This window comes from Leiobunum rupestre, chromosome 4 (assembly GCF_980474605.1).
Source record: "Leiobunum rupestre chromosome 4, qqLeiRupe1.1.hap1, whole genome shotgun sequence".
In the NCBI taxonomy this organism is placed as follows: Eukaryota; Metazoa; Arthropoda; class Arachnida; order Opiliones; family Sclerosomatidae; genus Leiobunum; species Leiobunum rupestre.
The window spans coordinates 58759927-58832015 of NC_143387.1; the positions used below are offsets into that span (position 1 = coordinate 58759927).

Consider the following 72089-nt stretch of genomic DNA (forward strand, 5'->3'; position numbering starts at 1 on the left):
GAAAAACCTGTTAACACCTCTGTAGCACTGTAAAAGCTGGGGTAATATTTGGACCCGCGGCTAGAGGCGCCACTAGTAACACAGCTCAAGCTAGGGGAAATTTTGGGCCAGCGTCGAGATGGAGCCACAATCGGTATGCAAGTTGAGCCATAGAACACGCCTGTCTAGTAAGCGAAGCGTTATATAGTCTTTGGCCGGGAGCACTCCGGGAGGGATTACCTTGGCCAATGGAAGGCGATCCTCCCTCTCGGAGTTGCCCCTTTTTTTTCAATGGAATACGGTTTTGATTTTGGAGCACTCCGGGAGTGCTCGGAGGTTCCCAATGGAAAACGCTAAGTCTCCGCAAGGCCGTTGCTATGGCAACTCTCCAAACTTTTGTTTTGCGACCTTGATCCTGAAATTTTTACAAACAATTGAAACAAACAGCTCCCAGACCAAAGAGATGTCTAGTAAAAGAGTTGTATTATCTATGCCAATTTTTTTGAGAAATGTTTTGGCTGAAAATTGATTTGCTGTATTTAAGGTGTCTGATTTTAATATTTTCTTATTTTACAATTAAATTAAATTAGAAAAACTGATCAAATTCACTTTAAACATAGGAAAGAATAAAATATTTAGTTTCCGGACCTTAGCAAAGATGGGTAGCGATTCTCGAAAAGAGTTCGTGTTTGGTACTATAAAAGACTTCTTTTCTTTCCCAAACGATTCCTTCATATCGGATTACTACGATTCGAAACAAATCAACACATTTTTAGATGACCAAAGGTGTTTTATACTTAGCGTACAAATTAATAATGGATTCAACATTACCCTGTCTAACAATGTAAGAAATTATAATGTAATTTGTATTATGAAAGTTGAAAACAAAGTAATATTGTTTTCTTTACAGGTGGAACCCAATGATGATTGCAAAATACTAGTTTTCTTTAAATTTTTGCCAGATGTCATAACGGGAGACAATTTTAAAACCAATATATATGTGACTTCCATTATGAAGTCACCTATAGAAACACTTTTTCACTCTATGAAACGAATATTTACCCCAGTTCTACTTCAAAATAAAGGAGCTAGTAACAGAATTAATCCTCAGCTTCAAAACCTCTTAGGAGAACTTGAAGTGGGTCTTGGAAAAATTATTTCTGGTAGTAATGGAATTGATGACCAAGTAGGGAAAAGTGATTCTGCCAGGGAAGAGATTTTAGGCATTATATCGCCGTTGGATGAGTTCCAATATTGGCAAAATCTTGCTAGTAACGGTTCAATGGGAGCGAGTCGTTACGCTGAACTGTGTAACCCCTTGGAACATGGTTATAGCTCTGTGGCTTCTCTATCATTTTTGGAATTCAAAGATTTATTAGACCTAACCTACAATGTCTTAGACGACCTTTGGAAAGAAGACGAACATTTGCCCTATTTTCCACAGAAAAGAATGTCTAATCTTTTAAATATTATAGGTAAATAAAATACCTATGATTTAGCTATCTTCAAGTATTCTAATAAAGGTGGAGGAATAAAGAAGATCTCTAGATTATAAGTTTAAAGATATTGACTAAAGCAAAGTTTTCTACATTCTATTTTATTTTTTAAGGCAGTACAACTATCGAATTTGTGCAAGAAAAGTTTAACACTGTTAATGTATGGCAAGGTACATTTTTGGAAGTTGAAGAACTTCTAATACAAAGCAGAGATTTAGCTGAGACATGGATGGACGTTTGCTATAAGTTAACTACTTTATTTTGGCCTAATTTTGCTTTACACCCTTGGGAAGGCACCCCATTCGTTCCTGCTTATCTAGTAAATTTTCATTCGCGGCTAGCTGAGGTATGTTGTTGTTAAATTTAAACAAATTTTGTTGGATACTAACTTTGTTTACTTGTAGATATCCCAGTTGAGGAAAGTGGTGAGACAGTTACTTAAATTGTTGTCCTTTGATGAGCAAAAAAGTCTAGGAATGGATAAGATTTTTGAACCATTTTGGCCAATTAACACCATTCAGTACAACCCTTACACCCAGGCTTTATGGGAATGTGCAAAAGACAGACACGAGCACCTTCTGGCTGGCCCAGAAAGAAAAGTGGCCTCAAAACTAAGAGATCGTATACAACTGAACCAAAAGAATATACTTCAGGTTATTATTAATTTAATATAGATCATTCATTTCCTATACTAATTGCTGGCTATCATTAAAGCTAGTGGAAGAATTTAAAAAGTACAGAGAGCTAATTCACAGACCCAGCATTCGTAAAGAATTAACACCAGAGAGGTAAGTATAATGTTTAATAATGATTTGGAAAAACATTTTAATTCTAATCTGCATTAGATTTTTGTATAGAATATTTGGGGTTGATATGCCTTGGCTTATATGATACAAAAATTAAAACAGTTGTGGATCCGGCTTATCTTACGATTCTGTATAGTATACTATTATTTGTATGTTGTCGATGCTGAAGCCCCAATTTTATGTGTACCTTCAACAGGAAGACATGTTTACGCGTTTCGGCAATGGAGCCCCCAATAACCGTGTGTGGTCAATGATGGAAGGATTTATTTTTTATGTACTGTTGATGTTGTAGCACCAATTTTCTGTGTGTCTTTGACGGGAAAACATGTTTACTTGATTCTGTGCTTCAGCCTCCATTAACGGTGTGCCATCCCCGAGCAAAAGTGTTTGCGCAATTTGGCAAAAGATAACCCATTAGCAGCATACTGTAGACGAGAAATCTTGTTAATGCGATTTGATGATAGAGCTTCCATTGGTGATGGAGTATTCTACGTTTGTATGTGGTCGACACTGAACCGCACATTTTACCTGTACCATAGACAGTAAATCATGCTTATGCGATTCATTGAAGGAGCCTCCATTAGGGGTTTACTGCTAACGGGTAATGTTTACACAATTTGGCAATTGAGTTCCCATTTGCCGCGTGCCATAGACAGGAAATCGTGTTAGCGTGATTTGGTGATGGAGCCCCAATTAGCGGCCCATCTACCAGTGGTTATGTAGGCTTAGGACTAATACGGCGGTTACAAGCTGAGTGCCATCGATTTCGGTGGCGGAGCTGCGATTAGCAGCGTGCTGTCAAAGGGAAAACGTGGTTATTATAATGCTTAGGTTATTTCTTTTTAGAGAGATGTTAATGTCCCAAATTATGGAATACATCAAATCTTTGAAACAAGAATTCAGCAAATACACAACCAGTGGAACTGATAAGCCACCTTTAGACATAAATAATGTCACAACTGTTATAAGTGTTATAATTTGGATGAGGCAGCTCGAAGCTCGTGTATGAAATGTCATTTTTTAAATTTTTTATCATAACTGTAAAACTAAAAAGTTAAAAAAATTAAGGTAAAAGATATCAGTAGCGTATGTGACTCCATTTTGAATGACTTGGCGCAGTATGGAAAAGTATCCGAAGAATTGAAGGAAGTTCTGGATGAGTTTAAAGAATTCCACAAAGATCAGTTTGATAACTGGTGCCAAGAAATTCAGGCTGGAATTAAAGACCATTCATTAAGCTTGGCTACTCATAAACCGGTGGTTTCATTAAATGAAAGAGGACAACCTCAAGTCAATTATCATCCAAGACTTGTGGCCTTAATTAGGGAAGTTCGTCACCTACGTGTTCTCGGATATTCTATACCATCCAAGGTTTTGGAATTGGAAGATAAAGCTCAGAAATACTATAAGGAGGCCAAAGATTTGCAACAAGTACTATATTTCTTATTTCCTAATCTTTACTGGACAAAATATTGTCTAAATTTGGTTCTAGATAGTGAATTTCTATAAAACCATTGGCGATCACATGATACTGAGTCAACAGCCTATGATGTTGGAAGCAGCCAGGCTCTTTACACAGCTGATAACTGAAAAGAGTTCTGTCTCGTGGGATGACCCTACTGCTGTTGATGATTACATAAAAAAACTGCAAGAAGTGGTTCACCGATTATCTCAAGAAAATAGGATGCTTAGGAAACAACATTTTACAGTTTTAGAAAAGGTTTTTCTCAACAGATTATTATTGTTGTAGATTTTATCAGAAGTTTATGATAAAATATCCATCTATCTTTACTGCTCATATTATTCACTTGAAACATGTACCTTCACAGGCTTTTGATTATTTTTTAGCCATGTGCGAGTCTTGATTTTAAAATTTCGAGTAGTTTTATTTTATTTTTGAGTATTCGAGTATTTAAGTTTACCTAAAAATTAGATTTTAGAGTACTCGAATAGTTAGGATTAGCCTTTGAGTACTCGAATAGTTAGACTTAGCTTTCGAGTACTCAAGTAGGTAAACTTGATAATTATTAAATTTAAATAATTGATACAAAACATTTCTTCATGGAAAGAATCCCTTTTGTTACGTTTCTCAGAAGCCATTTTGCAATATCACGAACGATAGTTAAAAAAACGTTACTAAGCTTAAGTAAACTAGTTAGAAACTTAAGAAAATACTGAGCACAGCTCAACAATGCTTCTGCCTAAATCCACCAAAAATTCACGCTGCCCGTTGTGATTCATATTTAATTTTAGTTTTGGTTTCAATTTTGTATCGCCCATGCCTTAAAACACCATATCCAATCAGGAAGAACTAACCCTTTCTACCAGCCAATAAGAAGTCTTTGGGCTTACCCAGGGAAATGAAAAAATATTCGTTTTTTTTTTAAAGTTTTTGTTCAAAATTCGCGAGTAGTGCCTTGGATAAAATAGATGTTCCGAGTACTCGAAAAACTAGGCCTAGTCCTTAAATAACGACTCTAGTTTTTCAAATAAGGCTGATACTTGAACAAAATCGAGTACTCGCACATGTTTATTATTTTTATGTTTGGAAATAAAAATAATTCAGGGTGAAATAGATCATAGCACCACTTGCTAGCATAAAAATATTTTTTAACACTAGTGGCGGAAAGTTTCAAATTCCGCAGTGGAAATAATCTGTTTGAAACTAACAATGAAGAAAATGAGAAAATAAAAAAATGTGGTTACTAGCAAGCATTAAAAAATTCCTTAAGGTTTGGTGAGAAATTCGTGGCAATTGGAATCTGCCCGGTTAAAGTACATGTTTCATTTTAAGAGCCTAGATAGATACTTCTCTCATAAGAGATACATTATAAACTTGATTTTATGTAATGAATTTTAGATATTAGCTCTGATGAGTACAGATCTAGTTAGATATCAACAAAAATGGAAAAATACCTTGAATGATGTCAGAACATTAATGGCTAAGCTTGAAGGACAAGGTTTTTCAGCAGAATACATGAGACCCTGGCGGGCTCATTGGGATAGGCAGTTGTACAAAGCTTTAGAGTGCCAATATCGCTTGGGTCTAGTCACCCTGAATGAAAATTTACCTGAAATTAGAGTGGATTTGACATATAGGTAAATGTCAAATCTTAATTTAGTATAATGAAAGCTGCTAATTCATTTACCTTTCTAGGAATAGTCAACTACAATTTCGACCCCCAGCTGAAGAAATTAGAGCAAAATATTTTTCTCACATCAAGAAATTTATGAATATCCCTTTAATCTTTCGTGGTGTAAGCGACGTAACTGAAAATCTCATATTTCCCATTATTGTAGATCGCAATGCAAATTTATTCGTGAGTGTGTATCAAAATGCAGAAAACCTGTTTTCTTCCTTGGAAAGGCTAAAAGATCGTTTTAGAGTAAGTTTTAAGTCAAACTTTCATTTATTTCCAACTAATTATTCTTTTACTTTGTATATTAATTGATCTTAGGACTGGGTGGCATTAGGTTCTGTCAATTTGGATGAATATGTTGAACAAAATTGTCACAATGTTGATGATTGGAAGAATAATTTTAGGATGGTTAAAATCAAAAGTCAAGAGTTTGGCAAAATTACAGTGTATAATGATTTTACCTATTTATTTAGTTTAAGTTTACAACTCTTTCTATATAAAGACAATAATAATACAATAGGGAGGAAGATCGTATAGATTGTATTGTTGTCAGTTATTCACCAGTCAAAGCATACGTGGATTACCTTTTGTCTGAACTTGATGCAACAATGATAAGATGTCTTCATCGTTCTATACAGAAAGACAATGCCCTTTTGCAATCTTTCTTGAATGACGCCATAACCATTTTGTCTCAGAGACCACAATCCGTAGATGAGGTTAAAGAATCAAACACAAAGTGCATCGAATTTAAATTGAAACAACCAGAAGTAATACATTTTTCATTAATTTTCATATTTGGGTTACAATTAAAGCTAATTCATTTGTGCTTTAGATGTACAATATTTTTAAAGAAGCTGAAAGCAAGAATGAGTTTCTCGGCAAATGGGCCAGACGCTCTGTAACTGAAGTACAACAGCTAATTGGTCAATGGGATTTATTTGAAAAATTAATGGAAAATCATGAAGAACTAATAGGACAACAAGTATAGTTATTACACTTTTGATAAATTTAACCTCTTTATTGGGGTAATTTCGCAGTAGATATTCTGTGGCGTAGGAGGCACTAAAAGTAAAAAATTTACGAGTGTGACTTATCTGACGACTTTTTTGTCAGGGGTGGTTTATTTTTAAAAGTTTAGTCCCTGCTTGCACATGCGTACACGAACCTCCTCCTGTCATAGTTTTATTTATGGGTTATTCCATGTGAAATCAGCTACCGATAACACCCGGGGTCAGCTAATTTTGATGAAACTTGGTATACTAATTATAAAGCTCAAAATAACTGGTTTTGTAAAATATCAGCTTAGTACCCAGGGAAAAGATAAACCTAGGCACTTCTCTCCGGGAGATCCTAAGATAGGCCTCTCCCGTGATTTTCTCTTCCTAATATGTTGTAAATAAACAGAGTATATAGTTATTCAAGTCCAATCATTAAATACTTTGAAACACAACAACAGTGCTTTCAAAAAAGGCTGAATTTTTATTTTCGCTGTTTCGCTCTTCGATAGCTTTTACAAATATTCATGTTGTTCTCAAGGCCAGCTGGCTCATGAAACATCTGGGAGAAACAGGTACCTACTCGAATACACCACTGAAGAAAACTTACTTAAGTGGTCTGGCGATGTAAGATCCCAGTTTGCGTGCACCATTGATGTGAAACTTATACACATGGGATACCTAAATTTTAGTAATGCATCTTTTACCGCTTATAATCTTGTTATTTTTATATTTTAGGTAGAGATTTTGAAGTCAAGTATTATTAGTCAAGTTGAAAACTATCAAACTGACTTGGAAAGATTTCAAGCACGGTGGAATCAATTAAAACCGAAGGACAATTTAGTGGAAGGAAGTTCGAATGATGTTCAAAAAGCGATACTAGTCATTAAAGAGAAACGGGAAGAGTTTAATGAAATGGTTGTTATGAAGAATAAACTAGTGTAAGGATTTTTTTTTAGTATTTTGTCAAATCAGTGTGAAATTTCTGCTTTAAATAGCAGATATTTGGTATCTAATTGTGGCTATCTTAATACCTAAAAAGAGGAAAGTGAAATAAAATCACGATAAACGTATACCAATTTTCATAAAGTTCAATGGAAAAAGAATGGATAAAAATCTTTTCCACTTAATTTATTAAATTTGAATAGTGTCCTAATTTTGTGGTCATATGTAATTTATAAATTAGTAACTTTTAAGTCATATGAAGTTTCGAGCCAACAAATAATAATATTAAACATTTTAGGTCAGATTGTCAACAATTTGATCTACCAGAACCTGATTTCAATATTGTAAAAGAGCTTGAACATGATTTGTGCAATCAAGAACACATTTGGTTTCTTTTTGAGGAATTCAATATTGGTCTTGACGAAATGGCTAAAGAGGAATGGATATTTTTCCGGTTAGTATTGACAATTCAGTTTTTATGTTTAAAGTAACTTGTTTTTAATACTTTTAGGGGTAAAATACATAAATTCGAATCATTCCTCGGAGATTGGACTGAAAAACTTGATTCCACTGAAATGGATAAACAAACAACAGTGGTTACTGTTTGTCTGTTACAAGAAATAGCTAAATACAAAGTATAACTTATTTTTAAATAAATTTGACATAACTAAACATTAATTTGTTCAAACTTTCCAGGACATTTTGCCGGTACTCAAATATTGTCGGGGAGAAGTATTTTCAGCCCAACATTGGTCAGAACTCTTCGTCCTTCTCGGCATGCCGAGTGTGCCAACAGAAAATCTAATTTTCAGTGATTTTTTGAGCGTTAAAGAAGCTATTTCAATCAATGCCGAAGCACTTAAAGATCTTAATAATAGAGCTCATGGGGAAGTTATTGTAAGAGAAGCCTTGAATGAATTAGACACATGGGGTGCAAAAACCAAATTCTCCCTGTCAGAACATGAAGATTCCAGTATGAATAGAATCATGCTGATAAAGGAATGGAGGGATGTCTTGAACAAAGTAACGACTCGTTATTATAAATTAATGCTTTATTTTCTAATCTATGAATTTTTCTGTAGATAGGTGATAATCAGTGCCTGCTACAATCTCTGAAAGATTCGCCATATTATAGCTATTTTGCCGATAGACTGACTATTTGGGAGAGCAGATTATCCACATTAGATCAGTGTTTGCAACAGTTAAATCAAATCCAAAGGAAATGGGTTTATTTAGAGCCCATTTTTGGCCGGGGTGCCTTACCTTCTGAGCAGTCTCGTTTCCGGGCAGTTAGTGATGATTTCCGAAATATTATGCTTGGAGTGGCTAGAGATGATCGTGTAGTAACCATGTCCAACAATGCCAACTTGCTTTCAACCTTGAATATGATGCTTGATCAGCTGCAGAGATGTCAAAAAGCTCTAAATCAATTTCTAGAGGTTGGTTGGTTTGGTGTTTTTCTAAAAAATTGCATTTGAATTACATGGGAATTCAACCTAAATACATCTGGAGATGTCAACTAATAAAACCCAACAAAATATAAAATATTTAAATAGAATCTGATATTTTTAGATGCCAGTTATCATACATAGAAAATGTAGTTAGTATGTTATTCGCATGGTGGCGCTGTAGACAGGGAACAGGAGAGAAAGGTAGGAGATGGCAAGACACTACTACTTCTCAGGGGCTACTAGTATGATCACCTGTAATAATAATAGTAATAATAATAATAAAATGTTTTATTGGGTGACACCATTCAGGTCTAGCCTGATTTACAAGGAGACCCAGCACGGTTTACATAGACAAATTTAGTTAACATTATATTTATTACAGTAAATCTGTATGTATTAGTCTTTAGGTTAATTCAATTTAGGATCGATAAATTCCCAACACTTTTAAGATGTAACTAACGTGTTTAATAACAAAAATTAGTCAAAAAATATTAACAACCAGACTAAACCTTAAACACAAAAAGATCTTTTAGAAATCTTAAGTCTGAAGCAGACGACGCTAATAAGGGATAATAAAGTATTAAGAAGTAGAACTCATAAGGTTTATTCTCCAAGGAATAGAAACTTCAATATTTAGTTATTTGCACTGATTACATATTACTTAATATTTCCAACATACTCCCCTTCCTTGGATTACCATATTTATCTTTAATATAAAATATTAAATTTAATTTTAAACATAACATTTTAAAACGAGTAACTTTGCCAGCTTCATTCTGTTTTACATCATACACCCATTTACTACCAATTACTTGTTTTTCCTCTGGTTTAGGTACTAGTTTAAAGACACCTCTATATTCCATTTATGTAAGTTCTGTGTTTATTGTTTCTTGCCATAGGTGTAAATTGGGGCTATCAACAGCATCTTGGAATGTTAGTGGGATTTCGATGTAACTAAATTCGATGTTTGGTTCCTTTTCCTTCTGTGGTGCAAACATTTTGAAGGTGGAAACTCCAACACCTTTTCTTCAAAATATCTCTTTAGTTCAGCTTCTGACCTTAGCCTCTTTCCCTCCGGTCATAAAAATAAATATATCTCAGTCCTTTAGATTTCCCTTTTTGACGGACCTTCTCCTCTTTCCTCCAACCATCTGGAAAGCTGTTGTTATTGATCTTTAGTACGACAGTGGAACCCAATTGTTCTTTTTCTTTAACATTGTTTTGTTCTTGGTCTTGTAAAGGAATATGTTCATTATCAGTTACATCATCTTTCATTCCATCCAAATCCGATTTTTCTTCATAAACTTTGTCACCTCCATTTTCTGTAGAAGTGGATTCCGGTCTAATGTTATATACGTAGTGTTGTGTTTGTAACTTGAATGAATGAAGCGGTACTTATTCGATTACTTACAACTAATATTTAATTACTTTGAATATATAATATGATATTATTGGAACGATACAAAAGTGTTACTGCCTCTTATGAGGCTCCAAGGGAAGAATGCCCCTTTTCTCCCCTGCCAACCCTCTACACCCCTCTTTCCTCCATGTGCCACCCTGGTGGTGGGAATGTGTACTATATTTGAATGTTTGTAACATAACACGTAGACTGAAACTTCATGAGTAAATCCATATAAGGATGTCATTCCATCCTTACTTTCGTCGAAACGAACATGCTTTGTCTCAATAACTTTGTGGTTTTCACAACGAATCCAGATTCTGTAACCAACAGTATTTTCTTCGCTCGGTTCAAACATCGATGTTGCATCGTCTAAGGTTGTGTGACGTGGCATGGTGTTGTTGGTGCTGGCTGTGATATTAAAAAGTCTAACCTCTGAAGAATAGTACTTGGAACTGAGGTCGGCGTTGCTCTGTTGGAAGTGTTATGGACTGAGCTGAGTTGTACTGGTGGTGATCTACTTTGTGCTGCTGTTGATACCCTTGCGTTCTGAATATCATTGGTCTGTGAGTTGATTGTGCTCGTAAATTAAGAGTGGTGGTCCAGATATATGTGGAAACAATGTTTTATTCACTAGATTCACGATATTAGGCTGATTTGTTGAAATTGTCTTATTATATGTGAGTTGTAATTTCTTTTTGTGGCTATGTTGTTTTCCTGCAGTAGTTTGTATATCAAACATTACGTTTCCAAGTGGTCAAATGATCGAACCGGGAATCCATTTGTCTCCTCGACTATAATTCTGTTTGTAGACTTTTGATGATTTGTGTGCTGTACAGTCATTATTCTTAATGATTTTAGGTTGAGTTTGATTTGGATGAAAAAGATCTAGTCGAGTTAGCATGGGTCTGTTTAGCATAATTTTAGCTGGTGACTTATAATATTTATTAGCGTTCTTCGGTAGTTAAGTAATCTTCTAAAAATTCGCTGTTGTAATGTTCCAACTTTAAATTTCTTCAATCGAACATCAATTATATCAATTACTGATCCTTCAGCTTGCCCATTTGATGCAGGGTTGTAAGGAGCTGTGGTAATATGGCGAATACCATTTTTATTAGTAAAATTGTTAAATTCTTAGCTAGTGAAACATGTAGCATTGACTGTTACTAATGTTGGAATTATGCCAAATCTAGCCTTATGGTGGCGTAGACTATTTCAACTTAGATCCATTTTGAGAATGAATCCACCGTTATCCACAAGTATTGAATTTCTATCTGTCCCGCAAAGTCTAGGTGTGCTTCCATGGTGCAATATCTTTTTGCCAATTCAAAAAGTGTGTAAGTTGCATTGAAACTTGAGACTTGCATACATTTATTTTATTTATTTATTTGAATAAAAAGATACAGATTGTTAAGCTAGATGTAGCTTGTGTACAACCTCGCAGTATCCGACTTGATAAGGTTTTAACTTATCCGGTAATAGTCTTGAATTTAGAGGGCATCCGTTTAATGTGAATTTCATGACTTGATCTTCTCGTGTAGCTTTAGCCACCTTGATAACGTTGATTGGATTAGCAGATTGTTCACTGAGAAGTAATATTAATTCAGTAGGTAACAGTGTCTCTACATCTGGAGTGTTCAATGGAAATCTACTTAAAAGTGTCTGCATTTCCATTATTCCAACAGCTTATGGTCAGTAAATAGTCTTTAAAATGGGTCACTCCAAAGTTAATGGATAGAGCTTCTTTCTCTATTTGAGGAGTCAAAGTTCTTGCTTCAAAGGAAATTGGCCTTCCTTGACCATCAGCTAGGTGCAAAATTACTTCACCAGTGATGCATCACAAGCTAAAATAACGTCTTTATCTGGATAAAAATTAACTAATACATTTGATGATTGAATGGCATTCTTAGCTTTATCAAAATGCTCTTGATGTGATTTAGTCCATACGAATTGGACGTTCTTGCAGAAATTGGTTGAAGGGAGATAACAACGTTGATGCTTTCGGTATAAATCTTGAGTAGTAATTTATTAACCTGATAAATGATTGTACCCGATCAACATTCTGTGAGAAGAATTGGTCAAGCAGAGGATAAAATTGTTATCAAAGGAGGGAAAGCAATTGTATGTAGCATAGATGGTAGTCTTATTATGACAGTCAGTTTACAGGATTATTATTATTATTATTATTATTGAGTGGGGGTGGCAAGCCAAACACTTCGACCTGAGGTCCATTGTGCATCCCCAAACTGGGTGACTTAAATAAGTCCTATCGCCGACATAAAGCTTAAAATCTGCCCGGCCGTGATATTAGAGACGTCATACGTCTCCAACCGATGCATACCCAAATGCTCAAACCTCTGGGCTGCATAGTAATCGCAGCTACAGAGTACATGTGAGGCAGTTTCCTCCTCAGCTAGACAAGCTCTGCAAATTGGGTCATCACTGACCCCAATGAGAGTTAAATGTCTGTTCAGATGGCAGTGGCCTGTAAGTAGGCCAATAACAATCCTAATACTAGCCCTAGAGAGCGAGAGTAATTCTCTGGCTCTCTCCCTAGAAGGGCCAAGAGTAAACTCTTTGGCCTGCCTTTGACCCTCAATCTCAGACCATTGTCTGAGTTGACGATCTGACATAAACTTGGAGATCAAGACCCCGGGAGATGGGGAGAGCAGGTTCTGGTCCAATGAACCCAGCCCTCGCACCCTCCTTGGCCAAGGCGTCGGCCCTTTCGTTCCCAAGATGCCCCTTATGACCAGGTACCCAACAAAGTTGAACTTTATTGTGCAACCCAAGAGTGCAGAGGAAATCTAAGCAGCTAAAAACCAGTTCAGAAAGAATACTATACTGGCTGAGAGCTCTAAGAGCAGCCTGGCTATCTGAATAAATCTGGATAACCTTCCCATGATACCCCTGATGTAAACAGTAAACAACACAGGAGCAAATGGCAAAAATTTCAGCCTGGAATACACTAGTGTGTATCCCTAGGCTTTCATAAAAGCCAAAATTATTAGTAAGGCAATATATCCCCGCACCAGTGCCATAGTGGGTCTTAGACCCATCAGTGAACCAGACGATCTCTCCTCTGGTACCGAGGGTCAAGTGACTCCACTCCGCACGGCTAGGGAAGTTGACCTCAAAAGGTTTACTAAAGTGGAGTTTAGTAACCATCAGATCAGAACCCATTGTTAAAATCGGCATCTGATTGGAAATATCTCGGAAGAGCTTGGTGTGGCTATGCTCCCAATTATCAGCCTTCCACCAGCCAGGATAATAATTACCTATACATTGTTGATGGCTATGTGGATACAGAGGCAAAGGCAAATCCCCGTGATGAATCCCTGGCGTTCTCTGGTACATTATCAGAATAAACTCTCTGGCATCAGAGGTTGGGACACCCAAGGATAAAGAGGATAGTATATTTATCTAGATACCATATGGTCTTAGGTATTCCAGAGTTCAAAGGGCTTTTGGGTACTTGTTCACCTTGCCGTCTGTCAAAATCCACAATGGAACCATGTTGGGGAATTGATTCAATCTGAACTAGTAAACCATTAGAGCTTATCCATAGTGATGTTTGGGGTCCTTTCCCAATGCGTTCAATAGGTGGTACGAGATATTATATATTCTTTATTGATGACTACAGTAGGAAGGCCGTTGTTTTTACAATGGTCTCTAAGGATGAAGCTTTCTCTAAATTTATACGGTATCAAGCCTGGGCTGAGAGACAACTAGAGGTAAAGATAAAACGGTTGAGGACTGATAATGGACTAGAGTATTGCTCAGGTTATTTCGGATTAAGAAGGAATGGCGTTAAAATAGAGCGTACAAATACATACACACCACAAATGGCATTGCTGAATGATTCAACAGAATGTTACTAGATAGTACCCGGACTTTATTAAAAGAAAATGTGGGCAGAGGCTGCTTATGCCAGTACCTATTTATCAAATTGTCTGCCGCATTTTAAAACCGGAGACAAGGTACCAGAGGAGTTGTGGAATCGCAGAAAGCCATCTGTAAAACATCTGAAGAAGTATTGCTGTTTGACATTCGTGCATATACCCATGTGCGGCTTGGAAAATAAGTATTGAAAGGTTAACTAAAGTGTATTTTAGTAGCCATAATATCAGGACCTATTGAGAGAACAGGTAACTGACTCAAAAATTATTGGTAAAGCTTGGTGTGGCTAATAAGCCATCCACCATCCATTCTGGTTGAGCCTGCTGGCACCCATAATAGCAGCTTCGTCTATAAAGAGATGAAGAGGAATAATATTCAGGAGAGTTTCTAGACAAGCACTTGTGGCTGTTTTCATTACTCCTGTAATGCTGATAAAAGCCAGCCTTTGTCTTGATTTTGACATAAGACACTAGTTTTAATTTTCACAGCGATAATTTCCACCAATTGACAGTTTGTTGAAAACCAGTATCAGCCCAATGGTATATCGTAGTTCTGAAACCAAATGTTTTCAGATAAACAAGGAATAAACTCATCCATTTATTAATTTTTTTTTTAGGAAAAACGATCATTGTTTCCTCGTTTCTATTTTCTTGGTGATGAAGATCTCTTGGAAATTTTGGGACAAGCAACACAACCAACTATTATTCAAGCCCATTTGAAAAAATTGTTTGGGGGAATTCATCAAGTTGATTTTGATGAAAGTGCTACCCAGATTATAGCTATTAAATCACTGCAAGGGGAAAAGGTTCAATTGAAAAACCCCATCCGTGTCATACCTCAAATTGAGGAATGGCTGGCCTCTTTGGCTACTGAAGTTCGATTTACTCTGAAACAGTTATTGGTGGAAAGTTTAAAATCCATTCGCACCAATGGCAAAGCTGGTTTTGACCCCAATTTATACCCTTCGCAGGTTTGTTGTAGTAAATTACATGAGGTTCAATTTCTTTATTCTAATATTTGTGTACCCACCTTAGATATTATGTTTGGTTGAACAGTTACTTTTCACAGAGGAATGTGAAGCGGCTATTAGAGGTGGGAGCTTGGGCGAGTATTTGAAAATAATGCAATCTCAGTTGGATGTCTACACTAATCTTGATCTCAGTGACAGCCCTGATTCCTACGTTCTCGAATTAAAAGTCAAAGCGTTAATTCTTGGTATATTCACTTATTTTTAAGTTAAATTAGTTTGTAATCATTAACTATTTCCAGATACAATATATTTTATATCAGTTATTGAGCAGCTGGTGGAAAATAATGTAAAATCCTTAGCCGAATGGCATTGGCAAAAACAATTAAGGTATTCTTAATATTTACAAAAAAAAATCAGCAGTTCTAATATTGTTTTTATTGCTGAAAAGATTCTATTTGAGACAAGATGGTATTGCTATTGCTAGGATGGTAGATGCAGAGTTTGAATACACTTACGAATATCAAGGCAATGCTCCAAAGCTAGTCCATACACCTTTAACAGAGAAGTGCTACTTAACACTTTGTGAAGGTAGAATCATTTTAAATGTTATTTTGCTATAAGTGTAATTTCATGTGGAATTTTCTGTTAAGGAATGCATCTTGGAATGGGTGGAAATCCTTACGGCCCTGCTGGAACTGGTAAAACTGAATCAGTAAAAGCGTTGGGGGGTTTATTGGGAAGACAAGTTTTAGTTTTCAACTGTGACGAGGTAAATTATTGTTTATTTTCAAGAATTTCTAAGTAAAAGTTCTATATTCTCTTTTTAGGGTATTGATGTAAAGTCAATGAACCGAATATTTGTGGGCTTAGTGAAATGTGGGGCTTTTGGTTGTTTTGATGAATTTAATAGACTGGAAGAGTCTGTATTATCAGCATTGTCTGTACAAATTCAAACCATTCAAAGTGGTCTTCGAAATCGACTGAGTGAAATTGAACTATCTAATAGAAAAGTAATTAATTCCACTTGCTTCTAGCTTTTTTCTTTTAGCTTTTGCTAACCTTTCCTATTCTACTAATACTTCAGGTTCAAATAGATCCCAATTCTGCAATTTTTATAACTCTGAATCCTGCTGGGAAAGGATATGGGGGGAGGCAGAAACTTCCTGATAATCTGAAGCAGCTCTTTAGACCTATTGCGATGAGCAAACCTGACAATGAGCTTATTGCTGAAGTATTGCTCTTGTCTGAAGGTTTTAAAGATTCTAGAACCTTAGGTCGTAAACTAGTCGCAATTTTTACTCTCTCAAAGTAGTATATTATTTGAAATACTATTCTTTTTGATGATATTTTTGCATATCTTATATTTTTTTGCTTAGGGAACTCCTAACGCCGCAACAACACTACGATTGGGGGTTAAGAGCATTGAAAACTGTGTTGCAAAGCTGCGGTGTTTTATTGCAAAATGAAAAACAGAATTTAGTAAATAATGAATCAGGTAGTGTATATATTTTTTACATCTACATTATAATTTCATTGCTTTATTGATAACACTTTCTGAAATTTTAAAAACTATTAAAATTAAGCATGTGCGAGTACCCGATTTTAATCGAGTACTCGATCGAGTATCGAGTCGGGTACTCGACTCGATACCCGAAAATCGTTATTAAAAAAACCCGAAAAAGTTTCGGGTCTAAACTCAAAGCATAGACTTAGATTTTCGGGTACCCGATAGGCCAATTTTTGCAAAGGCCCTACCCGCGAGTTTTCGGCGGGATATTCGAAAAAAAAAACCCGTTACGTTTTATGGATTTTTCCCCAAAAAAAAACATCTTTTTGGCTTGGCCTTAAACCCTCTAATTGGTCGAAGAGTTAGAATAAATTCTTAGGTTCTTCCTGATTGGATATTGTTTTAAAAGCAAGTAAAGGTACAAAATGAAACTGAAATTAAAAGCCTAACCATAACTTAAAGTTCCCTCACCTCCCATTACTTTTTGGTAGCTTGTTAATCACTAGTCACGAACCTTTTGTAGGTGGTTTAATTTTAGTTTGGAAAGTTAGGCTCAGTAGTGTAGTATATTTAAAAGCTTTAAATATGACTCAGTGTTAATTCACCAGTTTTTAAAGTTAACTTTGTTTTTTCCTAATAAAATTTAGAACTGAATACTCGAACCATAATTTTTAGCTAAGCATAATTATTCGAGTACTGGAAGTTACTCAAGTACCCGAGGTTACTCGAGTACTCGAAACCCATTTTTTAATCTAAGCCTAAATACTCGAAAACCCGATAAAGTTTAGATACTCGACTCGATACTCGAAAAGCAAAATTTTTAATACCCGATACTCGACCCGAAAACCCAAAATAAATATTCGCACATGCTTAATTAAAATACTTTTTATCAGTCTTGTAGGGATGCACCGATGTATCGGCCTATTTTTCTAATATCGGTATGGGCCAATATCGTCTTAAACAAAGCCGATATGGCCAATACTGGTGTAAAAAAATATTTTCAGGAAAACTTAGAAATAAGAAAATTTTCGGCAAAATTGCACTACAGCGGCCTCATGTAATTTCGTGGTTTTTTTTGGTGGAGAATGTAGCACTTGACGCGTAGATTACGAAACTAATTTTTTTTTGGGCCGCAAATGATAATTAAATTAATTAACTTAATGTTAAAAATGTACTAATTTTAGGGAATTACCGTGTTTTTGTATTTGTGGGTGGCGGAGAATGTAGCACTTGACGCGTAGATTACGAAACTAATTTTTTTTGGGCCGCAAATGATAATTAAATTAATTAACTTAATGTTAAAAATGTACTAATTTTAGGGAATTACCGTGGTTTTGTATTTTTGGGTGGCGGAGAATGTAGCACTTGACGCGTGACGCGCAGATTACGAAACAATTTTTTTGGGCCGCAAATGATAATTAAATTAATTAACTTAATGTTAAAAATGTACTAATTGTAGGAAATTACCGTGTTTTTGTATTTTTGGGTGGCGGAGAATGTAGCACTTGACGCGTTGATTACGAAACTTTGGTTTTTGGGTCGAAAATGATAATTAAATTAATTAACTTAATGTTAAAAAGTTAGTAGAGTGGAAACCTAAACAAACAGTAACAAGCCGTGGTGTAGGCGACAACCCGACGAAGATAATTACTTCCAAAACACGTAAAAGACGTTACTAAACTCCCCGTATTGGCGCCTGACGGCGCCGCGCACTCGCTTCGCTCAAGCGCTGGGGGCGCGCAGCGCCTCCCCAACCCCATACTAAAAAAAGCGATGGGCCATCTATAACGCGACCTAGAGGACAGTACCAAGCCTTACGCATCAAGTATATACTTTCAATCTCAACCAGAAACAAAGTGGCCCAATAATAGAAAACACCGAGAAAATGAACAAAAACTGTAACTGATTTTATATAATAAGGGAATATCACGTGGAATTCATTAGGACACCGAAACTGTGTTGCCGGCGAACACACGACGGAAATAAGTACAACAAAACACGTGCAAATGCCCAAAAATTAGAAATTTAAAATTACATTAAAAAATTAAATAATCATTTGCGGCCAAAATAAAAATTACCCTCGGCATCTACGTGACAAGGTCTATCAGGCGCAACCAAAATTAATATAAAATTCAATGAAAATGAGAAATTTTTTAAATTAAAAAAATTAAGTTAAACAATTAAATAATCATTTGCGGCCAAAATAAAAATTACCCTCGACATCTCCGTGACAATGTCTATCAGGCGCAACCAAAATTAATATAAAATTCAATGAAAATGAGAAATTTTTAAAATTAAAAAAATTAAGTTAAACAATTAAATAATCATTTGCGGCCAAAATAAAAAATACCCTCGACATCTACGTGACAAGGTCTATCAGGCGCAACTAAAATTAATATCAAATTCGATGAGGCCGCTGTACTACACTTCACCCAAATTGGCAATTAACTAACTTTTTGATTTGTGATAAAAAATGCTCTTACAAACTTTTTTAATGAAAAATTATAATAAAATGGTATGGCAGTGCACTGAACAGTCATTTAAAGTAATTTTATCATATGCAATACTGTTATGATAGATAACCTTGTTAATATTGGTCGATATTATAGGCCAGGAGTAGCCTTTACATAGACTGTACCCATATCAGTGCATCTTTAATTGTATGTGTATATACTTGTAATTTCTAGGTCTGTTTTGCCTTAGAAGGCACCTGGAGAAATGGGAAAAGCTTACAGGATTCCACCACCCATGATAGGGGCAGGCCCGTAGCCGGGGGGGGGGGGGGGATTTTTTCGCCCGACCTGGCGTTCCTCGAAGTAAATCTATTCGAGTCAATCTTACACTCAAATTGGCGCCACTTTTAACATTGAATGACGCAAACTAAAATCTAGGCCAAATTGTCAGGGCTACCAGAGTCTTCTTTGTAATTCCAAGTGTACACATATAATTTATTAGTGTTAGTGTTTTTGTCTACATTAATTGTGCCTTAACATTTTGGCAATTTTCTTATATAGTTAAACATGACAAAGATTGGGAAAGCAAATTAGTAGTGAAATCTCTTCGTATCAACACCCTTTCGAAATTAACTTTCTCCGATGCCCAGAGATTTGACGCCCTAGTATTGGATGTATTTCCTGGTGTCGAACTTACGGGAATTACATCAAGTAGTTTGGAAGATGCGGTTAGAACTACATGCGAGGAATTGAAACTGATTACCAAAGATAATCAAGTTAAAAAAATTATGGAACTACATGCCCAACTTGAACAAAGAATGGGTGTTGTTTTGGTTGGTCCGAGTGGTTCTGGAAAGTCAACATTGTGGAAGGTTCTTTATCATGCCTTGTATAAAGATAATCAAAAAGTGAAATACCACGTCATGAATCCAAAAGCAATCCCACGAACTAAAGTAATTTATCATAATGGTACAGAATGTTTTTCTGACAATGAAAGTAATATTGTTAATATAGTTACTTGGTTACATTGACATGGACACTCGAGAATGGCATGATGGAGTCCTAACCTCCAGTGCCCGCCAAGTTGTGAAGGAACCAACAGGTTGGTTTTATAATCATGCTTATCAAGGAAGTAGTGATAGAGTTGGTTAAATTACGAGATAATGGATGTTGATATGTTAGCTAGAGATGGCGTCAGGGGAGCGCAGGAGGGAGTGGGTGAGCGGACTTTAGGGCTAGGCATTCGATAAAGACATGGCTTCAAAGAAGTCCAGGTTGACCAGACTTCCTATATTTCCTATATTTTTAATGCTTTCCTATAAATACCTTTATTTTCACCTAATTTCCTATAATTTCACGGTCATTTGAAAAACTTTTTGTACGTGTCATATAGAACATTTAGTGAAAACACTGCCACTTTCGAACAAAATATTCAAATGTGCGGGCTTTGTAAATCCAAGAAAGCAGTGTACAAAAAATTGTTAATATTCTAGGTGATTTTAGTCAAAGTACACCGATGTACAATAATAGGCCTTTCTATAAAGTAACATTGGCCTTCTTGTTTTGATGTTACTGCTGCGTCACAGGTGACGTGTCAAAGACTTTTACTACAAAAAGCTTAAATTCAACGAGGTACCTGGTGTTTAAGCAAAACAGAACTGAACTTATACGTATTTAAAGAAAGGCCTATTACCTTATTATTTCTCCTATATTTTCCTATAATTCGCCTATTTAGTTTCCTATAATTCACATATTTTAATTCCTATATTTCTCCTCTAAAAATTCTATTTTTCCTATAAAAGTTTCAAAGCCTTTCCCTGGTCACCCTGAAAGTCACGCTTTTAATGATGTTATTAAACTTATGCTTTTAATTGTATATCAGAGTTTTATTACCGCTACAAACAATTAATATTTATTTCCAAAGATCAATAATTTAAATTCATAATTAGTAAAAAGAACTATATTAACCTGATTGCAAGAGTATTCAATAATTATTAAATGTCATCAGGGGAAATGTGAGAAATGGACTTTTGAGTATAGTTGATGTCTATTTACAGTACTCCCTAGAGATTTCAGGGTAGATGCATTCTGTAGATAGCCCTAGTAGACCCACATACATTGCTTGGACAAGTGATTTTTAGGAAAACTACTTAAGGTAGAAATTGAAATTTTTATGGTCATGTAAATACACCAGGGGGATATTGATTGCTGAAATTTCATTGTTTTCTGAAAACAAATTACCACTAGGTGCCAGATCAATTTTGTCAATTGAGAATTTGTAGAGCATCATCTGAAACCTACAAATATTTTTGTTTCTATGGAAAAAGACCTTTTTTTCACTGAAAAACGCGACTTTAAAAATTGACAAGTTGGGCAAGCCAACATAAACTTGTTTGATCCTGGAAAGCGATAGACCCACACTTTACCACGAAAGCATAGCTTACTCATCTAACATTTTTTAGCCTTTTAAAAACTTGGAAAAGGATTTTGAAACATCTAATTAGACATAAATGGTTTAAAGTTCATGTACATTTTTGGTATTTAAACGGAGTAACTTTTTGTTTAACATCATCGAGTGCATCAATCTTTCGAATTATGGTTCGTTATTCAAGAGCGGAGTGTACCAACATTAATTGTCTTGTACTTTGGAGAAGGTGAGATTTTTCAAGTGTGACATCAAAACCGAAGCCTGTCCTTAAATACAGTAAAGCGAACGGTCAGTGACTTTCAACAGTTTGGTTTCGCGAATGGTTTCTGCCTAATTTAATTGGCGCACATCCTCGAAGAAGTTGTGTGACCGCGAGTGCCAATTTAGGTTGCATTAAAAACTGTGTTTGCCAAATTTTACGCAAATATAGGTACCATCCATACAGAGCTACACTTCACCAAGGACTGATTGATGGGAATTTTCAAAGATGTTGATCCCCAATTTACACGCCATGTTCTCTACACTGACGAATGTTCTCATTCTAGAGAATGACCTTTCAACCATCAAAATAATCACCTATGGCAGGACGAAAACCGTCACTGGAGATTCAAGCATCATCACCAAGTTCAGTTCCAGCTCTTAAATGTTTGGGTTGGACTTTTAGGAAATCGTTTGGTTGGTCTAGTGTTCTTGCCTCAAAATCTCAAAGGCCAAAACTATTTGTATTTTTTACACAACAAGCTTGCAGATGCAATCGACGACCTTCCTTTGACTGAAAGACCCCACCACATTATCACAGAGAGGAGACTGAATTCCTGAACAAAGGGTTTCCTCACAGATGATCGAAAGAAATGATCCAGTACTCTGGCCTGCAAGGTCTCCCGATCTGACACCATTAGACTTTTTTCTGTGGGGATTTATCAAAGAAAGGGTTTACGCAACTCCTATTGAAATGAGAGCCGAACATCGCCGGAGAATTGTAATTACATGTCAAGAAATAACACCAGAAATGATAGAAACGTGCATTTGATAAGCTACTATATGGACCCTACTGTAAGTCAGTCGTCTGCTGGTGACAATCTTCTTTGCCTTGACAATGGCTGTAAATTTGGTCGAAAAAATGAACAGAAAAGTAAACAAACTATGGTGACTTGTGACATTTGCCTGATTTACTATCATCTTTCATGTGTTAATATAAATATGAAACAAGCTACCAGATTTTATTGTTGCCAACTCTGTAGAAAAAGGCTTACCACTCCCTATGCATGTAAAGAAAAACAGGATGACTCAGAAGACAACAAAATCACTGATTTTAGCTATGAATTATTAAAAATTCTAACTACTCTAGACAGTCTCAAGAAAACCCTATCGGATGATAATGTACAATTAAAAAAGGACATGAAAAATCAGAAAGAGACTATTCACAAAACTTTTTTGTGACTGTATCTCTCTACTTGAGGAAAGGATAGAAAAAGTGGAAACTATTATTTCTCCAAGCATGACTGAAAAAGACACTGGAGCCATTGAAACATTACCCAAGAGTACATTTGCGCAAAAAGTTGCAACGAATAAGAAAAATTCTTCAGAACCTCATGAAACCCGGGGAATTCTTTCTGCAAAAAACACAGTAAATAGACCAGAGATTTCTAAAAATTTTGTGCCATGCCAGTTGAAAAAGCTGCATTATGTAAGCTACAACCCTCAAGTAATTCCAGTGATTATTTCTTGGGTAACTTCTCAGCAGATACCAATGAGACAATATTAAAGAACTATTTAGTAATGAAAAACATTAACGTATCTGGCATTCACCTACTCAAAGATCCCTTGCCTCAAGCGCTACCTATAGATGTTACATCTTACATACTGATTCCACTGACGATGAAGTACTCAATCAAGAGATCTGGCCATTTATGACCACATGCCATAGATTATCAAACCAAACGCATCAAGAGAAGGTTGTCGGTACAGACAAAGCAATCGACTCTATAAAATTATCGAATACTCCATTTTTTCAATATTACCTTTCAAACTGTTCCTCGGATACAACAAAGGATGACGAGGAAGAACACCTAGAAACCTTAGGATTAAATGATATGAAAGTCACGTCCAATAAAGCGATACACCATTGGAAAACTTCATTTATTATCGACTCTCCAACAAATCAAGATGGCATTATCCTCAACTTAGAAAATTGGCCAAATCCCCTACGTATCATGAAATACAGAAAACCACGACCTCAAGTTACCCTGGAAAAGGATGAAGTCTGACCAGAACTCTCTGCATCAGAAAAACTAATCGTCAACACTAATGAAGAAACAACTGAAATTAAGACACTCCCCCGTGGACTTAAAGTTGGTCATATAAATATACACAGCCTGCTACCACATCTGGATGACGTTATCCTTCTTTTAAACGACTATGATTTTGCTATTATGTGCATCACGGAATCATGGCTAGACGACTCCCTGACTGACAACTTATTACATATCAATGGCTACAATCTTCTTCGAAAGGACCGACCTAGAATTTGTTGGGGCGGTCTATGTATTTATGAAAAGGAAAAGCTCAACCTACAGCCCTGGTCCTCGCCAAATATTGTCAACTTTCCAAATGACTCGCACATTGAAATGTTTTGGTGTCAATTGACATTTCTTAAAACCCTACCTATCCTCATTGGGGTTTGTTATTGTCCGCCAAACATTCCAGTTCAACATTTTAACGATTTTCGACCACATATTGAATCGATTTTAACTAATGCTCCTGGTGAAATTGTCCTGTTGGGAGACTTCAATTGCGACCTTAGACCGCGATCGAAGTCCAACAACACTAAAGTTCTCCAAGTAGCCACTGCAACTTTAAAACAAGTAATTAAAGAAGTTACACGACCAATATCCGGAACATTAATCGACCATATTTATATAAGTCACCCGTCTCGAATCATTGATAGTGGCGTGCTTCCTTTCTGCGCCTCTGATCCTTTACGTGTATACTGCGTTCGAAAAATTACCCTATCTAAACAGCCAACTAAATTTGTCAAGACCCGGCACTTATCGCTGATAAATCCTGAAAACTTTGTTGTCACCTTACAAAGTCAACTAAAAAACAAAGATAAATCTAAATCTCTCTGTTGGAATCTTCAATCCGCAGTAACTGACACCTTAGATATTTGCGCTCCACAAAGATCTATTCGGGTGCACATTGGTCTCCCACCGTGGATCAACGACGAAATAAAGCAACTAATGCACCTAAGAAATCACCATGGCCACCGAAGAAATCCTAATGATAATAATCAACATAATGATCTTTATAAAATCTTTCGAAACCAAGTGACTAACCAACTACGTTCTGCTAAAAAATCATATTTTAAAAATGAAATTAATAAAAGCAAAGGAAATAATGCTAAAACTTGGAAAGTCTTAAATCGACACACCAAGCTTAGATCAAAGAGTAACATAACTGAAATCAAGGACCAAAGTGGCAACTTATACACTTCACCCGTACAAATAGCGAATACTCTCAACTTACACTTTACTACGGTTGCGGAAAGATGTCTGTTAAACCAAGTCTCGACAATTACTACAAGTATCCCAACCACAATTCTAAGCAACAATGTAACATTTACCTTTAATGAAATTGACATGCAGACAGTGATTAAACTACTGAAGCGTATCGCCCCTAATAAAGCAACTGGACCCGATTTGATTCCCCCAAGATTATTGAAGGCAATGAGTCCGATATTAGCCCCTTTTCTTCTTTCTATAATAAACAATTCTTTTAAAACCTCAAGCTACCCTGAGGAATGGAAGCTTGGACGGGTGATTCCACTTCATAAGGGAGGAGATTCTACGGATCCAGATAATTATCGCCCAATCGTTATCCCCCCCCCCCCCTGTGCCTCAAAACTTTTGGAATGGGCTGCGTTAGAGCAAGTTCTCTCGTTTTTAACAAGGAATAAATTACTTTACAAGCATCAATCTGGCTTTCGCCCAGGCTACTCGACTATAACTTGTGCGACATTCTTATTAGAATACATCGTTACTAGATTGTCAGCGGGGCACATAGTGGGAGTCGTGTTTATCGACCTCCGCAAGGCTTTCGATACAGTTAATCACATAATACTTCTTTTGGAACTAAAAAACCTTGGTTTCTCTGAGGAATCGCTAAACTGGATTGAATCATACTTAAAAGGCAGAATGCAAAGAGTAGACCTAGGAGAACACTCATCCACCTTTCTTCCAATTAACCATGGGGTCCCTCAGGGGAGTATCCTGGGACCAATACTTTTCTCGATATATATTAATGGGGTACATTTGGCCATATCCCAGGATTGCACCTTACTACTCTACGCCGATGATCAGGCTCTTAGCGCCTCTCACCCGGACCCTCAACTTTTAATTAACAATCTCGATGATAATGTTCTTAAGCTACAGGAAAACCTGTTCCAGAGAAAACAAGTACTTAATTCTACCAAATCATTCTTTATGCTCTTTCATAAGAAAAATTCTTTTGACTTGGACGGTTTTCTGACTCTCCCTAATTCTACACTAAAAAGGGTGACAACACTTAAATACCTCGGCTTAGAATTTGATGCACATTTAACTTGGGGTCAACACATAATTAATACTTATGAAAAAGTAAATAAAAGGTCTTGGATTATTCGATCTTTACGACCAAGCCTTGATGTAGCAACATTAAAAATGCTATTTAATTCTATTATACAACCAATTTATGACTATGGTGATATGCTGTATGGTTCTGCCTCATCAAAAAAACTAGAAAAACTACAAATACAACAAAATAATATATGTAAAATTATTAACGGTCAGCCTCGACGATCTTCCGCTACTACGGCCCGAAACCAATTATCAATTCTTCCTCTTGATCAGCAAAGGTATCTACATCTTACGGTCTTTATGTACCTAATATTTAATGATCTGGTCCCAGACTATATTTCTGAACTTTTTCACAAACCAAATTCAATTCATCATCACAAAACCAGAGGTAGCCAGCGTAATTTTTATGTTGAAGAACTAGATACGAAACTTCGTAATATTTCCCTCAAGAGCAGAGGCATAAAACTATGGAATAAGCTTCCTTCATTTATACAAGAGATCAAGGGAACTAATTTGTTTAAAAAAACAATTAACGCAACTATCACAAATTGATTGTGTGTATACTTTGTAAAACATCTAATTTAATAATGTATAAATGTAAATGTAAAATAGTTCTGGACCCCCTTGGAAATCAGTTTGCTGAAGGGGATATCCAAAATAAAGACTTTATTATTATTATTATTATATGATTGTCCGAGTTCAAGTTTGCGTTGCAGACAATGGGGGTATAATTTAACCCACTTTGTAAGCAATTAATTAGCATGTTTGAAATAAATTATTGTATTTAATTAAACCTGAATACAGTTGTTGAACGTACAAACTATTCTGTGTGGCTTTAACATTTTATTAAAACTAGTACAGGTATTCATTAATTGAAGGCTTCCGTCGATTCCCATGATACGTGAACAAGTGCATATCTTTGCTATCTCTTCCCCGGATCAAACAAGTTCATTTTGGCTTACCCAACTTGTCAATTTTTCAAGTTGCGTTTTTTAGTGAAATATAGATCTTTTTCCATCGAACCAAAGGTATTTTTAGGTTTTAGATGATGCCCTACAATTGGCCAAATTGATCTAGCACCTAGTGATGGAAAGATAATTTTTCTTAAAGTGTGAAAATATTTTCAGAATATGATGAAATTTTAGCAATCAATGTCCCCCGGTGTATTTACTTAACCATAATTTTCTACCTTAAGTAGTTTTTGTAAAAAATCACTTGTAAAAAAACACTAAGTATTACATACTCTCAATTAGATGTACATTCTTGGATTGTTTGTGATGGCGATATTGACCCAGAATGGATTGAATCATTGAACTCAGTGCTTGATGACAATCGTCTCTTGACCATGCCATCGGGTGAAAGAATTCAGTTTGGACCAAACATTAATTTCCTATTTGAAACTCACGACCTCAGCTCAGCATCTCCAGCAACCATTTCGCGAATGGGAATCATATTTTTAAGGTATTTTTTTTGTTATTATATGCATGTGCGAGTACTTTATTTTGTTCGACTACTCTGCTCTAATTCGAAAAGCCTTAGTTGAAAAGCTCAAAAATGGTTTGAGCCACAAATCAAAGTCTAGGCTTAACTTTCGAGTACTCGAAACTATTTTTCTTACCAATTCACTACTCGCAAGCTTTTAAAAATGGCGGGAAAAGCTACTAAAAAATTCCCTTGGGTCCCGCCTTAAGATCTCTTAGTGGTTCTGATTGGTCACTGATTTTATATGTAGAAAACGAAACCAAAACCATAAGTTTCATAACGTAGGGTCCTTTAGCTGTTTATTGTCAGTTGTTTGGCGGTTCATCAGTCCACTATTTTCTTGCTGTAATCCCTTGTATGGCCAGTTAGACTTCACAAATATGGCTTGTCAATAAATTAGTTTTATTTTTAAAAATGTTTTACTTAATAAAACCAATTATTCAGAACCTTTTTAATCTAAATCTATCATTGAGTACTCTAAACCAGTGAGTTGTGATACGTGGATCTAGCTCTTCTCCCTGTTCCGTCACAAGCGGCGTGCCTCAGGGATCTGTGTTGGCTCCCCTGCTGTTTGCGATCTATATTAACGATCTGCCCAGTCTTTTCGCTGATGACACGAAACTAATCAAGACTTTCCTCTCCGACACCTCTTCTGCTGAACTCGAACACGACCTTAACGAAGTTGAAACCTGGGCTGCCAACTCTGGTCTCTCATTCAATACCCTAAAGTCAAACGTGCTGCATCTTGGTAGAACAAACTCACGCAACGTACTACCTCCAAGGACAGACCATTCCTGCTGGCAAATGTGTGCGTGATCTAGGCGTCCAGATGGATGACAAACAGTCCTTCTCCGAACATTGTCGGGTTGTATCGAAGAAAATTAGCATGTTCACCGGTCTTGTAAGAAGAAATTATCATTTTAAAACCCCTCAGGTCATCAGGACTATTTTCAACGCCTTCATCCTCCCGTTGATAGACTTTGCTTCCCCGATTTGGTGTCCCTATTTAAAAAGGGATTTGAGCCTAATCAACAAGTCAATAAACAAACTGACCAAACTAGTACCAGCCCTACGTGACCAATCCTCCGCCTACAGACGACACTTTTTATGCATACCCACTCTTGAGGATCGCCATGGTGAAACTGACTTAGGAGAGGTGTACTCCATATTATCTGGACGAAGTGTACTCTGAGAATCGGATTTTTTCACGCGACAAACCTCAACAATAACTATAGGGCACGATCGTAAACTCTTTGTGCCTCGTGTAAATACATCTTATCAAAAACATAATTTCACTAATAGAACAATACCCAACTGGAATCACCTTCCTCAAAAGACTGTGTCTTTAAAATCAAAAAAAAATATTCCTGAATCATTTACGTCACCCCTCTGAGCACTTATAAGCAGCCCCTGGCGGCTTTGGTGCAGTCATTAAGAAGAAGAAGAAGAAACCAACCCTTTATAGAGCTAAGCCTAGTTATTCGAAAACGCGAAAACCCCCTTATTAAGCTAAGCATAATTATTCGAGTACTGGAAAACGCTTTTTAAGTTAAGTCTAATAACTCGAAAGCTAGGTAAAATTTTAAAGCTTGGCTCGATACTTGAAAAGTGAAACGTTTCATACTCAAAGCTCGGCTCAAAACCATAAAATCAAGGCTCCCACATGCCTACTTGTTATTGATTTACAGTAGTTTTTTCTCATCTCAAAAGTAATTTTTCTATAGTGACGAAGATACTAATGTGGAAGCCTTAGTAAAATCATGGCTTTCACATCAAAATGAAGAAATTATTCGTCATCTAGAGGGCTTTATAGATGACTTTTTTTATAAAGCGGTGGAATTTGTGCTGAAACAGGTATATAAATATTTATATCCTCAACGTTTGTTCATGGTAGTAGTTTGCCCATGGTTTGTTATACCCTCATTTTGATTGTATCCATTTTCAGAACGATTTAGTTGTTGATACTAGTTTAGTTGGAATAGTTTTGAATGGGCTATCTCATCTTGTTGGCGTTAAAACCAAAACACATTTTGCATCTGCCCTAGTACATGGCCTTGGAAATAATTTGAAAAAAGAAGTGAAGGAACTGTTTGTCAAGGAGGTAAATGTTATCTAAGTCTTTATTCGTGCATGTAACATGTTTTATTGTATTATTTTATTTTCAGGTATTATCTTGGGTTGGAGAATCATTACCAGATTCAAGATCACCTATGAACTTCACTTATGACCATAAAAAGGATTTAATTCAACAGTGTCAAATACAAGTAATTAGATAAATTACCCAATAAGTTTTATCAATTCAAGTATTAACTTTCATGTATAAATAGAGGCTTGAAAAATTAACTCTGAATGATCTAATGGGAGAAACATTGCCCATTATACAAACAGTCGATGTTGTGAATGTTGTGGATTCTGTCATGCCTTGGTTGAAAAGTGAATCTTTACAGCCATTTATTTTGGTTGGACCAGAAGGTTGTGGCAAAAAGTAAAAGTATTATAGAATTTTTCATACATTTATTATGCCCTGAATTATTTTAAACCAGAACCTAAATTTTCAATTATTTAAATCACAACTTGCTTGTCTGATTCTTATTATTTACAGGTTGTTACTTCAGCATTGTTTTGAGAAGCTGCACTCCGTTCGCGTTGCCATGATTCATTGCAGCGCTCAAACGACTCCAGCTCATGTTCAACAGAAATTAGCTCAGACGTGCATGACTGTCAGTTCCCACTCTGGTCGTGTCTTGAGGCCCAAGGATTGTGAACGCCTTATAGTCTATTTGAAAGATATTAACCTTCCAAAACCTGATAAATGGGGTACTTGTCAAATTGTTTCATGGCTCCAGCAGGTGACGTATAGAGATCGTCTATTTTTTTTTTTTCAACTCAAAGTAACATACATGCAGGTTTTAACTTACCATGGGTATTATGACGAAAACCTTGAGTGGCTTGGTCTTGAATCAGTTCAAATAATAGCCAGTATGACAAGAGGAACTTCTCTTGGTCGACACAAGTTGTCCACTCGTTTTACTTCAGTTGTCCGCATTTGTACTATTGAGTAAATATAATATCAATGTTTTCTCTTTTTTGGTTAGTAACTATATTCTTCTGCTTAGCTATCCAATCAAGGAGCACCTACAAGTGGTTTATCAAGCATATCTTGAACCGGTTCTTTTCCATTTAGTCAAAAATCATCAAATATGGAGTAATGTTTCAAAGATACATCAACTTTCAAGCTCTATGATTGACTTGTTAGACCAGTTACAATCAGCGTTTAGCCAGGATGCATTTGGCCATTATAAGTTTACCCCTCAAAATTTAACAGAATGGGTTTTGAAGCTGGTTCGTTATGAACTGACCAATGCACAGAGGAAGGATTCTTCATCCTCAAGTATCTTAGAAATTTGGGCCTATCAAAGTTGTCGGCTGTTTCGCGATAGACTTGTAAACAATGAGTCAAGAGTAAAATTTGATTCAATCCTCACTCACATCATTCGAAATGATTGGGGTTCCGAAGTGCTACAGAACTTAGAAGGTGTTTATTATGTTACGTGGGGATGTTCTTCAGCAGGTGACAGCAACCCTGTACTTCCTCATTTTGGGAAGCCCCTTGCTAAACTGTCCAACAATGACTTTGAAAGTGTTGTACAGAAGGGAATTAGGCTCTATGGTATTTGGTTTTACTAATTTTACCAGAAAAAATACCTTTTTACCTTGCATTTTTTCCAGGTCATGAGGTCCAAGAAGTGAATTTGGTGGTTTTCAGAGAAGTTTTGGATAACTTGGCAAAAATGGATAACATTCTGTCTTGCCCCGGAGGCTCCTTATTATTGGCTGGTGTTAGTGGGGTAGGAAGGCGCTTAGGAGCCTCCATAATATCTCATATGCATCAGTACACATTGTTTACTCCTAAACTTCACCGTTTATATGGTGTTAAACACTTCAAAAATGATCTAAAAATGGTAATAAAATTAATTCATTTATAAGTTTTTCACCCGGTTGAAGTATTAAATGGTTCATATCCACTCGAAAGGTAATGCAAATGTCTGGAATTGAAGGTCAACAGGTGGTTCTTTTGTTAGAAGATCGTCATTTTTTTGAGTCCCAGTTTTTGGAATTGATTAATAGTCTACTAGCGGCAGGAGAAATTCCAGGGCTTTATAATCCAGAAGAGCTAGAAGCTATATTAAATCCTCTTCGAGATCAAGCGTCGCAGGAAGCTTGGAGGGAGTCAATGGCAAATTATTTTGCCATGAGTATGCATTTTAGTTTTTAATGTAATGTAATGTAATAAGTGTATATATACCACAATCATTCTGTGCAGAGGTGAAGAAAAATCTCCATCTTGTTCTGGTTCTTGATTTCACCAACTCTGATTTCAGCATAAACTGTGAGAGTAATCCTTCACTTTATAAGTATTGCAGTTTCCAATGGCTGGAAGGCTGGAGTCGAGAAAGCTTAATGATCGTAATTATATTCATCTCCAAGTCTTTGAAAAAATGGTGTTCAGTAGACTTTTTTTCTACTACAGGTACCAAGAATGGTTCTGAATTGTCTTAGTCAATCAGATAATCTAAAACCCAATGCGTTTGAGGGTGGAGATGAACTTCTATCTGCATTTCTCAAAATTCAAGATACAGTTGGCAAGAAGCTTTCAACCCCACGTCATTTTATGGTTCTGATTTACAACTACTGGGGAATATATAGCCACAAACAAGAATTATTTGAAAGGAAAAAGACTCATCTCAATGTACAAATATTTTATTATCTTCATTTAGTACTGTTTATTAATTCTCTAACAATATAGGCTGGCGTTTCAAAATTAAATGAAGCAAGGGTTTTAGTGGATGAGCTTAAATCTGAAGCTGCTGAACAAAGCAAATTGCTTGAAGAAAAGCAATCGGAAGCTGACGATGCCTTACAACAAATTACTAGTAGCATGACAGTATGTTTAAACATTTATTTTTGAAAAATTGGCTGTTACATCATATTGTATAAATCACTATATATAGAGCACTTCTGAACAAAAAACTGAAATGGAAATCTTAAAATCATCCATGGAGAAAGAAAATGTCAAACTTGAAAAGCGAAAAAAGGAAATAGACACGGACTTAGCGGAAATAGAACCCTTGATTCAGGAAGCTAAATCAGCGGTTGGAAATATCAAATCTGAATCATTGTCAGAGATCAGGTCTTTGAGAGCACCACCTGATATTATTCGGGATATTTTGGAAGGTGTTTTACGCCTCATGGGCATATTTGATACCTCATGGGTCAGTATGAAGAGGTAACTTAGACAAAATCCTAAATGTTGATTTAAATTTTACTATAATCATAATTTTTTTTAGTTTCTTAGCTAAAAGAGGCGTCAAAGATGAAATTATGACTTATGATTGTAGAAAAATCTCCTCTGAGATTAGAGATAGCGTTGAAGCCCTGTTGAAGAAAAATGCAGACTCGTTTGATCCTAAAGTATATTCTTAATTTATTTGTGCAGATATGTTTAACCATATTCTGATGGCTATCTTTTGAAATGCCTTTAAGAATGCCAAAAGAGCTTCAGCCGCTGCGGCGCCTTTAGCAGCTTGGGTTAAGGCTAATGTAAAGTATGCCAAGGTTTTGGAAAAAATTCAACCTTTAGAACAAGAGCAAGCTAAATTACAAAAGTAATTTTGGTAAACTTGACTTTCTTTTTCTATATTAGAACATTCTTATCATTTTTACAGGAATCTTTCAACTGCTGAAAGTAGGATCAGCAAACTAGGAAGTGCTTTGGTCAACGTTGAAAATGAAGTTGCGACTTTGAGGGATAAATTGAACAAGTTTACCAAAGAGGCTGCTGAGATAGAAATCAAATTAAGAGGGGCGAATGAAACTATTAAAGCGGCTGAATCTCTTGTCCAACAACTAGACAGCGAATATCAACGTTGGACACAACAATTGGGTTCCATAGACAAAGACCTTTCCCAATTGCCTTTGCAATGTTTGTTGGCCGCTGCTTTTATCACGTACTTATCTGTGGCGTCTGAAGATGCTCGACTATCCAATGCACAACGTTGGTGTTCAATTTTGGGTCTCCAGGACTTTGATTTGGCTCAGTTTCTCAGTAGTGAGCAGGAACAATTAACTTGGAAAGCTGAAGGTCTTCCAGCTGATCTTTTGTCCATTCAAAATGCTATAATTATTCTACAGGTACTTTAAATTTTCTCCATTTTTTTTTACATTTACAGGCCTGATACTGAGTCACTATTCTCACTTAAAATCCCTCTTTTAAAAAACTGTTACTAAAAGTCACTTTTCCCAAAATTAGTTACTATTTATCATTTTTTTCGAATTTTTAGATTTCCTTAGCATTGAACGTTAGACAACTGTCTTACAACCCTTTTTTTACAAATAATAAAACAAAATCAAACTCCGTTCGCTTTTAAATTTTATTTAATTAGCAAATAAGCTATTAGTTAAAAAAAATTGGCTGACGCCATTTAAAAGAAAATAGATAAAAAAAACTAGTCTAATTTCGTCTTTTCTAAAAAAAAAGTGATATATCTTTCTATGGTTATATAGTTACTATTTTGGTTGTGTAACTAGTCGCAATAAAACAGTACTTTATTTACCATTTTTGGTAGATTTTCAGTCACTATTTAGTCACTTTTCGGTTACTTTTTTAAAATTTTTAGTCACTAAACTCACTAATTTGTACTGTGTAAGTGAGTATCAGGCCTGCATTTATGTATAAGAGGCTAATTAAATGCGGCTATACAAAATATAATGACTCATATTATAATTTCATGCTATCAGATATCAGGATTAAAAATTGGGGTAATTTTTATACTAACTAAATCATCTGTTAAAGCTAACCAATTTTTTTTAGACAACTTTGTGTCCATTCTTGGTTGATCCATCAGCCCGTGCTACCGAATGGCTGAAGCAACATCTTAAGGGCTCTAATATTGAAGTTATAAGGCCAAATGTATAAGAACTTAAATATTTTCTTTGTATAGTATTAGAAATCAAAATGCAAAATATCTTTTGCAGGACCACAATTTTGTTACTTCTATTGAGCTAGCTGTCCGTTTTGGCAAAACTATTTTAATCAATGATGTTGATACTGTGGATCCATTTTTATTCCCACTTTTGAGAGGAGACCTAATTTGCCAAGGCAAACTAGAAACCACATTTTTTTTGTTTCGTTTCTTTTAATGAATAACTATGTGCATTGATGTAGGACCTAGATATGTTATTCAAATTGGGGACAAACTGGTTGACTACAATGAGAAATTTCGCATATTCTTGGCTACTTCCAATGCCAATATCGAAATGCCACCTCATGTTGAATCACTTTTGACCACTGTTAATTTCACCACTACTAAAGCTGGACTTACAGGCCAAGTACTATAGTAATTTTTAACAACTTTTTGATCTTTTCTGATGTTTTGAATTATTCTTTAGCTACTAGCTGTGGTTCTTCAACATGAAAAACCTGAGTTAGAGAAACGCAGAACGGAACTTCTGCAACAAGAAGAAAGCCTTAAACTTCAGTTAACACAGCTGGAAGAGTCTCTCTTAGAGCAACTCGCTTCAGCAAAAGGAAATATTCTGGAAAATAAAGAGCTGATAGACTCTCTCAATCAAACGAAATCCAGTAGCAAAAGTATTATAACTGCTTTAAAAGAATCTCAACAATTACAGCTTTCACTTGAAGAGGTATTACCCAACAAACTGTTGACTAAATAACTCGGATCAGCTTAATTTGCTGGAATGTACAGCAAGCCAAACTGGACAAAACTAATGATCTGTCTAATGTTTATATAGTTTATTCTTACATGGAGAATAAAGTATCTCATTTGAGTCAATTGTTGATTCTGCATGCGAGACAATTGTTGATTCTGCACGCAAGACAATTTTTCATTACTCATGCCAGACAATTGTTTATTACACACGCCAGACACTTGTTCATTTTGTCTAGCTTGGCATGCCTAAATGGTTGAAATAATTACATTTATGCAAACACTTAATACAATTGAGTATTTCAAAGAAGCAATATTTCTCTTTTTGTATTTATTAGGAGAGAAAAGCTTATTTGCCATTGGCTCAGTTTGGGAGTAATTTGTTCTTCTTGTTTACTGAACTTAGAAAACTTAATAGCATGTATTTCTTCAGTTTGTCTTCCTTCATGAGACTTTTTGAGCATGCACTTCATAACAAAGTGGTTCGTTATTTCAAACTTTTTTAAAACTAAGTGTTTGTTAAGTTAAAAATTTTAATAGAGCAATTCAAATGCTGAAGAGCGCAACAAGGAGTTAATAACTTATTTGCTCCATCTTACGTATTCATATATTTGCCGTTCGCTATTCAAAGCTGATCATTTAACATTCGCTTTACATCTGATTCATGGAATATGCCCGCAGCTTTTTCGACCAAATGTAAATTTTGTAAGTTTTCATTGGTATATGGTAATTTAATTGGATATTTTATTAGGAATGGGAAGCCTTTATTGGAACTCTAGTAACTGATGTGAAATTGGACAAAAATGAGATGAAATCGACTCTTCCCAGCTGGTTAGATGAAGATAGAGCTTTGGCTGTAGCCCTATTAAAAGTAAAAAGTTGTGTTTTCTCCCTTATCTTCATATTCAAACTTGTGGCAGGCCATCTCTTTCTCACGTTCTGGCAATATTTTAATTACAATTCTTTTTAAAAATAGTCGTCCTTTCCTGATTTATATAACAGTCTTAATTTGGAGGATGTCAATCTATGGAAAACCTTCGCCACCAGTAATCAGTGTGAACAGGCCATTCCTAGTATAGTTCAGTCAAAAATATCACAATTTCAGCGAGTGCTTCTTTTGCAAGCTTTGAAACCGGATAGACTTCACAGTGCTTTGATTCAGTTTGCTACCAAAGTTCTTGGTATTTTGGTTTTTCCTTCTTTTAGCCATGTGCGAGTACTCAATTTCAAAAATCAAAAACCCAAAGCCTATTTTATCCAAGGAAATTTTCGATACTCGAGACTCAACTCGAACCCCTAAAATTAGGATTCGTGCATGCCTACCTTCTTCCAAAGAAAATGAAAGCTAGAAAACTTCTTTAAAGCCTCTTTATGTATTTTTTCAAATAGGTCTTAAGGAGCTAGCACCTCCTTCGCTGAATCTGAAACAGGTTTTCCAACGTGAAAGTATGGCGAGTGAGCCCATTTTAATTATAATCTCTCCTGGAACTGATCCTTCCCATGAACTACTTGAAATAGCGAATGATATCATTGGAAATGACCAATATTTTGAGGTGATTTTTTTAAATGAACCTTTTGATTGTGTAATTCTTGAGTTGTTGTTGACGTAAAAATCCATTTCATAACAGGTTTCAATGGGTCAGGGGCAGATGGAAATCGCCATCCAGTATTTAAAAGACTGCTCACGTGATGGCCATTGGCTTTGCTTGAAGAATTTACATTTAGTAACACACTGGTTACTAGTCCTCGTGAAAGAACTTAATTCAATACAACCCCACCCAGAGTTTCGGCTCTGGTTAACTTCGGAATCGCACACCAAATTTTCACCTACGCTACTTCAAACATGCCTCAAAATAACCTTTGAAGTATTTGACTGTATGTATTTGATAGTTATAAAAGTTTATAAACCAAATATTGTTTATAGGCTCCTCCTGGCATAAAGAAAAATCTAATGAGAACATATGATTCGTGGTCACCTCAAACTATTGCCGATACAAATAATGTCATTAGATCCCAATCATTGTTTTCTTTGGCATGGTTCCATGCTATTGTTCAGGAGCGAAGAACTTATATACCCCAAGTAATTGTTTTGCCATGATAATTATTTAATATTTAAAAACTCTACCCATAGGAGAAATCTCTCACCCCAGGGCCCCTAACGACCTACTCACACTAGCATTGGTGAACATAGTTTTCGACTATTAAGCAAAACAGTTGAAAACAACGTTGCATTTTTATTCACATGTTCCACAAAATGTTCTAGAGATTTCATATGTTAACAGGGGAATAAAATTAGGGCTATTGCAATTTTTTGTTCTACTGTTAATTTATACTTTTTTTAGGGGTGGACAAAATTTTACGAATTCAGTCTTGGAGATCTTAGAGCTGGTGTTGAAGTTATAGATCAGCTTTTCAGGAAAAGTGGTAAAATGTTATTGTTCTAGTTCTTAAAGCAGATTGTGCTTAATGAATTTTATCCTTCAGGAAAAAATGTCCAATGGGAATTTATACATGGATTATTGGAATCAGCTGTATATGGCGGCCATGTTGATAATCCAAATGATATGAGAATTCTGGTTTCATACGTGAAGCAATTCTTCAATGATTATGTTTTTACCACATCAACACAGAACCGCAATCCTCTTTCAGCCGACGTTATAATACCAGTGTCAACTGATTATAAAGAATTCATTCAATTTATTAATCGTCTACCAGATGTTGATCGACCAGCGTATTTTGGTCTCCCTGAGAATATTGAACAATCCATCCAGAAGTCATGGAGTTCCTTGGCAATTTCTCAACTCAAAGCTTTGCTTCGCCCCATGAATAGCGGAGAGAAATTAGACATTCAGCGTTGGAACGCTGAACTTTCACCTATTTTAAACTTGTGGAAGAAATTAAATCAAGGGTCCCAGTTAATACAAATGAGTATTTTGCCACCCAATGAAGACATTGCCAAAGAGCTACCAGTTAAAGCTTTTATCAAACTTGAACATTACAATGGAATACAACTTGTTCAGAAAATTCATTCATATCTAGCCTCTTTGAGTAAGGTTATCAGAGGTGCAACGTTGCTGACAAGAGAAGTGCAGGAACTAGCCTCATCTTTGTTGAAACACGAAACGCCCTTTTCATGGCTAAAACTCTGGGAAGGATCTGATGACCCTTTACTGTACTTACGCGGTGTTATGAGTCGTGCTTTGGCCCTACAAGTGTGGCTTAAAAAATTTGAATCTGGAAGTCTGCTTGAAGAAAGTATAGATTTATCTGAACTGTTCCATCCTGATACTTTCCTGAACGCTTTACGACAGCAAACAGCTAGGTACTACGTAACTTTGTTATTTTTTTATTAGGTATTAATATTTAAATTTTATTGAAAAGGGAACTCAAATATCCTATGGATAATTTGAAGTTCGTTAGCAGTTGGCAAGGAAAGAATATCAATATGAAGCAGGGTGTTTTAATAAGCGGAATTCAACTTGAAGGCTGTTTATTTGATGGCTCCCGTCTCACAAACTGTAGACATGACTCTCCCATAATCAGCACAGTTCCTCTTTGCTTGGTGGCTTGGGTGCATAAGGTAAGATATTTCTTTTCCTACTAACCTTTACATTTAAAAGTGTTGTGGTTATTGCAGGACACTCCACTTCCGTATAAAAGTGATGAAGTTCTCACTCTGCCAGTCTATTTTACATCTAATCGTGAGAGGGTTGTCACCACTTTACTGGTTCCATGTGGTAAAGGTGAAACCAAACGTTGGTTACAATGTGGAGCTGCCTTCTTTCTAAAAAACGCATAAATAGTTTTCTAAAATATATATGTAATGATATAGAAAATCCCTAATCCGTCCAATCAAACTCTCTAGTCGTTTTAAGATTATTTATGACTTTATTGTGTTCCATCCTGATACATATTTTACCATTGTTAACTTTGGTTACTCTGGTTTAAAATGAGCAAACTGAAAATATTTTACATTATCAAACTTTTATTTATTAATTACTGACAGTATGACAACATAAATAATTAAATACTTAACTCTTTTTCTTAATTATTTTAACATTTAAGAAAAAATGGCAGAATTTTATGAGGTGAAAATATGTTAAGAGTTAAAAAACACGCAATAGTCCAATTTGTTCATTAGTGCACATAAACCCCTGTCACACAAATAAAAAACTGGTGCATATTTAAACTCAATAAAATTTTATAACACTTATTATAGAGAGAAAGAGCTATGTCATTTTTCTTTTGTAAAAAAGGCACTTGGAGCTGAGTTTTATTAAAACATTTGGTCCAAATGCCAATGTTAATACTGCGAGCTACGCATATTTTTTTAAAGGCATTTTAAATGTGTGCAAAAGATGCAAATTTTTTCTCTTGACAGAATATTTTTTTCCTAAATCTACGGCACGAATCTCGTGACATATCAAAAGAAAATCTCAATTTTTTTAAGGCATTGATTGCAATTTTTACACAAAACTTACATTATTGAACATTAGCTTCAACCTAGAGGAAATTGAAAGCAAATTACAGTCATTTTTGAATTTGAAAATTTAACATTTTATCTTGATATACATCCATAGCTTTGCATTTTTAGGCAAATAGATACTTTCCAAATATGGATACCAAAGAGAATATCACTCTAAAATATCGTTATATACTGAAATACTTGATAAAGTGGGGAAAAGAGTACAAGTTCCTTGGTGGGTTGGGGGCTCGAGCAGAATACTGATAACATTCTCTTGATAATGCAAATATAACAATTACTTCCTTGGGTTTTTTTTTTATAAGTTTTGAAGTTACAACAGAATAAAACTACAGTCCAGCTATAGATTTATATTTTACAAGTTGAAGATTTACCGATACAAATGCCTTTAGACTTGTGTTATCACAGATTTTACAAATAGTTAATGACTTAATTATCAGGCTTAAACTTAACCATTTTTTCTACTATTGATAAAATGTTAAAGATAACAAACACCATTTCTTAACTTTCACTTAAAATTTAACACAAAACATGGCCTACAATCCATTAACTCATGTCAGTGATAGGAGCATTTTTTTTTAAAATTTTGCAAGTAAAATTTTGGTTGGTTTTCTTATTCCCTCAAATAAAGAAAATCTCATTAATTTAATTTTTTCATTCTTATATTTGTTTCCTCGAAGGTTGTTGAGATGGGGTTAGGAAGGTTTATTTAATTTTTTTATATTTCTAGTATAAAATGTCTTGCGATAATAAACTAATAAATCAACCATGTTTAATCAGGTCTATGAATGGGCACTTTAGGTATAAATTCAATTAATAAAACCTGTAACAAAAATTAATATTAAGATAGTTCAAAGGTAAGCATGTGCGAATACCCGATTTTAATCGAGTACTCGATCGAGTATCGAGTCGGGTACTCGACTCTATACCCGAAAATCGTTATTAAAAAAACCCGAAAAAGTTTCGGGTCTAAACTCAAAGCATAGGCTTAGGTTTTCGGGTACCCGATAGTCCAATTTTTGCAAAGGCCCTACCCGCGATTTTTCGGCGGGATATTCGAAAAAAAAAAACCCGTTACGTTTTATGGATTTTTTCCCAAAAAAAAAACATCTTTTTGGCTTGGCCTTAAACCCTCTAATTGGTCGAAGAGTCAGAATAAATTCCTAGGTTCTTCCTGATTGGATGTTGTTTTAAAAGCAAGTAAAGGTACAAAATGAAACTGAAATTAAAAGCCTAACCATAACTTAAAGTTCCCTCACCTCACCTCCCATTACTTTTTGTAGGTGGTTTAATTTTAGTTTGGAAAGTTAGGCTCAGTAGTGTAGTATGTTTAAAAGCTTTAAATATGACTCAGTGTTAATTCACCAGTTTTGAAAGTTAACTTTGTTTTTTCCTAATAAAATTTAGAACTGAATACTCTAACCATAATTTTTAGCTAAGCATAATTATTCAAGTACTCGAAGTTACTCAAGTACCCGAGTACTCGAAACCCGATAAAATTTAGATACTCGACTCAATACTCGAAAAGCAAAATTTTTAATACCCGATACTCGACCCGAAAACCCAAAATAAATATTCGCACATGCTTATTCAAAGGCCAATGCAGTTATTATTTCACTCTTACGTATTCCATCATACTATCACATCTTTGTTTTGATAATCTCCAATGCAAACCAAGCTGTAATAAATTATTCAATTAGTTTCTTCAATGGAAATTAATAATTTTTGTTTATCATACTTTGTGGTATAAATGACTATTTTCCCATTCTAATACTTTTTCTATAGAGTGCTTTGTCTTAAAAATGTAGATTAAAATTTCAAATTAGGAACAATTATATTTTGACTTATTAATTTTAAGCATACCCGTTTACTTAGGCAAACTACAGGCCATAATGAGCAGCCAAGTGTGCAACAACAACAAAGGCAACCACAAAAGAGCCATTTTACATTAACTGGTAATGTTTTCTTTAATACACTGTTAATTCTTAGTATCGTTGCTTTATATTCTTCAGGAGCAACCTAAATTTATGTTTATACACCTATAAAGCAAAATTCCAATTGGAAAAATAAAATATGCTAATTTCTATACTTTAGCTGACAATGTAGACGGAAAATCTGTGTCAAACCTGTTGCTCAGACCAAATCTGTAAAAATATTGCAATCTTAAATAATAGGAACTATTACTTTTGTATGAACAACACATACACAGTCATGTTACCAGCCCCGCGAATAACCACAGGTTCGGGAACTACGGAAAATAAGGGATCATCGGGAATTCTTTCTTCCTCTTCTTCATCCTCATATATCGCATCAAAATCCGCCATAAAATAGGATATTTATGTCTATTCTTTTTTTAGGGGGATATGATTTGATATAACATAGTTGCCTGTGGGGTGGGAAATGGTAAATGAAAATTAGGAAAACATTTCCTTGTTTAAATTTATAGCTATCTTGAACCCCATAGGGGCATGAATAAATAATTATTACTCATGCTATTGTTATATAATTTTTAACTTCCAATATAATTTCCTCCACTTAATTTTCATACAAACATCGACCCATATTCACAAAACACAAAAAATTATCAAGTATAATATTTACTTCAGTAGTAATATACAATCTTTCCAGGAACGTTCTTTTGTTTACTAGCAGCAAAAATAGTTTACACTGAATGCGCCGTGACCCCAAAAAATTTTTTAAAAAATATCATGTTTCATCCCAAATGTTTTATAAAAGTATCAACCAATGGCATATAATTGTACTAACAAGATATAAGAAAATAATATGCTAATCTTCTACTGGATGACATTCTTCACTTGTTAGTGAGCTTGATACTACACTAGCTTTGATTTCTGAATATTGCTAATGTGTACTTGAAATTGAAAGAGGTCAAGACAATTTGAAGGTCGTTAGTTAACGTATAAAAAATTAAAAATCACTGGTTTTGGTTGTTCCGTTTCGTAATTTTCCTTTGTAGATAATGTTTTAAATAAGTACAATGAAAAAATATATTAGGAAGAACATATTTAAGGTATTAAAATGAGTATAAGTTGAATTACGTTTATTTTATTTTAGTAAATATAACGAAAGATTTTATTTTAAATTTGATTATTCCTAAGACTTTGTCAGGTTAGGCCTTGGCGTTTTGTTAAAATTAAATCAAAATGTCTTCAAAAAAATTTGAAGATCTCCAAGATGATTTTAAGACTTTAATGCAAGAACTCAATCGAAAAATTGAGTCAGTCTCTAAATTATATGGCGAGGAAAAAAGATCACAAGTAAGAGATATTCACCGAAGTTTAGATGAAGTGCAAACACTGTTTTCGGAATTGGAGAAGGAAGCTTCAACCGCCCCAGCACCTTACCGTCATATCATGAGCATACAAACAAAGCAATATCGCCAAGACCTTATGCAGATCAATAAGAAGGTTTCTAAGCTGGGAGGTGGAGTGATGGGAGCTACTGGAACTAGGCAAGAGTTGTTTGGCACTGGGACTTCCATCGTTGGTTCTTCAGGGTCTGTTCCACCAAATAACAGAGCTAGGCTGTTACAGATGAATGCTACACTGGACAGAACAACTGAAAGTCTAACCCGAACTCACCAATTAGCCGCAGAAACTGATCAAATTGGGACTGAAGTAATAGAGGAGTTGGGAACTCAAAGGGAATCTTTGATCCGTACTAAAGAGAGATTAATGGATACAGATGATAACTTAAGAGCTAGTCGACGTATTTTACGTTCAATGTATCGTAGAGTTATTACTAACAAACTCATTCTTATTGTTATTATTTTACTAGAAATTGCAATATTAGTTGGTGTGGTTTGGTATAAATATTTTACTTAGCAACCTTGCAGTTTATGAATATTTTAAAATTATGAAAGGGTCCAAGTATTAGAGCTGCTGTAAGTAATTTTATTAGAAAAGCTTTTGGATACATATATTTTTAATACAATACCCAAGTGTTAAAAACTAATGAAGGCATTAATATGATATCACGTTTTTTATCGCACAGAAGCAATCAAATTGTATAAATTTAAATTAAATTTGTAATAAAAATAAATTAATATGCATGTACTGATATCTGTACTAATTATAACACAACCATTTGCATTACAGATTTTTAACATAATAACTGAAATCATAATTGAAACAAGTATTTGAAGATATTGTTGATAGCGTAGAACACCTTAATCTGTAAATATCGGTGGGTTTTTATAATTAATATGCAGGGTATTAAAATAATTAACTTTTTTCTAGAATACAAATACTTATCTTAAAGAAGTAAACACAGTACTTAGTAAATTTCAACATAGTCAAAATGAAAATATTCAAATGGATTCTCTCTGGTTAAATTAATTGTGATCATATTTACGAGCATTTTAATTTACCCGATCACGATTATATGTGAAAATATGTAAACTTTGATGCTGTATAGTTCTATTAACTGACTGTCTCTTTTAAAATTAGGTGCCATTTATTTTCGAATATAATATGGAAGAATAAAGAGAGATTATAGAACATATAAATTTAAACGAGGGGGGGGGGAGGCGAAGAAAGAGGGAAGAGTCCTGAAAAATAGATCGGCGGAGGCACTGGGGTCCGGGTCCAGTGGACTCTCTTAAAAATATACACTATTTACAAGTCTGTGCGGAGGTTAAAGAACATGGCCAGTTTACAGTCACTGAACTGAACGTTTTATACAAATTCTCTTGACATATAATCCCTATTTCCACCTAAAATGCTGCAATAGGTGATTCTGAAATATACTAGATGTTTTCTTTTCGCCTTTTCTCGTACTAAAAGCAAACGAGCGATTAACGCGCAGCGCCTCTAGGGGTTAACTTGGTTAAATGTAAACTATAATTCCCGTTGACGCTGTCGCTAATGTAAATGTAGCTATGATTTAAAATAAATTAACAAATCGTTTTAAGAAAAAATATTTGATTAACATTTTTCCATAATAAATGAATTTAAAAGAAACCCAAAAAAGCCTTTAAGATATATTTTATCGTTCTATTTTCGAAATAGGAGGGCTCAAAGTTCATGCTTATGCCTAGATCTACATGGGTCTCTTAAGTTGGCCCACCAGTGACGTAAAATTCAATTAAACACATACGAATGACTTGCACTAAGCTTGCACCATCTTGCACCATAAAAATCAAAGCTTGCACCGGAAGGGGGCGGTGCCCATCGACGAAATTAACTGGTGGGCCAACTTAACCGTAACCCACCAGTATTTTCGAGAACACTTTTCAAAAACATAAAAAATATGCACCGACCTTGCACCACCAAAATTAGAGCTTGCACCGTCGCGGTTACAAAGTTATAGCTAAATATTACCTGGTGGGCGGACTTAATGCGCAGCCCACGAGATGTCCGATCGAGGAAATAGTACGCGTTTCTATATGCAACGACCTTGCACCACCAAAATTAAAGCTTGCGGCGGTCGCAACATTTGGGTAAAATTAAATTTTTAAAACATAATAATAAGAGGCATGATGTTATCGCATTAATTAATTTTTAAGGAACATTGAACGAATTTTTACCTCTCCGAGGGGACAAAGTCCCCTAGGAGGGGTTATACAATCACCGTGTCTGTCTGTCTGTTCCGTGCAAAGGTTATTCATTGCTTACGCAATTTCTCTCGGGCCGGCTATTTGTAAAACCCGACCCGACCCGGCCCGCCAAAATTCATTAAAACTGAAACCCGACCCGACCCGCCAAAATTATTTATTTCGAAAACCGGACCCGACCCAACCCGCCAAAATTCTTTAAAACTGAAACCCGACCCGACCCGGCCCCCAAAATTGAAACCCGACCCAGCCCGGCCGGATAAAATTTGTAACATTTTAAAGTTTAAACCCGACCCGCCAAGGTCCGATAAAATTGAAACCCGACCCGACCCGATAAACTTGCACTTTTTATGGTTATAGTATAAGCTTGTACTATATGCTAGAGCACGGCCAACTTAGATCCACTGCTACTCGCACTAGAAGGTCCCCCAGCTTTATTTTCCTCCCATGTTAACGACCGTATGAGGAAAAGCCGATTTACGTGGGAAAATTCCGCTTGGCGCGCTAGGAACCGGGACAACCCTTCTAATGTTATCCTACGGGGAAAATTTTTCGAAACAGTCCCACTTTTAGGAACCTTTTCCCTTATCTTTGCAATATTGTTCAACGCTGAGATTTTAATATGATTTGAAGTAAGGTTTTAGCTTTATTTTAAGACTATGTTTGTAATTTTCCGATCTTTTGTTCGCGTACAATCTTCTTTTAAAATCGACCAAAATTTTAAGGCGAGGAATTGACTCCGTATCGAAAATAAGCCTCGGCGTCATCTTGCGCGGCGCGAGATTAAAAAATGTAAAGCTAAGAACACAAAATAAAATATCTCAGATTATCTGATAATACAACTTGGGTTCTATTTTTTACTTAAGTTAATATTTTATTACTTAAATTTTAACGTTTTATTATTATTAAACTGTTCAAAACATTATTTCAAATGGTTAAAGTTTGCTGTCTCTGATACAACCTAAGCTAATACAGTGTTTTGTATTAATTTGTGATTGTAACAATCAACAACACACTGAGAAATTGGATAAAACTATTATGAATCGCTTAGTTCCTCCTCTTCTGGACCATTTGATACACAATATTTCTCAAAATTTTGAAAAAGTTAAACACCTACAATACAAACCAGTTAGTCGAAAAGTTTTGAAACTTTAAATTTTATCTAAAACAATTTTATATTTCACGTGAAATTTGTTACAATAAATTAGATTCAATTTGTAAAACTATGAAATTTAATATAAGACAAGTTTTTAAAATTTAATACAGTTTGAATTTATGTTTAGTTTTCAATCAGGCGCGCAAGATGACGCCGAGGCTTATTTTCGATACGGAGTCAATTCCTCGCCTTAAAATTTTGGTCGATTTTAAAAGAAGATTGTACGCGAACCAAAGATCGGAAAATTACAAACATAGTCTTAAAATAAAGCTAAAACCTTACTTCAAATCATATTAAAATCTCAGCGTTGAACAATATTGCAAAGATAAGGGAAAAGGTTCCTAAAAGTGGGACTGTTTCGAAAAATTTTCCCCGTAGGATAACATTAGAAGGGTTGTCCCGGTTCCTAGCGCGCCAAGCGGAATTTTCCCGCGTAAATCGGCTTTTCCTCATACGGTCGTTAACATGGGAGGAAAATAAAGCTGGGAGGCCTTCTAGTGCGAGTAGCAGTGGATCTAAGTTGGCCGTGGCTAGAGTGAGCTCCCGAATTCAAAATTTCAATTGCTATGACTAGTTGACTAGTTACCGCATGAACTGTGAACCTCTCAGTTTCCCACAACAACGCTTGTCACGAAGTGAAAAGATAGAGTCACGTGGGAGACTCGGGAGAGGGGGGGAATCATAGGTAAACCAAATTCAAATTTTGGTCCACTTCAGCGCCGCCAAGTGAGGCGTTTTAGAACGTATGTCTCTCTACGGGCGAGTCAATCTAAGAGTGAAAAGGCGCTAGGGTATATAGACCAAATATTAAGTATTTTTTTCCAATTAGTAGGCTATGCAAAGAATATAAAGCCCCAGGAATGGAAGGATTGATATTATTGGCCGCGTGTTTTGTTTGCTTTAGAAACTTCCGGCAGAGCAAATCAGAGTAACCGGAACCGTTTAAGGCAACCCGGTCTCTCTTTAAAAACGAGAGGCGCAAAAGCTCCACTAGATGGAGCTACACCTTCCATTCCTGGGGCTTTATATTCTTTGGGCTATGTAGTCTGTACTCTGTTGTGAAACTAGCTCTCAGTAAAAAAATTGTGATGGCAAAGCTAGCGTTTAAAGGTTTTTGAGTCTTATCATGTCGCTTTTGTTAACAAGCAATAATGAAATAATTCGCTTTCTGCATGAAGAGATTAGCGGTTGCGAATAGAATAGAAACTAGGAAGGCCCGATCATTAATATATAAAAGCCCGACCCGACCTACTCAGTTTCATGTAAAAAGCCCGACCCGACCAGTCCCGTTAAAAAAAAAGACCGACCCGGCCCGGTCTGAAAAAAATATATAAAATGAAACCCGACCCGACCCGACCCGCCAAAAACTTCAATATCCAAAACCGGACCGCCCGAAGGCGGACTCGGGTCGGGTCGGGTAAGCCCGCCTTTAGCGGGCCCAAGACTCATCTCTAGTTCGCAGTTTCTCGTAGGGTTAGCAAAACCACCGTGTGACGGTGAGCGTTAGCGGATTAATTTGCGGGTATATTTGTTTGGTGTTTTTTCATTAACGTTCACCGTCGCGACGGTTTTAACTCAGTTTGATTGGGTATTTCGTTATTGTAATGTTTATGTGTAGGGTGCGAATGTTGAGTTCGTGTTACGACGGTTGTGGGTGTTGAGTTTGTTGTATGATGGTTGTGGATGTTGAGTTCGTGTTATGACGGTTGTGGATGTTGAGCCTGTTGTGTTTATACGGGCGTTTTCTCTCCAACTTTTTCTTATTGACGGACCGAGTGCTGAGTGTTATGCCACCTCTCAACGTCCAATGGGAGGGTTTCCACCAATTGTACACGGTATTCGTTTTATTGGTGCCGGCCGGGAATCGAGCCCGGTTCTGCCTCGTGGAAGAGATTTACTCTAACCACTCAGCCACCAACGCTTGTTAAGTTACGGTGTTTTTCTAAAAAACAGCTTTGGCGAATGTCCTTTACGAAGTTATAACGTTAGCTACTATAATTTATTCTACATCATTTTAAATATTTATAAATTATATTAATCTTATATTTAATTAAATATTTATAAATTATATTAATCTTATATTTAATTAAATATTTATAAATTATATTAATCTTATATTTAATTAAATATTTATAAATTATATTAATCTCATATTTAATTAAATATTTATAAATTATATTAATCTTATATTTAATTAAATATTTATAAATTATATTAATCTTATATTTAATTATATATTTATAAATTATATTAATCTCACATTTAATTAAATATTTATAAATTATATAAATCTTATATTTAATTAAATATTTATAAATTATATTAATCTCATATTTAATTAAATATTTATAAATTATATTAATCTTATATTTAATTAAATATTAATAAATTATATTAATCTTATATTTAATTAAATATTTATAAATTATATTAATCTTATATTTAATTAAATATTTATAAATTATATTAATCTAATATTTAAATAAATATTTATAAATTATATTTATCTTATATTTAATTAAATATTTATAAATTATATTAATCGTATATTTAATTAAATATTTATAAATAATATTAATCTTATATTTAATTAAATATTTATAAATAATATTAATCTTATATTTAATTAAATATTTATAAATAATATTAATCTTATATTTAATTAAATATTTATAAATAATATTAATCTTATATTTAATTAAATATTTATAAATTATATTAATCTTATATTTATAAATTATATTAATCTTATTTATAAATTATATTAATCTTATTTATAAATTATATTAATCTTATATTTATAAATTATATTAATCTTATATTTATAAATTATATTAATCTTATATTTATAAATTATATTAATCTTATATTTATAAATTATATTAATCTTATATTTATAAATTATATTAATCTTATATTTAATTAAATATTTATAAATTATATTAATCTTATATTTAATTAAATATTTATAAATTATATTAATCTTATATTTAATTAAATATTTATAAATTATATTAATCTTATATTTAATTAAATATTTATAAATTTTATTAATCGTATATTTAATTAAATATTTATAAATTATATTAAACTTATATTTAATTAAATATTTATAAATTATATTAATTAAATATTTATAAATTATATTAAACTTATATTTAATTAAATATTTATAAATTATATTAATTAAATATTTATAAATTATATTAATTAAATATTTATAAATTATATTAATTAAATATTTATAAATTATATTAAACTTATATTTAATTAAATATTTATAAATTATATTAAACTTATATTTAATTAAATATTTATAAATTATATTAATTAAATATTTATAAATTATATTAATTAAATATTTATAAATTATATTAATTAAATATTTATAAATTATATTAATTAAATATTTATAAATTATATTAATTAAATATTTATAAATTATATTAATTAAATATTTATAAATTATATTAATTAAATATTTATAAATTATATTAATTAAATATTTATAAATTATATTAATTAAATATTTATAAATTATATTAATTAAATATTTATAAATTATATTAATTAAATATTTATAAATTATATTAATTAAATATTTATAAATTATATTAATTAAATATTTATAAATTATATTAATTAAATATTTATAAATTATATTAATTAAATATTTATAAATTATATTAATTAAATATTTATAAATTATATTAATTAAATATTTATAAATTATATTAATTAAATATTTATAAATTATATTAATTAAATATTTATAAATTATATTAATTAAATATTTATAAATTATATTAATTAAATATTTATAAATTATATTAATTAAATATTTATAAATTATATTAATTAAATATTTATAAATTATATTAATTAAATATTTATAAATTATATTAATTAAATATTTATAAATTATATTAATTAAATATTTATAAATTATATTAATTAAATATTTATAAATTATATTAATTAAATATTTATAAATTATATTAATTAAATATTTATAAATTATATTAATTAAATATTTATAAATTATATTAATTAAATATTTATAAATTATATTAATTAAATATTTATAAATTATATTAATTAAATATTTATAAATTATATTAATTAAATATTTATAAATTATATTAATTAAATATTTATAAATTATATTAATTAAATATTTATAAATTATATTAATTAAATATTTATAAATTATATTAATTAAATATTTATAAATTAAATTAATTAAATATTTTTTTTTATCTTTTTTTTTTCAGTTAAGGTTATCTGCAAAACAGATAAACGTTTATTTGTGGTTAAAATACAGAAATACTATTTACAATAAAAGAAAACAATGTTTTTTTTTTCAAACAAATAAAAATATATGGGTATCGAAACGTAAGTTTTTACATGGTTTACTTAAAAAACATTTTTCCATTTTTTTCAATGAATAAACCGGTTGCCAAAAAATTGGGATACCACGAAATTTGATATTTTTTGTGGCACTCCCTCTCCATAACCACGATGTTTAACAAACGATTATTAAAATATTCTTTAAGCAATTTCAAGCTATCATCATTACAATTATTCATTTTTTTATTATAGGTGAAATATATAGACAGCTTACTAATGGCAATTATAATTTTGGATACGTTTGCGGAGGGGTCTGACTTAACATCGTACAACCAATAATTTGTTTTTTCCATTTTAAAATCTTTGCTATAATTACAGATAAAATTATTTACACTATTTAAAAACGCTTGTGTTATATTACAGTTAAAAAACATATGTTTAGTGTCACTGGTAGTACTGTTGCAAAAGGGGCACTCAGAACGTACCCCAAAATTTTTTGAAGCCAGACTAGGTGTAACCACAGTGCTGTATAACAACCGCCATAAAATATTATTTTCGTGTGGAGTAAATGATGTTCTCCAAATTACTCTAGAATCTATATCATACTCTGTTTCACTGTCTATTTCATCTTCGATTATTCTTATCGGTTTGTTTTTGTAATTGCAGGGGGCAGGGTTAAAAAACGTCTGTAACATAAAGTTTTCAATATCTACCACTTGCGTAGACTTATTCTCGCTAACTCTCAACTGTAAAAGCTTTTCAGAGCATTCAGCGACCCCTATATTTTCTTTGCTGAAAAACTCTTTTGGAAAGTTTCGATTTAGTTCGTCTTTGATTTTTTGGGTTTGGGATACCATAGCCCTTTCTGTGGCTGCACTTAATGTTTTTCCCCGAAGGTTAAAACCGAACTCTTGTCTAACTTGGTCGAAGATATCTCCGAAAAAGCGGAAACCCTCCGCTTTCCATTTAGGGTGATAAAGGGTTATTTGCAGGAAGGGACACTTCCAAATTGGGATTAGCAATAAGCTTTTGAAGTTTGTTGGTTTAGACAAAGTTAATTTTAGTGACTTCCAAAGCTCAAACAGAAATTGATAATAACGCGGTAAGTGGTCAACTATTAAATCTACGTTTTCGTACGATAAAATTAATGCTCCTAGGTTCATATTGTTAGTTGAAGTTAAATAGTAGGTTACAAAGCTCAGTTCAACACTATGACCCTGACCTTGAATTAAATATTTATAAATTATATTAATTAAATATTTATAAATTATATTAATTAAATATTTATAAATTATATTAATTAAATATTTATAAATTATATTAATTAAATATTTATAAATTATATTAATTAAATATTTATAAATTATATTAATTAAATATTTATAAATTATATTAATTAAATATTTATAAATTATATTAATTAAATATTTATAAATTATATTAATTAAATATTTATAAATTATATTAATTAAATATTTATAAATTATATTAATTAAATATTTATAAATTATATTAATTAAATATTTATAAATTATATTAATTAAATATTTATAAATTATATTAATTAAATATTTATAAATTATATTAATTAAATATTTATAAATTATATTAATTAAATATTTATAAATTATATTAATTAAATATTTATAAATTATATTAATTAAATATTTATAAATTATATTAATTAAATATTTATAAATTATATTAATTAAATATTTATAAATTATATTAATTAAATATTTATAAATTATATTAATTAAATATTTATAAATTATATTAATTAAATATTTATAAATTATATTAATTAAATATTTATAAATTATATTAATTAAATATTTATAAATTATATTAATTAAATATTTATAAATTATATTAATTAAATATTTATAAATTATATTAATTAAATATTTATAAATTATGTTAATTAAATATTTATAAATTATATTAATTAAATATTTATAAATTATATTAATTAAATATTTATAAATTATATTAATTAAATATTTATAAATTATATTAATTAAATATTTATAAATTATATTAATTAAATATTTATAAATTATATTAATTAAATATTTATATGTAATTAAATATTTAAGTATTTTAATGTAAAATTTGATCGTGATCAGGAATTGAACTCGGGTCGCATTGTTACCATGCTGATAGTTCACCGCCGAGCCATTGACTTCCTTAGGGAAAATATTAAAGTAAAGGAACCATTATGATAAGGCGGGTTTTGTTACTAAACGGATGAATACAATATCTGTGGATATTTTTTATTGAACTTTGTTTTTTAATTTTTGTGAACTTGTTTTTATTTCGTCGGGAATTGAACCAGGAGCGCGGTTTTAGGACTTTGATTCGTTGCCGCTGTGTTATTGATTCCTTTTACGTTGTGTTATAAATCTGTAATATATTATTCAATGACGTTATTAAACTCTTTAATTGTCAGTAGGTTTAGTTTTTTCGGATACTCATTTTTTAATATAATATGTGTCTGGGTTTTAGGCAAAGGAAGGGTCGTATGTTATTTTTACTGATCGAGATAATGTCCAGTTTTGGAGGAGACTTTATAGTGTGTCGGTCGTGTTGTTTAGCTTATCCGGTTTCATGATAATAACGTCGAAAATTCCTGTTTGTTAATGGTAAGGTGTCGCACTAACTATTCCGTCTACGGTCATTTATTGATATACGAGCTGTGGTTTAGTCAAGCGGCTTTCTGTGCTTTGTGATGGTAAGTTTTTCGCTTCTTGTTAATACATTTTTTATTGGTGTGGATACTTGGACATCTACGATTCCTAATGCAGTCATTGATTTCCTGGGTGTGCGAGTATGGTATTGGAAATTGGATGATATTGGAAATTGGATGGTATTGGTCTTTTTCATGCGGTATGTGTCACAACGTCAACAGGAAGTCTACTAGTCATCCACTACCAGATATCGAATATAGCTATTCTGCGGTATCTTCATCAAGGGCGAGTGTTGAAATAAAGTGAGCGTTAAAGATGCGGCAAGTATTTCGTAAGCGAGAAAAATACAAATACCCTCTGTAGATATTTCTTTGATTAAAATTGGCTTCGTATTATATTTAACTGATAAACTTGTACTGTAAATAGGGTTAAATTCAATTGTGCATTGTTTTAGTACGTCTAACTCGCTGTTGTAACTACTTAAATTATATTATTCTGAATAAATTAAACTCGGTTGTTTCGTCTCAATTATTTTAATTAAAATTAAAATTTTATACCGGGCGGGATTGAACCGGGATTACGTTTTTAGTAAATAACTCGGAATTGCGGAGATATATCTTTAAAAGTCATCTCGAAAAATTAATACCGCTAGGGACAATTCTTCCGAGGACAGGTATATTTTGGCTTGCCAACTTGTTTATGTTTCTATCTTATAAACAAGTCAAGATGAAAAATAGGAATTTTGTACTGCTGAATTAGATGAAGTAAAGAAACCACCGTTGGACATCATTGAAACCCATGCTGCTGTGGGTGTAAAATAAGTGATTGCTTGATAAATGTAATTAAACTAGTAAAACCCTAAACCTTAGAAATGTGTAACACAAATATTTTATCATTATGTATGTATTGTATTTGAATCTTTTCGACGCTCTCTGGACATTCTCAAAAAATTGCGCTCCTCGGGAAAATCCGGGAAACGAGCGCGTCAGTAGTATTCCATAGAATATTGGCGCTCGTTTCCTCACCCGCATTGTTAACGGATTAACCGAGCTTTCTTCGAGGGTCCAGGGAGCGGAGATGAGCAGAATAAAACTTTTTCTCAACCGTATAAGATTAAAAATAAACCTTGAAAAAAAAACAAACGTAACGTGGTAATTTTTTCTGACCTAAAACTTAGGAACTAGAGAAGGCGCGTAGTAAAGTAAATTAATTTCCCTTAACTTGTTTCAGTCCGAGTTAAGTGATAGGCTAAAAATTAGCTCTCCCAAAGTAGAATTAGAGAAGGGCAAAAAACCCCTTTTCTTCATGGTGTAAGAAACCCGGGAATCATCCTGGTATCCAAAATCGCGGATATTCATCTTCAGAAACCGAAGATGAATTCGAGGACGCTGAAACCGCAGCGAAGAAAGCGAAAGAAAAAGCTGATAAGTCAACTAAAAGAACCACAACTTCGGGGAAAACTTCCACGGAGTCTGCGAGGTCAAAAAAGCAAAGCCAGGAACTTCTGGCCGTAAAAGCAGTGAGAAAGAGCACGAGAACCGCCACAACGAGGCGCATCAACACCATCAAACAGTTATTGAAGGATAAAACGTATACCCTAGACGACCTTGACGATCGGCTGATGCTGTTGCCCCAAAAGGAAGAAGAGCTCTCGCAGATCGACGCCAAATTAGAATGGCTGATCACGGATGAAAAGGAGATGGACGCCCACGCCGATGAAGCAGTCGGGTACTGGGAAGACATCACCCTGCTGAAAACCAAAATCAACCGGATCTTACAACAACAAGGAGGGACACCGTCGACATCAACCAACTCCGTCGCCACCGCGTCGGTCAACCAAGGTCCGCCATCGGTCATATACGGCGCATCCAACGAAGGCGCGGAGGTGAAACTGCCGCCGCTCCCGATCGTCAAGTTCCGAGGAGAGTACGAAAAGTGGAATCTCTTCTGGGGACGGTTCAAATCAACGGTCGACACAGCGCTGGCCCTAGCCCTTGGTCAGGGTAGAGCGAGATTGTGCAAATTAATTTTCTCCGCGGCGGCTCCGCCGTCTGACACGCCGCCCCACGCCTCTCAAAAGGAATTTTAGCGCCCCTTTCCACCTGGCTCCTAGAGCGACCGCTCCGCTTGCTCTACCCTAGGGCCGACAGCAACAAAAGGTTATGTAAGATCGAAAAATTTAACTATTTTGGAAGGCGAAGCTCTTAAGGCTATCGAAGGATTAGTTGAATCTGAAGAGTCGTACGATCAAGCGGTATACCTTTTAAAACTTAAATTTTATAAATCCCAATTCGCGATCCATAAACATAAGGAAAGGTTAGAAAAAATTCAGCCTGTGCGCTATTCGGGAAATGTTAAAGCTCTTCGTGAGTTGTTAGATACGGTAGAAATTAATATTAGAAGTCTTAAGGCCCTGGGGGTAAATATTAAAGAAAAGGCTTCGTTCGTTTGCCCGGCGATATTGAGGTGTTTGCGTAATGACATAAGAACCGATTTTTTCGTCAAATATAAGCCTACGGGTAACGCTGCCGATTGTAACGCGGAGGTATTAATAGATTACATGAGGGATCAAATTGAATGTCGCGAAATGGCCTCTTTGTTAGGTAGTACGACTGATTACTCGGGAAAAAATTATTTTTATAAAAATGTTTCCAATCAAAATGATAGGTATTCAAATAAAAACAAAAATGAAAAATTCTCGAATCCCTCAGCTTCCGCTCTCGCTACGGGTGTTCAACATAAGCCCAATGAAAACGTTTATTGCGTGTTTTGTAATAACGACGCGCATATAACAATTAACTGTAAGAACTTTACGCTAGAACAAAAGAAAGCGATAATTAGGGATCACAATAGATGCTCTATTTGCCTTAGGACCCACGAACAACAAAATTGTTGGTCGAGGTTTAGAAACTGCAAGCGCTGTCAGAAAACGCATAATTACGCCGTATGCGAACAAAACCCGTTGCATTTACGAGAAACTAACGAAACGAAGTCGGTAACTATGGCTGCGGCGCCAGTTAAACTAGTAGAAGATTCAGTATTGCTGCAAACCGCGGTAGCTCTAGTCGAACACCCAAATCAAAATTCAAATTCAAAGTTGGCGCGGATTTTGCTGGATGGGGGAAGCCAAGTTACTTTTATCAGAGAGGAGCTTTCCCGCACCTTAGATTTGCCCGTCATCGGGGAACAAAAACTAGACGTATACAGCTTCGGTAAAACCAAACCGTCGCAATAAACGAGTAGGAGGGTGCAATTAAATCTAGTAAATAGAGAAAACGCGAATCAAACTGTAATAATCATCGCGGTTGAAGTCCCATTTGTATGCCACGCCTTTGATAACTTAACTAACATCGACTTAAATAGCTTAAGGTTGCCGAAAAATATGCAACCGGCGGATGATAAAAAATTGTCCACCAAGAAAAATGAAATAGACATTTTGATAGGCTCGGATCACTATTGGGAATTAACTTCGGGAAAAACAATGAGATTTGGTCCCTCTCTCGTGGCCGTTGAAACAACGTTAGGTTGGTGCCTATAGGGGTAACTGCTAGCTTAGGTAATGAAGTCTCAGTTAATGCCGTTAGTACCATGCTCGTAACTTTGGCGCAAAAACAAATTAATGATACTCTTAAAAAAATTTGGGAATTAGAAAGCATCGGAATAAATAGTCATGAGTTGACGGAAACAACCGAGAACAAGACCCTAGTTTCCTTTAATGAAACCATTAAACACAATGGGGACAGATATTGCGTCAAGTTTCCCTCCCTGACAATAAAGCTGTCGCGTTAAAACGAATGCGGGGCTTAGTCAAAAATTCCAAAACAACCCCTTATTTTACCATGAATACAAAAAAGTTGTATCCGAACAATTGGACTTAGGGATAGCGGAGCAGGTGCCCCTCAACGAGATAGACATAGCTAAGCCGGGAACTTACTATATTCCCCACCAGGGGGTTGTGAGAGAAAGCTCGATGACCACGAAGCTTAGAGTGGTGTTCGACGCGTCATCTCACGCCTATGGCGCACGCTCTCTAAACGATTGCTTAACACCCGGCCCAAATATGAATCCCGACTGTTATTGCTACTCATACGATTTCGAAAAAATAAGATCGCGGTAGTGGCCGATATAGAAAAGGCGTTTTTACAGGTGGACTTAGATAAAGATTCCGTTCGTTTTCTTTGGGTTCGGGAGGTAGATGGCAAAATAGACCCCACGAACTTCATTCATTTAAGGATGACCAGGGTCCCCTTTGGGGTCTCTCCATCCCCATTTTTACTAGCCGGTACTATACGCTATCACGCTCAAACCGCGGAAGGGATCGATGAAGTAATAAAAAACAGGGTTTCCGATGACACCTATGTCGATGATTCTGTAGTGGGGAACAAAATGTCGAAAAAGCCTACGATTTGTCTGTGGGCGCTGCTAAACTAATGAAAACAGCCGGAATGAAATTCCGTAAATGGGGGACTAGCTCTCAAGAACTATAAGAGAGTTATGGAAAGGGGAGGAAAATCACATTTTCGAAATGGCTGAAACGTCGGCCTCAAAAATTCTAGGTATCAAATGGGACCCCTTAAACGATGAGTTTTCATTTGACCTTTCAAACTTGATTGAAGCATTAAGCAAGCTAAAAAAACTATAAGACAGGTTTTAAGTTACGTATCCCAAATCTTTGACCCCTTAGGATTACTAGCCCCTTTTACGGTAAGAGCAAAAATGCTCCTTCAAACGTGAGATACCAAACAAAAGAAGGGGTGAGTGTTTCGCTCGTAACCGCGAAAGGCAGAGTGGCGCCCCTTAAAATCAAAGAATCAGACCCTGAATTAACAATCCCAAAATTAGAGCTTAATAAGTTACGTTAACGATATCTTTAAATAAAAATTGACCGAAGCCTACTTGTGGACGGATTCCACGATAGCTTTAGGGTGGTTAAAGGAACCAGCTAAAAATTGGCGCCCCTTTGTAGCTAATCGAGCGGCTGAAATTCATCGCTTGACTAAAATAGAAAATTGGTTTCACTGTCCAGGAAATCAAAACCCAGCCGACCTGCCGACAAGAGGTTTGGTGGGAAAGACCGACTTTTATTAAAGATTCGAAAGAAAATTGGTCAAAATTAGACGCTAAAAAACCAAATTTAGAGGTAATAAACAAAGAAAGGCGCAAAATAACAGCCGCAGTAATAAACAGATCTCCGCAAATGAGCATTCAGCGTATATTCGATTTGGGTAAATATTACCATTTAGATCCAGTCCTGCGTATAACCTCGTACGTTTTTCGTATCGCAAATAGAGCTAAACAATTACCTTACGGAAAGGGCCCCATAAGCGCGGAAGAAATTGAGCGAGCGGAAATAACATTGGTTAGAGCGATCCAAGCTGAGGAATTTGAAGAGGAATTAAAAGCATTGCAGGCGGGAAAATAAATAAAAAGAAATTCAAAAATTTGCTACATGTTTGAGCCCCATTCTTAATGAAAAGGGCATTATTTGTGTAGGGGGACGTACTCAAGAGTCAGAACTCTCATACGCGGAAAAACATCCGATGATTGTATTAAAAAATCAAAGATTAGCTAAATTACTAACTGTCCGTAGTCAGAAACAGGTTTACCACGGCGGTATAAACGATACCTTGGTTCAATTGAGAGAAAGGTACTGGGTACCGGCAGCCAGGCAACTACATGTAGCCCGCGCAGTTATCAAAGATTGCGTAACTTGTAAGAGAGTAAAAGCTAAAACGGGCGATATGCCGGTTGCCCCCCTCCCCAAGGACCGGATACATAAATCCCGACCTTTTCAGTGGTAGGAATAGACTTTGCTGGCCCTCTGCTAGTCAAAGGAGAATCCAAAACGACTAAAATGTATATATGTTTACTAACACGCGCCGTAACTAGGGCTATACATTTGGAATTAATCCCGTCTTTAACTACCGAATAATTCCTCTTAGCTTTTAGAAGAATCGTTGCTAGACGCGGAGTTCCAGAAACTGTATGGAGCGATAACGCGCTAACATTTAAGAAAGCGGACAAATATCTAAATAAGATTTGGTAAAACCTCAATACGGATCGTATCAAAGAGCTCTTCGGAATTCGGGGAATTAAATGGAAATACATCATTGAACGATCCGCCTGTGCAAAACTTCAATAAATCAAAAAAAAATAAAAAAAATAAAAAAATTAGTAAATTTAACATTTTTGGATTACTTTGGACAAATAGGCGGGAATAAAAACCATTTTGGGTGAACTCAAGCGAATTTGAATAAATTCGTCTAAATGTTTTACAAAATATTTGTATAACGTATGCCGTGATAACTGCCATATATTTTCGCCGATAAATCTTAAAATTTCTACATTACATTATCTGAACGATGTAAACAGATTTTTAGATTTCGATCGAAAAACGACGCCATTTTATAAAATGGCGGATACAAATATGGTGCAATAAGTTAGGTAATTTGTATCCGATTAACCTAAGATTTTCTACGTTACATTATCTGCCCGAATCAATTCGTACTATAGATTTTTATAGAAATCCGACACCATTTTGGAAAATGGCGGATATCAATAAAACTCATCGTGCGATAAGTTCCGTAAATATTCGTCGGTTAATCAGAAATTTTCTACGTTTCATTATCTGCCCGAGTTAATTAGACCTATGGGTTTTCCAATAATAATCCGACGCCATTTTGAAAAATGGTGGATATAAATATAACTTATGATGCGATAACTGCCGAAATTATTTGTCGATTTACGTGAGATTTTCTACATTGCTTTATCTGATCGAATAAATAAGCCCCTTACACTGTGATAGAAATTTGACGCCATTTTACAAAATGGCAGATATCAATATCTCATAATGCGATAACTGCCGAAATTATTTGTACATTAATTTGAAATCTGCCGAGTAGAGGGAAAGTAAGGTCGACCCGTCAGTCCCAGGTTCAGGTTTAGGTTCGGGATCGAGATCTGGGATTTAAGGGGTAAAATGGGGGTAAAATCGTCGAAAAGTCAATGTATTTATGATATTTCTCGCGACGATTTGGTTTTTCGTATATCAACATGTTGTGTTCAGGCCCAACTTGTTTATTTATCTCCGCTTATCTCGAAAGACACTTGAACGTATATCTTATCAAGTTTTATCGTACGTAATAAGATAAAATGAGGTAAAAATTGATAACCTACGCGGCGCGCGCGCGCGGATTACCCGGGGGACGCGGTTAATTTGAATTTAAGAGTGTTTTGACGTCATGGAATATTCGTTGTTAAAGTAGAATGGAAAATTTTTTTAACTTCATTTTAATATCATTGTAGTAAGCTTGGCACTTGAATCTATCTCACGAGTATTTCACTGGGTGAGAGTTAACGCGCGCGTGCGTGGATTACCCGGGAGGCACGGAGCACGCGTGCGCGGTTAATTTGAATTTAAAACAGGGATTTGAGTGTTTTGACGTCATGGAATATTCGTTGTTAAAATGACGTAGAATGGAAATATTTTTAAACTTCATTTTAATATTATTAGCACGTAAGTTTTAAATTTGATTATCATATTTTTATACCTATATTTACATATTGAAATTGTTACGCATACATGGTTCCCATTTAATATTGGGATATTTATAGTAATAAATACATAGAAAAATACTATAAAAGTTCAAAACGTATAAAGAGTCCTTCAAAGTACTTTAAAAGGATTTTATTTACGAACTAAATCCATATTTTTTTTTAAACTTAGAAGTTAGTTTGTATGAAATACTTTCTAATACCTGAAAAATGGACTTTAGAGTGGATAATTAAGTATTTTTTCAATCCTTATACCTATATTTACATATTGGAATTGTTACAAAAGGTTCTTTTATACGTAACTTAGTACATTAATTTATTTTGGAAGTTCAAAACGTATTAAGAGCCCTTCAGAGTACTATAAAAGGATTTCATTTACAAACTAAATTAATATTTTCTTCAAACTTTCAATTCGTTATAATTTGAATTTAAATGAAAACATCATGGATTATAGGTGCGTAATCTACTATTAGACCGAACGGATTAAAAAATACTTAAAGTAAGTGGTTTTACTGATAAACTCTAAAGGAATTTAACTTTAAAGGGTATATTAGATTATTGTTTTTAATTTTATTCAAGTTCAAAACGTATAAAGAGTCTTTCAAAGTACTTTAGAAGGATTTTATTTACGAACTAAATCCATATTTTAGAAGTTAGTTTGTATGAAATACTTACTAATACCTGAAAAATGGACTTTAGAGTTGATAAGATTTGTAAATATCATTTGAAACTAATAATTTTCACGCTTTATTTAAGTCAAGCAATTACATTTTTAAAAATGAAAGAAGTTAAACAATATAAAAATTTGTAAATATTGTAAATATTTTCAGGTAATAAAGAAATTAAGAAATGTTTTAATTAAAATATCTTTCATTTTCTACTACATTTTTAAAAATGAAAGAAGTTTAACAATATAATTATTCTAATATAATTTCAAATTCAGGTATTATTTAAAGTACAAATGCATAATGTAGTGAAGCAATTCTTATTTAAATACTTTTATTTAATTAATTTGTGTATCTGAAATGTATTTATTGAAAAATAAGTGGGTTTTACTATTTATCACTGTTATTTATATATATATATATATATATATATATATATATATATATATTGGAATTGTTACAAAAGGTTCTTTTAAACGTAACTTAGTACATAAATTTATTTTATTAGTTCAAAACGTTCAAAACGTATAAAGAGTCCTTCAAAGTACTTTAAAAGGATTTTATTTACGAACTAAATCCATTTTTTTTTTCAAACTTAGAAGTTAGTTTGTATGAAATACTTACTAATACCTGAAAAATGGACTTTAGAGTGGATAATTAAGTATTTTTTCAATCCTTATACCTATATTTACATATTGGAATTGTTACAAAAGGTTCTTTTAAACGTAACTTAGTACATTAATTTATTTTGGAAGTTCAAAACGTATTAAGAGCCCTTCAGAGTACTATAAAAGGATTTCATTTACAAACTAAATTAATATTTTCTTCAAACTTCCAATTCGTTATAATTTGAATTTAAATGAAACATCATGGATTATAGGTGCGTAATCTACTATTAGACCGAACGGATTAAAAAATAATTACCAATTATTTCCCAAATTACCAATTATTTCCCAAATTACCAATAATTTTCCAAATTACCCAAAATTTTCTTAATTACAACCATTTTCTGAATTAACAATAATTTCCCGAATTACCAATAATTCTACAATGCCAATTGAACTAATTTAATAATATTTCAATTTACCCAAATTATGCCTAAATGATAAATTTAACCATAATTATTTTCTATTAATCCAATGATATAAGAACTTACCCAATATTATTGGATTTTGCCGAAATGTATTAAAATTTACCCATTTTATATGAAGTTTCCGATAATTTTTAACAATAACTATATAGAATTTATCGCACTAATTTACTCGGTCAGAAATAGAAAATTTCAGAATAGTTGAGGAATAATTACGGAACTTCTCAAACATGCGCCACTTTGCAAAATGGCTTCGGAATTCTTTCAAAATAGAAAGGACTTATTTATTCGATCATTTAATGAGCCAGAAAAATTCTGATTTATCGTCGAATAATTACGGAACTTATATGACATCCGCCATTTTACAAAATGGCCTCGAATTTTATTAAAATTAATAGGATTTATTATCTTTAATAGGTAATGTAAATTAGAAAATTTCAAGTAATTGGACAAATAATTTCGGCAGTTATCGCATTATGAGATATTGATATCTGCCATTTTGTAAAATGGCGTCATATTTCTATCACAGTGTAAGGGGCTTATTTATTCGATCAGATAAAGCAATGTAGAAAATCTCACGTAAATCGACAAATAATTTCGGCAGTTATCGCATCATAAGTTATATTTATATCCACCATTTTTCAAAATGGCGTCGGATTATTATTGGAAAACCCATAGGTCTAATTAACTCGGGCAGATAATGAAACGTAGAAAATTTCTGATTAACCGACGAATATTTACGGAACTTATCGCACGATGAGTTTTATTGATATCCGCCATTTTCCAAAATGGTGTCGGATTTCTATAAAAATCTATAGTACGAATTCATTCGGGCAGATAATGTAACGTAGAAAATCTTAGGTTAATCGGATACAAATTACCTAACTTATTGCACCATGATTTATATTTGTATCCGCCATTTTATATGATATTGGAAATTGGACGGCATTGGTCTTTTTCATGCGGTATGGTATCTTCATCAAGGGCGAGTGTTGAAATAAAATGAGCATTAAAGATGCGGCAAGTAAGCGAGAAAAATTATTCGTCTCAATTATTTTAATTATAATTAAAATTTTATACCGGGCGGGATTGAACCGGGATTACGTTTTTAGTAAATAACTCTGAATTGCGGAGATATATCTTTAAGGGTCATCTCGAGAAATTAATACCACTAGGGACAATTCTTCCGAGGAGAGGTATATTTTGGCTGGCCAACTTGTTAGACCTACACTCATTTGACGCCAAATCAATTTCTTCTGGTATAATTAAAATTGTTGAAGAAAGTGGACTTCGCATTAACAACTGCGTTTCTCAAAGTTATGATAGTGCGAGTTTTATGTCAGGAAATATAAGTGGTGTAAACATACAAATTCAAACCGCTGTTGGTGGCCCTTCTCCCTACATACACTGTTACGCTCATCGTTTGAATTCAGTTTTAATAGATTGCTGTTCGGAGTTAGGGCTCGTTAGATAACTTCTTGGACTTCTTCAAGCAATTTACAACTTTCAGTGCAACTCAGTACGTAGATCCGAGTTTTATTTAGAATCACAAAGTGCTCTCAATTACAAGGATGTACTGAAAATGCCCCAGAGTTGCCATACAAGGTGGTCGAGTAAACGAAAAGGGATTAACTACTTCAGAAATAGATTGGATGCCGTATTATTAGGTTTAGACAATATTATTGAAAATGGTAGATCGGAAGAGTCGGCGGAGTGTAGAGGGTACATTTCTCAGTTAGAAAACTTTCAAAACTTGGTACTGTTAATTGCTTTAGACGAGGTTTTAGGAACAACAAATGGTCTTTCAGAATATTTACAAAACTCCAATTAAATTGGCATATTCACGAGCCGTTGCTTTGTGCAAAGCTACAGTTAGTGAACTTAGAGAAATGAGAACTGATACTAAATTTACTGAAATATGGGACGAAGCTTCCAAGCTTGACAAAACAGTAAATGTTTCAATACCAGATCCAAAGAGTGAATTTGGTCCAAGGAAAAGGGTAGTTAGTAAGAAATTGAAAGAGTTCATAGTTTACGATAGCTTAGGAAACAGGGAAAATGAAAACATGAACGTGAGCCAGAAATTAAAAAGTACATATTTCGAGATTTTGGATAAATTTAGCGCAGAAATGAATAGAAGGTTGACCGATAACTTTTCTGTATTAAATTATTTATTGGTGTCTGATCCTCAGAGTGTTCAATTTCTAAACGAGGCTGATGTTATAAATTTTTTAAATATTTTTTAGAGATTTCAGTTCAATACTAGAGACATTAAAGATGGAATAAAAGTTGTTAAACGCCTTATGACAACCGAAAACGTTGTATCAACTCAAGACTGCCACAAGAGTATTTTGGACATCAAGGATGGCTATCAGGGGTGGATTAACCCTTTCGGCGCCTTTAGGCACCGAAAAATTTGGCGCCCCTTGGCATTGGTCAGCTAAGGAGGGGCGTATCGGTTTTTAATAAATAAATAAATATATTTTAGTTTCCCCAAACCTTTTCGGCGTTGTTTTGAATAGGGGCAAGCCAAGTACATGGACCATGGGATTTTATCAGAGTTTTGGCGCCCCTAGACAAATGCCGCCCTAGGCACGTGCCTACTTTGCCTAATGGTTAATACGCCCCTGATGGCTATGCAGAGATTGTGAAGTATTTTAATGTAATTCAGTGTATCCCGGTTTCCAGCGTGGCATGCGAGAGGAGTTTTAGCACCCTTAACAGAATAAAAACAAACACACGAACGACAATGCGAGAAAATCGTCTTTCAAACTTATCTTTGTTATCTCTTAATAGAGATCTAACCAATATTTTGAAAGATAATCCCATGAAAGTTGTTGATGAGTTTTCTAAACAGAACAGAAGAACCGCTTTTTCTTTTTGATTTTTTTTTAAATAAATAACTTAATTTGTCTCACTTAGCACATTCAACAATTTTATAAATTTAACATTTAGTTTTTAGAATAATATGTGGTTGGGGGCCCACTTTTAATATTTTAGCCTGCCTCGAAAAAACTCCTGGATACGCCACTGATATTCTTCTATTACATTAATGAGTCAAGATGTATTTTTACGTTTGCTTCTCAGTTTGTATGTATTAATTGTATTTACAAGATACATTTTCTTGATTTTAATATTGTTTAGACTTAAAAATGAGTTTTTGTATAAGATCGATAAAGGTGAAACATTTTACAAAGCACCGGTTAACATTACCAAGAATATCTACCAATTAAATATTATATCTTAGGAATGTCAGTATTTGTTTCAGTATTAGATCCCCTCCCTCTAGTTTAATTTATAATTTGAAAGTGCTTTCCTCGCTCAACTTCTTTTAATTGTTCTTGTAAGAATGTTATTCTAGTAAATTTCTGGTTCGAAAGAATACTCAAACTGAGTAAAATTCAACCAAATGAGAAATTATGTCTGAACTTTAGTGGGCTTGTCACGAGATAAGAGGAAGCATCTACAATTTTATTAAATATGGTAGATTTAGGTTAAAATGTAGCAATGGATAAAAAGCCGGTGTAAATTATCCATTTATTATCCAACATTAAGTTGAAATATTGAAATGAGTTTATGAACATATTTATAATAAAACAATGTTATTGTTAAAAATTGTGCAAAGTAATCTAAGAATGATCAATTTAAATGTTTTTAACGATAATAACATGTATTTATTGTATTTTGTTTAATCTGTGATTTTTTAAATAGTTAAAAATTAAAGTACTTTTCTATTTTTAAACCAATGATATTCCGATCTTTCATGTATATAAACATGTAGTTGGTATCCATTATAATTTTTGTTCACGGTTTTAAGCGTAATAAGTTATCTCCCCACTGTTTAAAGGGCTTTTCCGTTTTCCTTCTTTTAAAACTTTCTGAGATTAACGGTAACAGTAGGTGTAGGGAGCTGTCGGTTAGCTCGTATGACATGAAAGGCTGACTACCCATCGTCCTATGCTTTTTCACCCAGTCACAAGTCGCAAGGTGACTTAGGCCTGTGTTGGTGACTTGCGTATTAGTTGTTGATTATTATTATGATTAATGAAAAGTTATTATTATTATTAATATGAAAAATTATATTTTATACTATAAAATGTTAGTATTTTTAAAGAATGTACGCTTCTTTTATTTAGAAGAAGGTACAAATATTATAGGAAAAAGCTCAGCTATGCTGAGTAAAGAAGGTGATATATAGGTAGCCCTGTGCCATTCGTTGCGGCCAAGAAGGGACAGGTATTAGAGAAAACGCTCTAACTGGCATCGTACCTAATGATATCTTACTAACAAGGAGACTACCCGAGGTGGTTATCTCCGATTTGGTTCAAACTCGGGTGGTAAGTAGACCTTCATGTAACTTGAAAATTCCCAAACAGGTGGATAAGAATATGGACTTTCGTTTTGCCATGGCAACCAAAAATGTTTTTCACAACTTAAAAACTAATTTTCTCTATGAAAATTAACATGGGAAAATCGAAGATTTTAAGGGTCCCCCCTAACAATATTTTTCAAAAAAAATTAAAAAAGGTTCATCAATTAGATACATAACTCAGATCATGGCTAAATCTGGTACATTTGGACCAATATACGTCAATTTTGGTAAATATGAGTAAATATACATATATTGGGTAAATACGAGTAATCAGTTTCTAAGTTGTGAAAAACATGTTTGGTTGCCATGGCAAAACGAAAGCCCATTCTTGTCCACCCTTTTAGGAATTTTCAAGTTACATGAAGGTCTACTTACCACCCGAGTTTGAACAAAATTGGAGATAACCACCTCGGGTAGTCTCCTTGTAAGTGGCATATAGTGGTGTCCCTCAGGGCTCTGTTTTTGGCCCCACTCTATTCGTCATTTTCATCAATGACCTCCCCCGGGCTGCCAAGGAGTCTCTCTTGAAACTTTTCGCGGTTGACAATAAGGTTGGGCACAGGATCGCTTCCCTTCCTGATGCACAAGCCCTCCAGAGAGATATTACTTCCTTGGATTCCTGGGTTTCCTGTGGTGCGAAGAACCCCAACTTTCAGTACCAGTTGGGCGGCAGCGCAATTGAGGCTCATGCGGTGGTTCGTGACATCGGGGTCATGCTCTCGGGCCAGTTGCTTGGCGCTGCGCATAGCAAGGTGGCTTCGGCTCGCGGCATACGTGCACTATACATGCTACGACGTTCATTTTCTCAATTCAGTGAAAAGTCTTTCAAAATTTTATAACGTACGTACGTTAGGCCTCACCTAGACTATTGCTCTAGTATTTGGTCACCCCATATGGTGAAAGATATAGAGAACTTGGAACGTGTGCAGCGTAAGGCCACAAAACTTGTTGCTGGGCTGCGTAACGTCCCGTACCCTGATCGCCTCAAGCTGACTCTTCAAAATAGGCGTCTTCGCACGGACCTTGTGGAGGCCTTCAAAATTATTTATTCCCACTATGATGTACCTGCTGGGCAATTTTTTTATATTAAATGGTGCAGGCGCAAAGCCCCCAAAAAGGTGGAACGGCGTTGCCTTAGTACGGTTCGGCGTACCTTCTTTACCCAACGGGTGATTAACGATTTAATACGATGTCACTAGGTACGATGCCATTTAGAGTGATGCCACTAGGTACGATTCTATTTAGGGCGATGCCACTAGGTACGATTCTATTTTAGGCGATGTCCCTTGGTACTACACACAAAAAACTGGCCGTTAAATATACAGCAATTTTAGTTTTAAAATTACAGTAAGCTGTGGTAAAATAAATTTAACAACAACGCGCATTAAAATTAACATCTTTATGCGGTTTTTTTAGGAAACAGTCATTTGATGTAAATATATTTATTCGTGCTGTTCATAAAACGGTCACCGGATTAATAAAAACGGCAATGCACAATTTCCCCGGATTGATCATTAGTGAACGTAATATTTACAATTCTTTACTGTGGTTTTTAGTAAACAGTGTAGGTTGTAAAATGAACAACATAATATCGAAAAAACACAACACTTTGTTGTTAAATTATTTATTCTTGCTGTTTTTAAAATTAAGAGTTTGTTATAAAAACGCTAAGATTGTCATTTGCAGATTGACTACAAACCGTTATTAATTTTACAATTATTTGCTGTTTTTCCACAAAAACCGTATAAATGTGGAAATTAACTGCGTATTGAACGAGGAATTGAAATAGAGAAAACATAAACTGGTGTATGATTTGATAAAACATCATATCTATTACCTTATAAAAATGGATCCAAGCATAGGGATTGGTGACACAATATGCTAAGCGATAGTGGCGTAAACAAGGGGGGTTTCCGGGTCCAGACCCTCCTGGTGCCTACCTTTGACTGTAATAAATTCCCAACCTTCTCGACCCCCTCTTAATATTCACATACTTGAACCCCTTCCCCCCAACCTTGACGAATTTCTGGCTACGCCACTGCTAAGCGCACATAGAAAAATTGGTTAAAAAAGGGCGCCGCTATTTCTGGCACCTGTTGATGGGTTTTTAGCAAATTCGTCTGCTAAGTCAGCGAACAACTGGATTATCGTCTGCTAAAAGCCCGACTTTGCAAACGAATATCCATGAAGTTTGGCGGCTTAGCAGACGAATTTTCTTTGACCGATTTATGTGCACTGTAGTAATCGAAATGTTTTGGGAAATTGTTTGTAATGATCTAAAATTTTAACACGTTACTATTTCTCGTTAAAAGTTATTATTTCTACGAGGAATTTAAATTTATGCTTTTCTAAAGTATGGCTTTTCTGTTAGTTTGTCTATCGGAAACCTTGATTGGTTTTTCTTAATTAATTTGCAACGAAGTGAGTTGAATAAAGTTAAATTTAACATGATTTTACATCGTTAGTTTGTCTATCGGAAACCTTGATTGTTTTTTCTTAATTAATTTGCAACGAAGTGAGTTGAAAAAAGTTAAATTTAACATGATTTTACATCGTTTTATTTTCATTAATGTGGTGAAAGATATACATATTTAAAACAAAAAATGCTATAAAGGATATTAAAGAACATTAAAAAAAATTAGAATATATTAATTCGGATAGAAGGGTTTCCATGGGGTCGCGGTAAATAGGGATGGTTTGGTTTTTTAAAAAATATTTGTACGCCAAAGAGAATCCTTTTCTTTTCAGTCGGCAGTGGCGCACCCAAGATATTTTCAGGAGGGGCCCCTTTTTTCTGTAGGGGGCCCCATGAGGTAAAATAATTTTTGACTGCTTTAGTTCTACCATAAGTCTATAATAGTTTACATAAGTGTGTCAGGTAAACGAAATAATTACTGAGAGATAGATGTAGAGTGACGTAGATTTGACGTCATACCTGAAAAGCGCCTCTATCGAGAAAAATACACAAATTAAAAATAAATTAACACGTGCCCGAGCGCGCGACGGTATCCCTCGACAAAGCTCCAGGCACGCCCTCACCATGACGACGAGGCAAAGAGCGCGTATTAGTCTTAAGTGACTTAATCTGAAGTCCACCTAAAATGTGTGGTCATTCTCGAACTAACTCTTAGTAATCATTTAACACGGGGAAGATAGGAAAGTGACACACTTAAGAAAACTTTTATAGACTTATGGTTCTAATGATAAGCAAAAAATGTTTTATGAGGGCTTCGGTTCCCCTTATTTTCTTCTTCGTCCTGGAGGCCCCCTCTGGGTGCGCCACCGTCAGTCGGTGTTGAAAAATTGACAACACTTTCTCTCCCTTGAAGATTTTCTTTAGACCTTTCCATGTTGAAATTAGACAATGGGTTTACTTCGTAGTGGGGTTGAAGGGACTCTCTTCCAGGTGACCTAGCTGGTCTCATGTTGTTCGGAGGTTAAGTCTCGTGGTGCAATTGGCCTTCGAGTATTGTTTTTGCGAACTTGGCGACGAGAATTTGGCAAGAGGAATGAATGTAACAGCATGGTGTGACAATGAGATAAAATTTTTAGTTAAACTCTATGACTGATAAATTACTTAAAGAGGTTATTAACGTTTAATTTAATTTTTAAGCTACAATTTTGTTTGATTGCTGATGTTTGGCACTACTGAAGAGTCCCAACAAGGACAAAATCAGTCTAGTGTTGGTAAATCGGGCTTATTTATTTAAAATTCATATCGTCAACAACTCTGAAGCCTATAGGTCCGAGTTCTTCGTGTTTTCTTTTAAACTCGAGGGCCTATTTGGTCGGAGTATCGCTTTTAATTCTCCAAATTTGTTATGGTCTGGTTTGTTTAACCGCTTTTATTTATAACTAGCTAAAGAGCGCGACCGGAGAGTATATTTGTTACATCAGATTCTGTGGTCACACATTGAAAACGACGCGGACGGTTTCGACCAGTGTCACACTTATTTGTTACTTCTGGCTATACCTTGTATGTAACGCAGACGCGTTCGATCAGTGTCGAACAAATTATGATTTACTTCTGATCATACGCTGAAACGACGCGTAATGTTCCGATAAGTGACACACTTATACGTTATTTATGGTCATACATTGAAAGCGACTCCTATTTTTAGTAGTTAGGGGAGTCTATTTGCGTTAATTTCTAAGCGTTATTTAAAAGCGTAAAAACAGACAGAGCGAGGGCAATGCAAAGTTCGAAGGTCGTATAAAGTTATCGAACGGGATATAATTGAGCCGGATTGTGAGAATACCCGCTTCGGTTGACAGCGCGAGGTCAGGCGTTTTGGTCTCGCGGTCAAAAACTACGAAGGTTAACAATTTCAAGACGCCTGTAAAACGTGATGGCAGGTTAAAAGCTGCAGGCCAAATTTCGTGTGAATTAGAACATTTCTTGGACGTGCATAAACAACAAGAAACTAACAAACAAGCACGCAAACAATTTTATTTATATAGATAGAAGTTGGACTTTTATACCATTTCAAGCATTAAATATGATTTCTATTTGTAAATTGTTAAATATAAAACGCCAGTTTAATTGCTATTTAAATATTTTACCGCGTAATTTACCGTGTTGCGGTAAATTACCATAATTTTCTTTTTTTTTAAGTTTTTTTTACGATTAAAACAAGGAATACAAAGAAGAAACGCTTTTATTGGGTATTATACATTTTATAAATTATTGCTCAAAATATTTCTGAATATTTAGGTCTACTTTTTTTACCCATTTTTACCAAATAAAACTTTATTTACTTATTTAAATGATATGAAATTACTATTCTTTCGCTAGATTACTTCGAAGTAACGCTAAACTAACGCAGATGCTCGGAATAACCAGATAATTTTTTTAGTCGATTG

At 34.3% G+C, this 72089-nt stretch overlaps 3 protein-coding genes across 9 annotated transcripts; 2 read left to right on the forward strand and 1 right to left on the reverse strand.

The window, feature by feature from the left end:
* Window positions 1-314: 314 nt before the first annotated feature.
* Window positions 315-39572, forward strand: btv (dynein cytoplasmic heavy chain beethoven). Of its 5 annotated transcripts, none has more exons than XM_090173533.1 (62): window positions 315-523; window positions 600-823; window positions 890-1454; window positions 1589-1821; window positions 1880-2128; window positions 2190-2263; window positions 3128-3284; window positions 3350-3712; window positions 3774-4001; window positions 5142-5380; window positions 5439-5667; window positions 5740-5867; window positions 5942-6188; window positions 6254-6403; window positions 7155-7357; window positions 7660-7815; window positions 7873-7996; window positions 8058-8384; window positions 8444-8800; window positions 14728-15081; window positions 15146-15326; window positions 15381-15468; window positions 15530-15669; window positions 15732-15850; window positions 15909-16091; window positions 16166-16389; window positions 16458-16576; window positions 19603-19994; window positions 20056-20143; window positions 27336-27543; window positions 29289-29418; window positions 29510-29665; window positions 29730-29828; window positions 29892-30049; window positions 30167-30413; window positions 30471-30622; window positions 30681-31234; window positions 31294-31526; window positions 31598-31820; window positions 31889-32031; window positions 32096-32314; window positions 32372-32509; window positions 32577-32851; window positions 32913-33036; window positions 33109-33230; window positions 33291-33756; window positions 34363-34383; window positions 34436-34534; window positions 34600-34723; window positions 34790-34953; window positions 35014-35268; window positions 35630-35773; window positions 35832-35987; window positions 36043-36162; window positions 36268-36472; window positions 36681-36844; window positions 36920-37156; window positions 37216-37371; window positions 37634-37715; window positions 37776-38613; window positions 38673-38871; window positions 38912-39572. In XM_090173533.1, the coding sequence occupies exons 2-62, from the start codon at window positions 638-640 to the stop codon at window positions 39077-39079; spliced, it is 12882 nt and encodes a 4293-aa protein (XP_090029659.1). In that variant the 5' UTR covers window positions 315-523; window positions 600-637; the 3' UTR covers window positions 39080-39572. The 5 variants fall into 5 exon arrangements, with proteins under 5 accessions (XP_090029659.1, XP_090029660.1, XP_090029661.1 ...); XM_090173534.1 differs by having other exon boundaries at window positions 38929-39572; XM_090173535.1 differs by lacking the exon at window positions 34363-34383.
* Window positions 39573-40034: 462 nt separating this feature from the next.
* LOC149948497 (cysteine-rich hydrophobic domain-containing protein 2) lies at window positions 40035-42611 on the reverse strand. 3 transcript variants are annotated; one of them, XR_016480651.1, is made up of 8 exons: window positions 42376-42507; window positions 41980-42160; window positions 41864-41918; window positions 41638-41793; window positions 41513-41569; window positions 41399-41452; window positions 40439-40597; window positions 40035-40408 (listed from the first exon to the last, which is right to left on the reverse strand). XR_016480651.1 is itself a non-coding variant. In XM_090173541.1 (7 exons), the coding sequence occupies exons 2-7, from the start codon at window positions 42096-42098 to the stop codon at window positions 40547-40549; spliced, it is 492 nt and encodes a 163-aa protein (XP_090029667.1). In that variant the 5' UTR covers window positions 42099-42160; window positions 42541-42611; the 3' UTR covers window positions 40035-40546. The 3 variants fall into 3 exon arrangements, 2 of the variants coding, with proteins under 2 accessions (XP_090029667.1, XP_090029666.1); XM_090173541.1 differs by lacking the exon at window positions 42376-42507 and adding an exon at window positions 42541-42611 and having other exon boundaries at window positions 40035-40597; XM_090173540.1 differs by having other exon boundaries at window positions 40035-40597.
* Window positions 42612-42728: 117 nt separating this feature from the next.
* Window positions 42729-43824, forward strand: Vti1b (Vesicle transport through interaction with t-SNAREs 1b). Its single transcript, XM_090173538.1, has 2 exons — window positions 42729-42805; window positions 42894-43824. The coding sequence occupies exon 2, from the start codon at window positions 42939-42941 to the stop codon at window positions 43617-43619; it is 681 nt and encodes a 226-aa protein (XP_090029664.1). The 5' UTR covers window positions 42729-42805; window positions 42894-42938; the 3' UTR covers window positions 43620-43824.
* Window positions 43825-72089: the final 28265 nt, after the last annotated feature.

Bases quoted from the DNA above. Each gene is read 5' to 3' on its own strand.
- btv (XM_090173533.1), top strand. From the start codon at position 638: ATGGGTAGCGATTCTCGAAAAGAGTTCGTGTTTGGTACTATAAAAGAC. The intron at 34,535-34,599 runs GTATAAGAACTT...TATCTTTTGCAG, and splicing joins TTGAAGTTATAAGGCCAAAT to GACCACAATTTTGTTACTTC. The intron at 37,157-37,215 runs GTATTTGACTGT...TATTGTTTATAG, and splicing joins GCCTCAAAATAACCTTTGAA to GCTCCTCCTGGCATAAAGAA.
- LOC149948497 (XM_090173541.1), bottom strand. From the start codon at position 42,098: ATGGCGGATTTTGATGCGATATATGAGGATGAAGAAGAGGAAGAAAGA. The intron at 41,570-41,637 runs GTATGCTTAAAA...TACATTTTTAAG, and splicing joins TAGTTTGCCTAAGTAAACGG to ACAAAGCACTCTATAGAAAA. The intron at 41,453-41,512 runs GTATGATAAACA...AATTTATTACAG, and splicing joins ATAGTCATTTATACCACAAA to CTTGGTTTGCATTGGAGATT.
- Vti1b (XM_090173538.1), top strand. From the start codon at position 42,939: ATGTCTTCAAAAAAATTTGAAGATCTCCAAGATGATTTTAAGACTTTA.